Below are 72,089 nucleotides of genomic sequence, written 5' to 3'. Positions count from 1 at the left end.
CTCATGTGAATTCAGGGAATGTCCAGGAAGCTATTGAGCACTTCTTTTTATTAGATTTTTTAGTTTGTAAACAAGCTAAAAAGATTTCTCTCTTTTTGTCAAAGACTGTCTTTATGTTTCCAAGATTTTATTTGTTTAACTTGTATAACAAATATTTGTTTATTATTTTAACTAAATTATATATTCTAATTAGGTATACATGATGGCACAATGCAGTTTATTTCATATGACACATATAGAGCACAATTTTTCAAGTCATTGATTGTACACAAACTATTTCACACTGTTCATGTCTATGTACATGTACTTAGGGTAATCATGTCTAACTCATTCTACCATCATTCCTACCCACTGTGTCCCCTCCCTGTTTTCAAGGTTTTAATTCACTGCATTGTTTATTTCTTTTTACTAATTTTTCCATACTTCAAAAGTAATATTGACTCATGTGGAAAACTTAGAAAAGCAAAAAGAAAAGAACAAAAATTGGCCATAAATGAACAATCCAGAAATAAACACTATTACTGATATTTTGCTGTATGATTTAGGAAACTCTATCAATCCCCACATATACATATATACATAGAGGTATATGCCCAACCTCTCCACAATCATCAGATTCTTTTAAAAGAGATCATAATGTACTTAATACATTTTTTACTTCTATATCATTAAATATTAAATGTTAAAGTGCTTTAAAATTAGCATACTATAGCGATCCATGCATACCAATGTTTATAGCAGTGCAGTGCACAATAGTGGAGTAATGGATCCAGTCTAGGTGCACATCAACAGATGAAAAGATAAAGAAAATGTAATATATATAATGGAATTCTAGTCAGCCATAAAGAGGGATGAAATCATGGCATTTGAGAAGTAAATGAGACTCAGAAAATCAAGGGCAAATGTTTTCTCTCATATGCTGAAGCTAGAGCAAAATAAGGGGGGAAAGGCAGGGGCCCCATGCAAATAGAAGGGAGACCAAAGTAGTAGAAGAGGAGGATTGAAGGTGAAGGAGGAGGGACTGTAAAGGGGAGGATGCAGAATAAATTGACCAAATTTATGATGTGAACATATATGATTGTACCATGATGAATTCCACCTTCATGTGCACCTATAAAGCACCAATTTAAAAAACAATAAATGCATACAGGAAGATCAGCAGAGCAGAGGAAGGGAATAGAGCCATGGAAGAGGGGAGGGAAAGAGGAAGTATCTGGGACTGAAATGGAGCAAATCGCATTCTAGTCATGTATGATTGTATCAGAATAAACTCCACTATTATGTATAATTATAACGTGCTAATAAAAACGGAAATGTTTTAAATAGATGCATATCATTGTATTTTATTAATTTCCACGATTTACTGTACCAAACTTTTTGTAGTAGTCAGATTCTTGTTGTTTTGAGATGCTGGGTATTGGACCTCTAACTCTGGTCCATGTCCCCAGCCCATTTTTCCTTTGTAATTAATATTTTTATAAATAAACCACCAAAAGCATCCATATAGCCCAATTTGGTGCATGATTATTTAGGATTAACACTTAGAAATGGAAATATCTAGTAATGCATGCATGCTTTTAAAACCTTTGACATATACTTCCAGTTTACCCTTTTGCACTAAACTGAGTTTTGATGATGGAAAAAACACTAATAAGTATTAAATATCAAAAATAACCAATATTAGAAAATGCTGTTTGACCATATGCCAGATAATTGTTTACACTCTGGTTCCAGCAATGGCCCTTCTGGGTATATAGCCAAAGGCTATTAAATCAGTATGCTGAAGAGAAGTCTGCACTCCCATGTTCATTGCAACATTATTCACAATAGCCAACACACTGAAACAGATAAATGAATATTTAAAATGTTTTATATCCAATGGAATAAAATTCAATCTTTAAAAAGAAATAAATCCTGTTATTTGTGACAAAGTGGATGAAACTGGAGGACATTATGCTAAATGATATAAGCCAGGCATAGGCAGTGCACATGTGTAACATGAAAAAGGCCAACTCGTGGAAGCAGAGAATAGAATGGTGGTCTCCAGAGCATAGAGGTGGAAGGTATGGGGAATTTCTAATTTCTGTTAGAATTAATAAGTCCCAGAGATATATTGTATGTCATAATTATTAGAGTTAATGTACATATAGAAATTTCTGAGAGTGGATGATAAATGTCCTGACAACAACAAAAATCAAGTGAATTGATGAAATTATTAATTTAATTGAACCATTTCACAATGTACACATATATCAAAACACCATTGTATACCATGTAATAACACATTATGAAATAAATATATAATTGAGTGCACAACTTTTGTGTGTCAACTATATATTAATATAAATAAAGATATAAGAAGAACTCTTTATATCCTCACTGGAAATGGAATCATCAATTCACATTATTATAATAGCTATGAACTACTAGTAGCTAACACTTATTTGAGCACTTTCCTAATATATATATATATATATATATATATATATATTCAATTAAATTATATGTATATGATCATGTGTATGTATAAAAGTACAAATTGCTCATTCATTAAACACCTTCTGAATACCTAGTAGGCACCAGACATTGGGAAGGAAGTTAGGAATCTATAGTAATGACAACATCGATACTGCAAAGGTAACAGCAGATTTTTCTCTGGAGCCTTCTATGAAGTAGGTATGGAACAGGAATCCTCCACCTGATTTAGTTCCCATTTTATAATTAAAGAATAACAATAGATGCTATCAGTGGAAAGAAAAAATGCATCTCCACTCTTAAGAATATCAGTGAAAAATAAATACATGGACTATAAATAACACCTGTAGACTGTAGTGCAGTACCTTAAATTTGGGGTCAGACAGACTTGGACTCTCAAACACTGACTTTGAATTGTGATCCCTAATAGCTACTCAGCATTCACACATCACTACAAGTTAAGGGATCATAATGGAGTAAATAAGATGGTGTAATGATCCCCTGCCCATCCCTGTTTATCCATACCCTATGATCAATTGGTTGATTCCTCTGTTGGTGAATTTGCAATCCAGAGGTGGCTTCTATTAGCATTACTCTAGTTTACAGTTTAGACTGAGACCACGTTTAACCCTTCTGACTTAAAAATACATGAACTTAGAAAGATGAGTGAAACGATGTGCCTGACTGTGATAGCCCCATGTATGTTCATGGTTAGTTGTTCTGAAAATGGAAAATGCATTGCAAAGAAAATAGAAGCAATTTAAGTCAAAGGTAGAGAAACCAGGTCATGTCTCAATCACAAGAGGGTGGTCTGTTTCCATTTATGCTGCACTTGTGGTGTGTGTAGGGTGCAGGGCAGTTGAGTTTTGCCAGGCTGCCATGCAGCCATCTCTACAACCTGGTGAGGCTCAGACTCACTCCTGTGCTGGAGCCAGGCCCAGGCTCTCATTCCTACTACTCCTGACACCTCCTGACATGCCTGTCTTCACACAGCTCCTCTGGCAGACTGAGCAGCTGCAGATACTGGCGCTGAGTCCATCAGAAGGTGCAGGCTGCCAAAGCACAGTTACAGGGAGGCGAGGGGCAGGGCAACCTCTGGCTGGGCTCTGACCTTTTCTGTACTTAGCTCTATTCCAGAGCCAGTGACCTGACAGAGCAGCGGCCCAGGCAACCATCTTCTCCTCATGTGATCTCACAAATCAGAGATGTTTTTCCTCTTCTCCTAACTCCCTTAAAAAAACCTAATGTATTTCTGAGCTTAATTTGGCAAACATTTGTGTCTGGGGATGCGGGGGGGGGGGGGCACATGGACCCAGCGCTTGCAGCTCTTTACCCAGGTACCTGTCCGTGTGCTGTCTAGTCAAGCTGCAGCTCTTGAAGGTTGTTTCCCATCCCCTGGATTATTCCTCCTCCATCCTAAGAAACTCAAATAAATCTCAGCCAGGAGGAGATGGGAAGTCCATAATAAGAGAGCAGAAAAGAGTGAAAGGAAGTCTTTAAGACTCACCCTGCCTCCAGAAAAGGAGGAGGAATTGGAAGATTTGAACTGCAAGTTAGATTTAGAAACTTTTGCCCTTCAGTTTCTTTCCAAATAAAATGTGATAATCTCCAAAAGACCTTTTATTGAAGTTATAATAACTAAGCTTTCTATGTCATGAATTAGTGAAAGATTAAATGTTTAATTTGCTTTTAAATCATCATTAGGTTTATTAATATTAAAATTACTCTGCTAATGAATACCTTTTAGGTGGTTTGCTGTGACACTGTGAACTAAGGGGGAAAATGTTTATTTGCTAATTACTTTAGATGACAATTCAATAGATCCTCACTTTTGTTTAAAAACAGATAAAATAAAACCAAGAAGATGTTCATGGGACTACACCAGCATTTTGGAAACCTGAAGACAGAGGTGAGTGCAACTGGCCCCGTGGAACAACTCATGAGAAGTCTGTGGGTTTCATAGTAACTATTAATCCCGCTCGAGAAAAGCTGTGCAACCAACAGACATGGCACAAGGAACCAGAGAACGAGAAGCAAAGTTTCCTGAACAGTCCTCTGGGAGGAAACCCATAGATCACTCATTGCTTTTATTTAAAAAAAATTTTTTGGGGGGGGAGTAAGGGTACCAGGGATTGAACTCAGGGTCACTGAACCACTGAGCCACATCCCAGCCCTTTTTTTTGTATTTTATTTAGAGACAGGATCTCACTGAGTTGCTTAGCATCTCACTTTTGCTGAGGCTGGCTTTGAACTCAGGATCCTTTTGCCTCAACCTCCTGAGCAGATGGGATTACAGGAATATGTCACCATGCCCATAATCACTCATTGCTTTTAACCTTCTCTCAAGCCATCCAATGATTAACAAATATTTTTCTGCAGCAAAGAGTTCCCAGGCACTGCAAAGCTGGCACATCAAAGGGCCAGGGGTTCCAATCTGCTCACCATCACTACTTCCTAATCACATCACATCGCTACCTACCTAATCACCAACTTGAAATGCTGGGTCCCACCAGACACCCCTGAGCATCTTCCCCTCTTGGCCTCCACATCCCACAGTCAGCACATTTGCTTCCAAATGCTTCACCTTTCTCCAAAGCCACCAAGAAGGGAGTCCAACTGCCTTGCGACTGCCAGCCTGTCCTCTTGCTCATCTGTCCTCTACCCTCTGCCCTGTACTCTTTGTACAAAGCAGATCTGGTTGTGCTCTTCACTTGCGTGAAACTAACTTTAAATCAGAGCTCAGACACCTGCAGCCTGAGAGCATCCTGTCCCGCAGGGAGTCCCAGTCCTGCACTGAGAACCCCTTGGTGAGCCTTCAGATATGTCCTTTTCTAAACTCATTCTAAGGCCAATAAATGTGGATGTCTGGGGGCGAGATCCAGGCACTAAGAACTTCCCAGGTGACTCCAGGGACAGCCAAGATTTCACAGTTCTGTTCGCTGGTCAGATGACTGAAAAATGAGCACAGGTGTGGGAAAGTGCCTCTCCTCAGCATGTGGCCTTTGTTTTCCTCTTCCACCTCCATCCACTGCCACCAGAAATCCATGCACATCATTGAAACATTGATTATTAATTTTCTCATGTTTCAAAAGATATCAGATGCCAAAGATTCAAGTGCCCATAACTCACATTGATAACACACATTGCCCATACTGGCCTGCTTTTATTAAGTTTTTAGTTATTTCTCATAAACCTACCTTGAAAATTCAAGTGTAACAACTGTCATGGAAGTATATGCTTTCCCCTGCCTCCTTTCACCTTTAGGAGTTCTTATTCTCTCACTTTCTTTGAAGTTTTATTGAAGCTGTTAGTATTCCTAACATTATATGTGTATGTGTTTGTGTGTGTGTGTGTGTGTGTGTGTGTGTGTGTGTGTGTGTGTACAAATGCATATAAATGTGTAATATTTTAGTGATCCTTTAACAAAAATATTCTGTTGAATGTATCTGCATTCTGTGTAGTCTGGGAAGAGATAAGGAGAGAGAATGGGAGAGAGATTAGTTTTGATGTGTTGTTTCATATTATGGGAGCAGACCATCTGAAATCCATGGCACTTGTCAGCAGGCTGGAAATTTAGGAAAAAGTAGATGCTGCAATCTCCAGTCAATTCCATAAGTTAGCAGGTTGAAAACTCAGGTGAGTCTTCTATGTTTCAGCCTTGAGAATAATCCTTTCTGCTTTAGGAACCTCAGTTCTTGCTCTTCAGGCTGTCAACTGATTAGATGAGGCCCACCTACAGTATAAAGTGTGGCCTGTGTTACTCAAAGTCAATGTTAATCACAGCTAAGAAGTATTTTTCCACATCTAGACTGATGCTTAACCAAACAACTGGGGACCATAACCTTGCCAGCTGGACACATAAAAATAGCCATCAAAGAGTGGTGGTCCTTAAACTCACCCACTGTGCTCACTGGTTTTGACTGGAGTCAGCCTGTGGATGTTCCTGGTTGCCTTGCTCACTCTCCTGCTTATGCACTTTTGAGAGTCTCCAGGTTTTTGCTGCTCTTAATCTCATTGCTACAAGCTTCAGGCACAGGCCTCCCTTGTGTGGGATTGTCCCTGGTTTATGTGCTAGGAATGTGGCTGCTGGTCACAGGGCATATGAGAGGTCAGCCCAGGGATCACACCCAGCTCTCTTCCTAGAAGCAGCAGCAGTTGCTACAAGTGTCGATCACATGTGAGATGCCCTGGGTCTAGTCTCCTTGGAGGTGTCCAGGCACTTTCTCACGGTCTCTAGGCTGTTGGCAATAAAACCTTCAGAAGCTATTTCATTATGAGGTCTATATTTATTGTTATTGATAATGTTATATTCCTTTTCTGTGTTTGATAGACATTTGTATTCCTTTGTAAAATTTCTGGTCATATATTTTGGTCATTTTTAACTAGATTAATTATATTTTTCTTACCAATTTGTAGGTTATCTTTACATATTTTTAATTTTCAAGTGTGTTAATTATATTGAAACGCTATCAGTTATATTGAAAATATATTCTTAAATTTCTAAACATTTTTAGTTTAAGACATCATTTTTCCCCCGGATAATCAAGCATTGATTACATTATTCTTGTGTCCATTATTTACAAATGTAAATGACAGTGTGTCTCTTAGTTGCTGTGGGTATATGGGAAAAATTAATTCTTGTGAAAATATTATTAACAATCACACAAAATTGAGTACTACTTAAGTCAATTAACCATAAGTCAAACTTCACCAATATGGTAAAAACTACTTATGTTTACATTCAAAGAAAAATGCATGAACTTCCTATAACAATATGGGCATATAATTTAAAAAAACTCATACTCACTTTACATTATTCTGTAGCTAGTAACATCATGAGATGCTTTTAATAGTCAGAAATATTGTACTATTTAGAAATACTCTGAATAGGAAAGGAATTAGCTGAAAATTTTATTCTCAAAATTGATCAATAAGGAGGAAAATACTAGTTAAGCAGACAAAAATGTACCAAAACCAGGGTATTACTCATATATACAGAAGATATGAACAGTATATATTTATTTCTAGTTGTTTCAATCCTATTTACACATTTAAAATACAAAATTCCATTTCAATCTGTCAAGAAGCTGACCACATTTAGCACCAGAAAAGGAACCTGACTTGAGCTTCTGATCATGACCTCAATATCCTGGAATAGGAAAAGGAATTTCATGGAATCTAGATGCATTTATCAACACCAATTAATAAAAAATTAATTCTGAAAAGTAATTCCTGAATTTCATCCATTCACAAATGAGTCAAAGGCATTAGGACCTTAACACTTGGTACTGCTTGATGTTGTGAACTACTATCCTACAGTGGTTTGTTTTCATCTCCTCCAAGGATTGTTACAGTTGCTGAACTAAATGCAGTAGGGTGGCTGAGTCTGCCTGCAGAACTTTGGTGTTGTGGTCTCCATTCTGATTTAGGTGTAGTTTGATAGTCACCGCTGGCTGAATCTGTTGCCTGAGACTTCTGCTTGCAAGTTGTACATGTAGTCGCCACTCAAGGCTGTGGTAACTGGGAAGGCTGGGTGCCAATTCACCCAGCATAGTCCTGATCTCTTTTCTGTTGTCCAGGTAAAGCTGAAGCAATAATTTGCTCAGTTCTTCAGAGAATCCCAGAACCAAAACAGAGTCTTGGAAATCCACTTCAGAAATGATGAGTTGGAGCTCTGGGTGAGCAGGTAGGTCAACCCTTCCACACCATGCTGGACAGTGTTGCTGCTCACGTTGAGCTTCCTGGCGGTGCCCTCGTAGACCTTGGGCATGGTCCCTGGCCTCAGGAACTCCACCCCGATCCACTCAAGCTCCACTACCACTTCTGCAGGAAGGCCAGCTGCTCCTCAGGCTCTTCCCACAAGTCCAGCAGCATCTTCGCTGGGCACTCTTTTTCCCCCGCAGCACCCCGTCTTCCTGTTTAAGACATCTTTGGACATACAGATGTCTTTAATGTTTTTAAAAAATATTGTTTAGTTATAGTTGGAAACAATACTTTTATTTTATTTATTTATTTCTATGTGGTGCTGAGACTCAAACCCAGCACCTTGCACACGGTAGGCAAGCTCTCCACCACCGAGCTCCAGCCCCAACCCCAGATGTTTTTAATTTTATGTGCTCAAATTAATAATCTTTTCTCATGTGATTGTGTGTTTTCATGTGTTTTAAAAGCTATCCACAATATTTCCCACTAATCATTTTAAAATTTCCTTTTAAAATATTAACATGGTTAATATATCTAGAATTGACCATGCATATGGAATGATGTGGGAATGCAAGTGTGTATTTTATTTGTGGAATGTCAATTCTCCAGTCCCATTTGTTAAGTAATTATTTCTTTTCCTACTTCTCTATGATGCCATCTCCATCGTGAATCCAAGTTGTCCATGTGGAAAGTTCTGTTTCTGAGATTCTTAAGAAAGTGTTGATAGACTTGTGTTTTTATTCTATTGATAGATGATTCTTGCTACATCGGTTGAGAATGTTTCCTTCCACTACAGAGTAAAAAGAAAAAATATGATCATAAGACATCCACTTTTATAGAAGGGTAATAATAGTAACCTGTGTGATAGAGCTTTCCTTGGGAAGAATATATGTTGGACATATTTTTTTTAATGTGGGAGTATCAGAACACTGATTATAGAACTCACTCAACACTAAGTAGCCATGAAGCAGAGACCTGTCCCCCACTGATGGACAGCTCTCTTTCTTTCATGACATCTATTCGGACCCTATGAAAAGTCTACCCAAGTAAAATAATTACCACTTACTCAGTATTGTAAAGAGAGTTGTGAGAGACTCTGCATCTAATAGAAGAAAAAAATAGGCCTTAATCTTCATCATGTGAGATTTTGCCCCAACTTCCTTAATAAGACCTTTACTGTACAAGAATTAAAACCCATAATCAATAAATGGGATGGAATCAAACTAAAAAGTTTTTTTTCAGCAAAGAAACAATCTGTGAGGTGAACAGAGAGCCTACATCCTGGGAGCAAATCTTTACACCTCACTTATCAGGTAGTGCACTACTCTCTAGGGTACATAAAGAAATCAAAAAGCTAAACACTGAAAAACAAATAACCCAAACAAATGGGCTAAGGACCTGAACAGACACTTTTCAGAAGAGGATATACAATCAATCAATAAATATAAGAAAAAATGCTCATCATCTCTAGCCATCAGAAAAATGCAAATCAAAACCACTCTAAGATATCTCACTCCAGTCAGAATGGCAGCTATTAAGAAGATAAACAACAATAAGTGTTGGTGAGGATGTGGGGAAAAAGGTACACTCATACATTGCTGGTGGGACTGCAAATTGGTGCGCCAATATAGAAAACAGTATGGAGGTATGGAACCACCATTTGACCCAGCTATTCCTCTCCTCAGACTATATCCAAAGGACTTAAAAACAGCATACTACAGCGACACAGCCACATCAATGTTTATAGCAGCACAATACACAATAGCTAAAGAAGGGGAAAGCAGGGATGTGGGGATCGTAAAGATATTAGAATGAAATAGACAGGAGCCAACCTAGATGTCCTTCAGTGGATGAATGGATAAAAACTGTGGCATATATACACAATGGAATTTTACTCAGTATTTAAAAAGAACAAAACCATGGCCTTTGCATGTAAATGGATGGCACTGGAGAAGATAATGCTAAGTGAAGTCAGTCAATTCCCCCCCAAAAAGCAAATACTGAATGTTTTCTCTGATATAAAAAGGTTGACTCATGGTGGGGTTGGGAGGCAGAGCATGGGAGAAATAGAGTAGAGGGGTGGGAGAGAAAGGGAGGGGGCAGGGGATTAGCAAGGATGGTGAAATGTGATGTATGAAGACTTGAATTGGGCGTCCACATACTTTATATACAAACAGAAATACAAAAATTGTGGTATATATGTGTATTAAGAATTGTAATGCAAAAAAAAATAGTGTTACCTTAGGTAGAGGTAAGAGAAAGGAGGGGAAGGCAGGGGATATGGGGATAAGAAAGATAGTAGAATGAAACAGACATTATACTTTATATATATATGTGACTGTATAACCAATGTGATTCTACAATATGTACACTCAGAAAAAGAGAAATTATATCCCATCTACGTATGATATATCAAAGTATATAAGTGCATTCTACTGTCATGTATAACTAATTGAAACAAATTAGAAATTTAAAAAAGAGAGAATTGTGGCTTTGACCAATAGCGTTGCCCTTGCATCTCCCAAAAGAGCAAGAGTGCATGGCTCTCGGAAAACTCCCTCTGCTGAGAAGTCTCCCTTACCTTCAGTCTGGTCCTCACAATTGACCTCTTACATTGTTGCTGAGAAAGCCTAATGTGTGCATGGGAGTGGGTATGTCATGAGGAATAGAACATTCAGACATTCAGATTGTATATTGCTTCCATTCTGCATTCTTCTTGCACACTACCCTAGTGTATAATTTTGCAAAGAATTTCCTCTTGCATTTTACTGAACATTTTTAAATTCTTCAACAACTCTGTGATTCTAGAATGCTGAGTTGTTTTGTGAGCCTCTGTGTTTCCATGCAACATGGAATGTCTAATTGATAGGAGATTGCTGTTACATCAAAGTAGTTTTGTACTTAATGTAATTTCTACTTTTTTTACTTAATGTAATTTGTACATATTTGTACTTAATGTAATTTCTACTAGCATTATACTATTTTAATCAGAACAACTTTATAATGACAATAGCTTAATTTATAATAATAATAGCTAAATAGTTAATTGATAGGCCAGACCCACTCCAGGTTCCTCCTTAGATATCATGGTATTTTAGCCTTCAAAATACTTTTTTTTTTTTAGGGGGAGGATGTACTGGGGATTGAATTTAGGGGCACTCTACCATGGAGCCACATCCCCAGCCCTATTTTGTATTTTGTTTCAGAGACATGGTCTCACTGAATTGTTTAGTGCCTGCTTTTGCTGAGGCTAGCTTTGAACTCATGATCCTCCTGTCTCTGCGTTCTGAGCTGCTGGCGTTACGTGTTTGCACCACCACACCTGGCTACCTTAAAAATACTTTTAAAAATGGCCTAGACTAAGTCTTATATTGCCAAATGTAGTATATGCCTTTATGTATTTATGTTCTTTTGAACATCCCCTAATAAAATTTTATAATCTATCTACAGAAGTCTTAAGTCTATTTTTTGATTATTTAGGCATTTTCAGTCTCTGATACTATTGTAAATAGTATATCCTCTTCAATCACAATTTCTAATGATTTGCCACTGGAATATAAAACTTTATTTTTACTTTTATACCTCAAGCTTTTATTCAGGAACTTTGACAATTTCTATAGGTATTTCCAAGAATCTTTCTGGAGATTACATTTTTTTTTTCAAAATATAAATAGTTTGGGCTGGGGATGTGGCTCAGGTGGTAGTGTGCTCGCCTGGCATGCGGGAGGCACTTGGTTCGATCCTCAGTACCACATTAAAAAAATAAAATAAAGATATTGGGTCCATCTAAAAATAAAAAATAAATAAAAAATATGAAAAAAATAGTCATCATTTGAAAATAATGCAAGTTTAAGCTTTCTATATTTTAGTATTCCATTCTTTTACTTTCTTTTATTCTCATTATATTTTACTCATGAGGATCTCCAATACAAATTTGATTAAACATGGTGATCCCGGGTATGATTATTCTGATTTATAGTAAACATTTCTAGGGAGAAGAGATGCTAGCAAGAAGTCTGACTGGAAGCCCTACCATCCTTCCTCCCACAAAGACAACTCCCCAAATAAGCAATGCATTTTGGTGAGGGTGAGTGAAGAGAGGCTCAGAGCACATCTAAGGATCAGCAGAAGCCAGATAGAGCATGGGAACCTGGGCTGTTCACACAGAGTAGAGGACACACTTAGTGTCGGACACGCCATCAACAGCCAGGAGCAGCCCAGAACAAGGAAGCCTCCTCCCTGTGTGGACTAATCAAGCAAGAGGACCCCAGGGCTCCCACCCAAACCTTGGACACCTTCCATCCTCACTACTAGGACTCTTGTATTCTCATGCCCCTCAGCTCCCCCGAGGGCACTGCCTGGAGTCCACACATCTGAGCTCCAGAAGAGAAGGAGGTGACCGTGTACCCCACTCCTGTGGCCAGCACAGCTATGAGACCATGGCACCTGGGGACTGGAAATACTGCTGGATTGTGTCTTGCTCAGGTGACAAACAGCCATGGCACCCCACCTTCCCTGAGACTTAGGCACTGCTAAACCACCCACACTTGGTGGCCTGCCACTCCTGAGCTCAGCCCCTGTCACAGCCTACCCCATGGGGCCAGGCTGCAGTGAAGCCACACATCAGTGCTCCCAGTCTCTGGTGCACCCTGCCCCTCAGGGCCTGGGCTGGGACTGTAGGCTGCCTCCTGGAAGAGGCATCTGAGTGCCCACAGCAGTCATAACCCATGTCTGACTGAAGTTTCACATCACTTCTTGGGATCTAGCTGAGCAGCCAGACTTGCAAGGACTGAGATGAATGTAGTGCCATGGGTTCAGAAAACAGAGCCTTGGCTGAGCTGCATCCTCACCCTACAGGTCAGAAAATCCTACAACCCTGGGTAAGAGCCAGGACCCTGCAATGCTGGAACTGTGTGAGCTTCCTAGACCTTCCAGTCCTAGAACTGGATAGGCCTCTGTGGGGGGCTGTAGCATTTTTCTTCCCTGATTGGTTGTGGCTCTGTCAGTCACTTCCAGTGATCTGGCCACATTCAAAGTGGCCCTACATGGCTGCCCTGATCCTAAAAGTAGCAGAATGTGTCTTCATGCTTAGGTATGCCTTCCTATAACCCCAGGGGTCAAATTACCTTACCTGTCCTTGTAACCCTGCCCCCTTGACCTTTTTTTGCATGGAATTTTCTGAAGAATGAGGATCTCCCCAGTAAAAGTTCACTCTTGGACATGCTCACTCTCACCAGCCCCTCGTGACATTCCTTGCTCTCCCATTGGGGGAGCTTGAGGCAGAAGAGCTGTCCTGGGTGTTTTCTTTGGCTTCCTAGGAAATTCACTCAAACAACCTTTAGTTTGGCTGCCTACGCTGCTGGGGGCGGCAGACCTCCCAAGATTCTGCAGTCCTGGAACTGAATAAGAATCCTAGACCCTACAATGTAGTGATGTCCCAGAACCCTGCAGTTCTGGAACTAGGTGAGTTTTCTGGACCACCCACCCATTCCTGGAACTGGGAGACCCCCAAGCTGCTGAGCTGCTGAGCCACTCTGCTCCCTAAAGAGGAGTCATTATATATATTGTTTCCCTTCCCTTTGAAGTGCAGCACTGTGGGAGTCCATCCTTGAACTGACTGAGTTTACTCCCTGGCTAGGTGTGAGGTGCTCAGACACTTTTAATGTAGCAGAGCTCTCCCCACCCTTTTTGGGTTTGAAAGCTTTTCTGTGTGGAGGCCTGTCTCATAACTGCTCCAAAGATCCAGTCACTGCACCTGACCTTGCCACATTGCCCCCCCTTGACCTTCATTGGATGAATTTTCCCCAGAATTTTTGTTCCCCAATAAAAGCCCTATCCCTAGCATTCTCTCTCTCTCTCTCTCTCTCTCTCTCTCTCTCTCTCTCTCTCTCTCTCTCTCTCTCTCTTTTTCAGTAAAACCTCACTGCCCCCCTGGGGAGCTTGAGGCTGAGGGTTCAAGGAGCCATCCCAGAGCTGGTTTAAAGGTAAAATGGTGTCTGTGTCTTTAATTTAAACTCCTTGAGGATTTTCCCACGTGACCAAACTGTTCACACCATCTGCACTGGCCCTGGACTAAATAGCACCACAAACTCTTCTTGCAATCATAGAATGATCTTATGTAGATCAACTAGGAGTTCCTTTGAGTTTGTTGAGATGAAAAGTGCTTAGAACAGTAACTCACCTAATAAATTCTCAGTACACTTCCCCATCACCTGGTTAAGATCAACATTTCTTATTGTGTACTATATATCCTGAGATAGTGGAACTGTGTGCCTTTCCAGTGGTCTGATGGCTTTCCAATGGCCCTGTTCATAGCCCATGGTCCTCATCCCTGCCACCTGGTCCTTCTCCCACATCCTTGGGCTGTGGTTTGCAGACAGGTGCACACCAGCATCATTTGCAGGTCATCATCTCATTTGACCTCCTTCTTCACCTGAGGCTGCTGGCCTCTCTTCCCTGGTTCCCAGGCACTTCTCATGTGATTTGCTCTCCTGGGCCCTTCTCCACATTGACAGAAGGGAGCTGAGCCATTGTGGTTGGATAGTAAACACCGGAACATATTCACAGTCCTGCAGAACTTCTAGCACCATAAAGAGTGCAGGCTCTGCAGCCAGCTGCCTGGGTGCTGGCTCAGCTCCTGCTGCAGTTCTGCCCTGGGCAAGTCCACTGCACTAGCCCTACCTGCCTTCCTCTGTCAAGACTGACTCCTGTGTGGAGATATGTTGGCATGTGGTCTTAATGATCTACTAAGGAACAGGCTTAGAATTACTTGGTATGTAATAAGCAGTCAAAACTAAAAATTTTAACTCATCTTTTCTTAATATTCCTCATTAGGAGCTCTAGAACTTGCAATAGTAAAATAAATGGAAGCTAGCTGGGTTCAAATTCTGACTGAACGACTCATTTGGAGCACATTATTAAAATAAGATCAGCCGGTTAGACTATAGGATTAATACTACCTACTTCATAACACAGAGTTGTTACAGAAGTAAATAAAATAAATGGAATTAAGCACTTTGTATAAGGCCCAGCGTGTAAAAAATAGGAATTTCTAAACTTCAGTGCAGGGTTTTTAGACCTTATGATTACTGATACCAGATTTAAGATCAAAGATATCATATAGGACCCTATTTTTATATATTAATTGGAATTTAGCTCTACTAGTATCTAGAACTGCAGTAGTAAGAAGTAGTTTTTTAAATCAGTGTTTATGAACTCTTACAACAAAAATATATTAGAAAAAATTGAGTGAAATATAGTTAAAAAAGTATATTCACATATGTATATTCACTAAAGGCAGACCACAGTCAAAAACGTTAGAAAGTTCCTTATGAATTTCAAAAGTCTAGTTTGACCCCTGTTGAGCAGTTAGTCAAGAAAGAACTTTCACTGTGTTAACACACCCCTCACTTGGATTTGTTTCATGGAAGAATTTCCAGTCTGTTATTTCAGTGCTGTGTTATTATGCATTAGATGAACTAGTTTTCCTGGTTGGTTTTCTATTTGTAACATTCAATTGATAATCAACTCAGATTTGTATACAAGAGTTGGGACTTTTAAACTCATTACGATGCTTTTTTGTATATACACAGCAAACAGGCTATTTTCCAAATGATGTTATTTTGCCAACATCATGAATGAGATGCTGCTGATTTGACTGGCTTGTTAAGAATGTCCTTTTTTTGGTTTCAGGATTCCTCTTGTAGGTCACAATTTGCTAAGTGTTTTTTTTTTTTAAACATGTATGGTGTTTAATTTTATTGAATATTCTTTAACACATTCACAATACCAGTATCATGATGTAATGCTTCCTCTTTATCAGTGTTGTCCAATAGAACTTTCTGCCATGACAGAAATGTACAGAATATGCACTGCACTGTCAGGTATGATAGCCACCAGCCCATGTGGTTACTAAGCTCTTGAAATAAGTGGTGGTACTGAGATACTGAACTTTGATTTTGTAGAATTTTAATTAATTTAAATAGTCATACAAGGGTTTTGGTCCCTGTATTGAATGACTAATATGTAGGTTAGCAGAAGACATTTTAATTGGTGTTCATTATTTTTTCCTGATCTTTTTCCTTACCTGCCTTCCTTTCTTTGATCCTTCCTTCCTTCCATTCCATTTTCCTCCCTCTCTCCCTCACTTTTCCCTTTGCCTTTCCCGCTTTACTCTCCTTCCCTCCTTCCTTCCTTCCTTCCTTCCTTCCTTCCTTCCTTCCTTCCTTCCTTCCTTCCTTCCTTCCCTCCTTCCTTCTGTCCTTTCTCCCTTTCTTCCATTCCTTTTTCCTTCCTCTCTCCCTCACTTTTCCCTTTCTCTTTATCCCTTTCTCTCCTTCCCCTTTCCTTCCTTCCTTCCTTTTTTCCTTCCTTCTTTCCTTCCTTCCTTCCTTCCTTCCTTCCTTCCTTCCTTCCTTCCTTCCTTCCTTCTCTCTAGCACTGGAGCTCAATCCCAGGGCCTCAGCATGCAAGGAAAGTGCTCTAGCACTGAAACACATCCCAGCCTTCAGGAGAGTTTTAAATTAAAGTCTCCTGAAAGAAAGCTCAGTGCACAAATATGATAAATACAAATTAGGAATGAGAGGTCCATGCCTTTAATCCCAGAGGCTTGGGAGTGTGAGGCAGGAGGATCATAAGCTCAAAGCCAGTCTCAAAAAATTAGTGAGATCCTGTCTGAAAAAATAAGATCTCTGAATGTGATTCAGTGGTTAAGCTCCCCAGGGTTCACTCTGCAGTTCCAAGGGGAAGATAAGAATTTTACAAATGGGAAATAACATTTTTGAAATAATACAAGTTACATAATTTTAGCTTCAATTTAAAAGTTTACTCCTATTCTCAGACTTTATTTACAGGACATTCTGCTATTTTTTTTCTTGAAAACATGGTACTTAAACAAATCTGACTTTTTCAAATGTGAAAATAGAATCCACTGAGAGTTAGCTCCCAATTCTTGATAGTATTTATTTGTAAGTTCCACAAATACAGAAAGGTTTTTTGGTTTTTTTTTAGTACTGGAAATTGAAGGCAGAGCCTTGCACATGTTAGGCAAGCACTTAACTGTGAGCTTTATTCCAGCTCATTAAGTGTGTTTAAAGATTGTCTTGTCTCTGTTATCTAGCATAGTGATGGTATATAGTAAATTGTCATTAAATGTTTGTTTAATTATTATAATTAAATATCAACAACCTAAAGCTTCAAACTACACAACAGTCCTTAAATCCTGCAATCCAATAGTGACATCAGTTCATGTTAGCAGTGAAAAAAAGATGGGATCCAGGGCCACAGTGCAGTGATCCCTGGCTGGTAGCTGAAACCTCAGGATGCAAGCTGCATCAGCACAGTGCACTGCCATGTGTATGGACACATATTTGGAAACAGCCCAACTAGAATCAAGGTCTATTTACCCTACAGTCTTAGGTTCAGAGTTAGAAAGGACTTTCCACATGATTTAAACCAACATTCTTTCCCCAGAAGGATTTCTCTTTACAGTGTATTAAACATGGTTGCTATGGTCTGAATATGTTCTTCCCAAATGTACATGTTGTGACAATCACCATTGTGACAGCAGCAAAAGGGACAATGAGACTTACTATACTTTCAAAATCAACTTAAATTATTTCTCAAATCTAATGATATATACGTTTTCACTGGTTGATGGTACAGGTAGAAAAAGTATGGAATGTGATTTATAAGTCAAAACATGTGATTAGGTCATGGGGCTCTATATTTTTTAACAGAATGAATGCCCTTATATAAGAGGCTTCATACGTCATTCACATCCTTTTCCCCGCTTCTGCTTTCTGTCATCCAATGATGCAGCAATACACACCATCTTGGACAATGTGAATATACTTAGTGTTACTTAAGTGTACACTTCAAAATGGTCTAAATGGCAAATTGTAAGTGTATTTTACAACAAAAACATCGAAAGATGCATTTTCTATTGTTCAGTGTTTCCTGCTATTATTTAGTGATCACATTCATTAAGAGCACTAACTAGCCAGGCACATTGGCTCATGCCTGTAATCCCATTGGGAGGCTGAGGCAGGAGAATTGCAAGTTCAAAGGCAGCCTCAGCAAAAGCAAAAGCAAGGTGCTAAAAAATTCAGTGAGACCCTGCTCTAAATAAAAAACAAAATAGGGTTGTGGATGTGGCTCTCTGGTACCCAAAAAAAGAAGCACTAATCAAAATTTCACAACCCTGTATTTGAGATTCAATTCTGCTTGCTGCATCTCTGAAAACCAAAAGCATGTCACTTAGCTAAGCCTCAGTTTCCTCATCTGTAACACAGGAATTATAAAATGCTTACTTACCCATTAGAGGTTGCTGTGAAATTTCAACTCGGTAAAGTGTAAATACACAAGGAAAGCTCAATAAATGTTAGATCTGATTTTATTTTAAAGTTTTCAAACCAATTTTATTCTTGTACTTTGTATAAGGAAGGCTACAAAATGTCTTTACCATTAAAAAGGCCATTTGTTCATTTCTACTTAGTCCTTAATGTTATGGAGAATTATAAGACAACATTCCCTAAAACCCATTTCATATCATAGTCAAGTGATGAGCCCATGTGTTGACCACTGGGTCAATAGTTAATAATCTTAAAGTATCATACTCCAAGAGGCAACAATTTCAGAGAAGCCACAATAACTTACTGTACTTGAAATAATTTAAATATAATAATGTGTGTATAAACCTGTACATATAATTTTTATCAAGTATAATATGATCATACAAAAACATTGACTCACAATATAGTTCACACATACCAAAGAAGGCTATTTTATTTTTGTCCCTTTTACATCATATTTTAGGCAAGATGATGAAACCCCGAAATTAACAGAAATGGACTAGTTTCTAAAAACTGGGTATTTTATAAGTGAAACACATTCAGTCATCTACATCTCTCAAATTGCAAACAATGTGACTTACTGTACTCTCAAATGAACTTAAATAAATTATTGCTCAATTCGAATGACATATACGTTTTCACTGGTTGATAGTCCAGGTAGAGAAAGTATGCAATGTGATTTATTAGTCAAAACATTTCATACAAAAGGATTTTTTTTGGGGGGGTACTGGAAATTGAACTAAGGGACACTCAACTATTGAGCCGCATCCCCGGTGTTATTCTGAATTTTATTTAAAGAAATGGTTGCTAAGAGTTTTGCCATTGGTAAGGCTGGCTTTCTACTTGAGATACACCTGTCTCAGCCTCCCAAGCTATTGGGATTAGAGGCATACATCCAAAAAAACGGTTTTAACCAAACCCTCATAATGTCAAGAGAAAATGTATTGAAATTAAAAATATCTGAAGCAAGCATTTTTAAAGACCATTTAAAAAAATACATAAAAGTTTAAAAATGTCATAAAATAAAAATTTATACAGTAAAGTTAGGAGGTTAAAAACTATCAAATGTATTAAAATCATCTAAAGTCAAATAAGATATAATTTATGTATATAATTTAAATTATAATATTATATAAATATATTATATAAATATATAATACATATATAATACAAATTAAAAACAATATAATTATATAACATTCTAATTTATATTATATTATATATAATACATTTATTTTATTATATATAATAAAATAAAAATATATAAATTATACATATTTTATGTATATTAATATATAAACGTATTATATATTAATGATAATATATCATATATAATATATATAATATATTTACATAACATATTTATATATTTATATATAAATTATATATATTAATATATAAATAGATAAATAAATATTATATAGATTATATATTAAATATCAAAATGTTTATGATTCATATTGTTTTCTTTAATATAAATTATATATAATATATGAAATACATATGTATTGTAAACACATAATAAAATAATATATAAACTTAATATATAAATATTATTTTATTATATATAACATATTTATTATATATCATATAATATATTTAGATTTATATTAATTTATATTATATTGCATTCATTGTAATGTAATTATATAATAATATAATTTCTATTATTAATATGATAATAATACAATTATTATATTAGTATAATTTATATTTATATAATATATAAAACATAAGGATTATAGTATAATTATAAATTAACAACTTATAATATATCATATAGATATATGTAAATCTATAATATGTAGTATATAATATATAAATATATTATAATTTAAATTATATAGTTTAGTTATTTGGCTTTAGATGGCTTTAATGCTTCTGATAGTGTTTTATCCCTTAGCTTTATCTGTACAAATTTTTAGTTTATGACAGTTCCAAACTTTTAGTATTTTTTTTTTAAATAGCAAACATTTATTGGTGTCACTTATGGTGGAAAAAAGTTCCTACACCATATTTGCATGACCCAATCATTAAATAGAACATTTATGAGGTGAACACACATCCTGACCCACATTTTTATATCCAGTTTTTTAAGATAGCCAATTCCTCCTCTCTCTCTCTTCCCCAAAACATGTGAGCAACTTCCAATGGAAAGCAGTAAACAGCCACTTGGGCTATAGCATTTTCAACTCCACTTTGAGGTGAAGATTCCAATTACATTCAAGACTTAAGTTCTCTCAGTTTTCTGCTAAGGAAAGTTCTGAGTCTAGGATTTACAATATTACAGCACTAGCAGATCAGTGTCTTCAACTCGTCTCTTTCTGGATATCCTCTTCACCAGTTGGGGGAGGGCCTCCACTTTCATTGAGTTTGCTGATAATTGGCTGAACAATTTCTTCTAGTTCTTTCTTTTTAGTTTTGAAGTCTTCAATGTCAGCTTCTTGGTGGTTTCCAGCCATTCAATCTTTTCCTCTACAGCTTTTTCCATGGTCTCCTTATCTTCAGAGGAAAGTTTGCTTCCCAACTTTTCTTTATCTCCAATCTCATACTTTAGAGAGTAGGCATAGCTTTCCAGCTCATTCCTAGTATCAATGCACTCCTTGAGTCTTTTGTCTTCCTCAGCAAACTTCTCACCATCATTAACCATCTTTTCAATTTCTTCAGGTGTCACGCAATTTTGGTCATTGGTAATTGTCATCTTATTTTTGTTCTCTGTACCTTTATCTTCAGCTGTCGCCCAAAGAATAACATTCACAGGTATCTCAAAAGTGACTTCAATCTGGGGGACCCCACAGGAGGAATTCCAGTGAGATCAAATGTACCCAGAAGGTGGTTGTATTTTTTCAGGGTCCTTTACCTTCATAGACCTTGATTGGAACAGTAGGTTGATTATGAGAAGCTGTAGAAAAGATCTGAGACTCTAGGTGGGTACCACAGTGTTTCTTGGTATCAGTTTGGTCATGACTCCTCCCACAGTTTCAGTACCAAGTGTCAGGGGCATACATCAAGCAGTACTAGGTCACCTGTATCTTGATCATCAGAGAGTACACCAGCCTGGACAGTGTCACCATATGCAACAGCCTCCTCTGGGTTTATGCCACAGGATGGATCCTTGCCATTGAAGAACTCTTTAACAAGTTGTTGAATCTTTGGAATTTGAGTAGAGCCACCAAGAAGAACAATCTCATCAATATCAGACTTCTTCAGGTCAGAATCCTCCAGTACTTTCTGAACAGGCTTCATGGTAGACCAGAACAGGTCCATGTTTTCTCTTCAAATTTTGCCTAAGTCAGGGTTTCAGAAAAGTCTTCTCCTTCATAGAAGGACTCAATTTTCATTCTTGCTTAATGTTGAGCAGACAGGGCGCACGTGGCCTTTTCCACTTCATGCTGGAGTTTCTGCACAGCTCTGTTTTCTTTCCTAACATATTTGCCAGTCTTCTTTTTGAACAGCCCGATGAAATGTTCCATAACACGCTGGTCAAAGTCTTATCCACCCGGATGAGTATCTCTATTGGTGGCCATGACTTTGAAGACATCAAATTGTCAATGGGGAGAAGAGACACATAGAAGGTTCCACCACCCAGATCAAACACCAGGATGTTCTTCTCTACCTCCCTGTTATACAGGCCATAAGCAATAGCAGCTGTTGTAGGCTCATTGATGATCCTCATAATATTCAGGCCAGCAAGAGTTCCAGCATCTTTGGTTGCTTGCCACTGGCATCATTAAAATGGACTGGTATAGTAACACTGCATGGGTAAACTTCTTTCCCAAATAAGCCTCTGCAGTCTCTTTCATTTTAGTGAAAATCATGGAAGAATTGCTTCTGGAGCAAAGGTCTTAGTTTGCCCACCTCCAATATCAACCTGAATGTATGGTTTAGGTTTCTCTTCAAACACTTTGAAAGGCAAGAACTTGATCTTTTGCTGCACAGAAGGGTCATTCCCAGTACTGCCAATGAGCCACTGGGCATGGAAGACCATGTTCTCAGGATTGGAGGTGAGCTGCTTCTTGACTGTATCGCGGATCAGACGTTCTTCTTCAGGGGTGAAGGCCACATAAGACGGCCTGATGTGGTTGCCCTGATTCTTTGAGATGATCTCCAGTGGCCATTCTTGAATACCCCGATGCACGAGTAAGTGGTCCCCAGGTTGATGCCAACCAGGGTACCCATGTCCTTTTCTTGTCTTCCTCCTCAGCCGTGCTGCACAGAGCAGCAGCAGAACTGCGGCCACCAGAGAGAGCTTCATCTTGCCCTAGCTGTTGGCCACTTGCTCTCCTCAGCAGAAAGCCAGAAGTCACAGGCAATCCAGCAACAGGCCACAGCTGAGTGCAGAAAGGTTACAGGTCTCTTACGCTCAAGATGCCTCCACTCTGTCTGTCTCTGTTGTCTCTGCCAATGTCTCAAACTTTTTAGTATTGAATTGCATTTTCTTTCTACAATTTTGTTAATTACCATATGTAAAAATTAACAAGTAGAATGCTAGTAAACACAGATTCGCAAGCTTTTACGCCACTATGTAAATATTAACAAAGTTAAGTAAATTGCCAATGCTTCCATACATGCTATAACAACACAAGTGTTCAAAGATGCACTAGAACATTATGTGGGAAAAAAATATATTCATACCCAATCAAGATTTTTCAGGCACTTGCATTCAGAAGTATTTTATGAATCAGCACAAGGTTTGCTCCAAAATAAAGCTCATTTTTCCCTACTGCCCCTATTTGTTGAGAACAATATTATACATTAAAGATGCATTTACATGAAACATTTTATAGAGAAAATTATTTTAAATTTAAAATTATAATACTTATTTTATGCATAACTTCAAAAACACAGAATTTAAAGACAATACCAGTGAGCACTCTCATTGTATATGACTAAAACACTACCATTCTATATGACTAGCAAAGACAATACAAGGCCAAAAGCCAAAATATACACTTTGGCAATCCTATACAAAAGAGGTTCTGTTACAATATTCTATCATAAAATAAACGAAATGCATAAAAATGAAACAAGAAAAAGAAAAACTGAATTTTGACAACTACACAAACTGTGGCATTTCAAATTCAAGGTCTTGTAACTCTTCCATTTGTTTGAGCCTGAGTCCCTGGCACATTGGATTCATGTCAGGTAGGCCGATCTCCTCAGAGTTCTCTTTAGGCTCAGCAGCTGGCTTCAAAGCATAAGCGGATGTGCTGTCTGCCTCTGGGACAGATTTCTCCACATGACTCAGGGGAGGAAGAGCTGTGCTAGGAGGCACTGCTGCTGAAGGTGAAGCTGGTCTCTCCTCAGTCCCCCTGACTTTGCTGGTCGGGGTGGGTGGTTTGTAAAATGTTGTCCCAAGATGGGGCTGCAGTATTCTGGGTGCTCTTGCAGGAGCAAGACTGTGAGAATGAGAGGACAGTCTCACTGGTGCCTCTCTTGCTGCACTGGCTGGCGTGTTGGGCTGTGTGGCACCGTTGGAATGGTCACCACTAACCTTAATGCTCATTGTCACTTTTTCCTGGAGTACACTTGGCACAATCACCGCACTTGTGCCAGTTAAGTTCTTTGGTTCACATTGTTGTCCCTGAGTTTTTTGTGGAATCTGCTGATCAAAACCATTAATTTGGGAGCCCAAACTAGTAGGGGTATCTTTTCTATTAAGTCCTCCAAAGGTAAGATTCTGGCCAAACTTGTCTGAATTGACAATTCCCACATTTCTGCTGTTTTTCTCATTAGGGGAGCTTGCAAGATGGGACCTATCTACAGGCAAACAGCAACATCTGATCTTGGGGCTTGGCATAGGCCTCTGTATATCATTTGTTGTCACATCAGATTTCACACTAAGTGGTTTCATGGTTTTACACATATTGTCCATCTTTTGTGATGATGATTCAAGTTCTTTGTGATCTGGAAAAGAAGAGATTGTTTTTAACTTCAAGAAGCTTGGTTAATAAGGAAGTGTGGTTATTTGTGAATGGGCATTCTCTCAAACAACAGAGTCTTACATATTTTTTCCAACATTAGTTTCTCAGTCATCTATGCAGAGGAATTAAAAATCCATACAATATTAAAGGCACATTTTTAATTAAAGCATTACTTTTTAAGATTTATCTTAATAAAACAAATAGTCATAAAGAAAATAAAATTAAAAACACTTCCTGTAGTAACTTGTTTTAATATACTACCCATGAATGAATATTTTCTGTGTTAAGCCTTTCCTGATTTCAACAGGCAGACAATGGTAACTCTAGAAGAGTAACACTATTCTGCACACCAACAAACGCCATGTCCTGAATCCCAAGGACTTTGCCTGTCACTTAATCTGCTTTCCAGCTACATTCTGTCCATACTGAGGGCAACACACCAGAGAGGACTTGGATGCTCTTTCAGCTGATCCACTAATACAGTCCTGCAGAACTTCTAGCACCACTTCTAGCTGCCTGGGTGCTGGCTCAGCTCCAGCTCCATTTCTGCCCTGGGCAAGCCTAGTGCACTAGCCCTACTTGCCTTCTTCTGTCAAGACAAACTCCTATGTGGAGATATGTTGGCATGTGGTGTTAATGATCTTCTAAAGAAAAGGCTCAGAATTACCTGGTCTGTAATGAAAATGTCAAATATTTTAAAATTATTTATTGTTATTACTATACCTACCTGGGAATCCAATTTCATTGGACAGCGAAACAAGGTTACATTTATGAATGAGAGAAAATGAGGTTCAAACCCTGAATCAACAATAATTTAGGGACATGACCCTTGGCATTATTTACCTTCCTCAGACTGTTAGCTATGGCTTAAAGGAGGCCAAGGATCATAGCACAGAAGTGCTAATAAGATCAAATCATATAAATGGAATCAGTGAGTCCAGTGCTTTTCTTTGCAGAGAGGTAATGGACTGTCTTTGTTTTCAGACTTTCTCAGGCTACACTCATTGATATTTCATTAATTTTATATATCAAATTTAACATTTATGGCTATATATTAAAAAATTCGGATTTAGATCTACTAAAGCAGTAATGAATGAAAGGTTTTCAACCCCCTTACCAGAAACCATTCACTGAAATAAAGCAATCAATAAAAAGTGAACAAAAAGACTGGAGCCGAGAAAATGGAAGACATGTGTGCTTAATGTGCTAAAGTTAGGCCACAGGTAAAGGGACATCAAAAAACTTTAGGAGTCTATTTTTTTGAGTTTCAGGAGTCCAGCTTTTTTCTGTTTTGACTTTAATTGATGACAAAGAAGTAAAGGTGAAAACAAATCTCAGAAAGAGAACAAAAATAATTTATGAATTTCAAGATATCTTTTTACAAGAAAGAAACAAAGGATGATATTCATTTAAATGACATTCATTAAACTTTCTCCGTGGCTAGAAAAGTTAACTAATAAAACCTTGAAGTTTGAACTTACCTCAAATTAATACACCTTGTTTTTTTTAAAGGATGAGTATTGTAGATGGACACAATATTTTATCTTTATTTATTTGTTTTATATGGTACTGAGGATCCAACTCATGGCCTCACACATGCCAAGGCAAGCGTTTTACCACTGAGCTACAAGTCCAACCCTCACCTTGGTTTTTCATCACGACTTCTTGGCAAAGTTTGAAATATGCAAAGATATATGGTACATGACCACTCACCAATGAGACATGCATCCCATTTTTCCCATGCATTTTGCTTGCATTCTGATTCCTCAAATGATGTAGCCAATTCATAGTTGTTAATTTCAATATCTTCAGTGTGGATATCCTATTGATACAAGAAAAGTTTTAAACTAAAAGCAAAACACATCTCAAAAACAAGCAGTTCAAAGACTATTAACTTGTTAACATATACATCACATATTTAATCCAATTCTGTAATGGTCAAAACTCACTTGCTTTGTAGAAAAATATTGTGACTTTGTGGAATGTCCTGTTGATATTACCTGTTTGGAAGGAGGGCTTTTATCCACACAAGGTGCAACAACATCAGTACTGGATGAAATATTTTGTGGCTCTAAGGACCCATCGAAGATCATCTGTGCATTGGTAATTAGAAACTCTACTAACAGGGCCTGATTGGCATATGCAGCAATAGAGGAGGAGATGGTACCAGGAGTGGTTGTAGGCCTGGGCCTCATCACACAGGGTCCAAATACCACCCCCAAGTTTTTTGAGTTCATCAGGTTTTCTTCGGAGTGGTCTACAACCCTGAAAGGAAGAACACATAAAGTGTATGCGATTTGCCTAATAGATGTCCTTAATGGTAGTTTCCTATGACTTGAGAAGGGTGGAGAAAACTCGGGCTATAGAAGACTACAAAACGTTTGTCAAGGGTCAAGGTTGGTGCGTCTAGGGAAAGAATCCTTTGTTTCATTATGATACTTACCACACACCAAACTGAGTTTCAGAGTACTATTTTAGGATAAAATGCATGTAAGTCGAAGGAACTACTGAACTCAGTAGCAGAAGGAAGAAAAACACCTCTAAAAATTTAACCATCTTTGTATGTGGGATATATTCCCCGTTTCTTATACTGGAATCAGAAACATCACTGTCAATTTCTCTGTCACTGCCAGTTAGTTTTCTTTTTTAAAAAAATAATTTTTAGGTAGAGATGGACACAATACCTTTATTTTATTTATTTATTTTTATGCAGTGCTGAGTATCAAACCCAGTGTCTCCCATGTGCTAGGCAAGTGTTCTCTCACTAGCCACACTCCCAGCTGCCCACAGCTAGTTTTCTAGCTTAAATGATTCTCTCTCCTGAACATCTCTCTGTTCCATTGCCACTATCAATGTTCTGGTTTTACTTCAAACACTCTCAGCTTGTTATTTCTATGACTATCTAAAAAAATCTGTCTCTGCCTGGTTTAGCTATCAGGATGATACTAGATTCATCTATGGGTAATATATCACAGCTTTTTATATATATAGTGAATGGGGTAGTTTTGCTATTTGTTTTTCAGAGGATTCATCACTGATGTATAGAAATGCATTTGATTTATGGGTATTACTTTTGTATCCTTCTACTTTGCCAAATTCATTTATTATTCTAAGTTTTCTGGTGGAGTTTTTTGGATCCTCCAAGTGTAAAATTATTTTGTTGGCAAAGAATGATAATTTGAGTTCTTCTTTTCCTATTTGTATTCCCTTGAATTTCTTTCATCTAATTGCTCTGGCTAAAGTGGCAAGGATTATGTTGAACAATTTTTAGATGGAATACTTCCAATTTTTCTTCATTTAGAATGATGTTAGCCTTAGGTTTAGCAGAGAGAGCTTTTACTATGTTGAGGTATATTCCTACTACCCCTAGTTTTTCTAATGTTTTGAACATGAAAAGGTACTGTATTTTGTCAAATGCTTTCTCTCCATCAATTGATGTAATCATAGGATTCTTCTCTTTAAGTTTATTGATGTGATGAATTAAATTTATTGATTTCTGTTTGGCGAACCCATCTTGCATCCCTGGAGTACACAACTTGATCCTGGAGCATTGTTTTTTTTTCATATGTTTTTGTATGTGATTTGCCAGAATTTTATTGAGAATTTTTGCATCTATGTTCTTCGGGGATATGGGTCTCAAATTTTCTTTCCTTGATGTGTCTCTGGCTGGTTTGGGTATCAGGGTGATACTAGCTTCACAGAATGAGTTTGGAAGAGCTTCCTCCTTTTCTATTTCATGGAATAATTTGAAGCCCTTCAAGCTATGAAGAGTTTAAAAAAAAACTGTGGTATATATACACAATGGACTATTAGCTTTACAAGAGAATAAAATAATGGCATTTACAGGTAAATGGAAGGAGTACATGAATATCATGAAGTAAGTCAATCCCCCAAAATCAAAGGCCAAGATTCTCTCTGATAAAGAAATGTTGATTCATAAATGGGTCTCTGGTGGTGGAGGAACATTAATTGGGCTCAAGAGAGGAAAGGAAAGGAGGGGTATGGGTTGTGAATGATGGTGGAATCAGACGAACATCATTACCCTAAGTTCATGTATGATGGCACATGTGGTATGACTCTACATCATGTACAGAGAAATGAAAATTTGCACTCCATTTGTGTACAATGGATTGAAAAGCATTCTGCTGTCATTTATAACTGATTTGAACTAATAAATTTTTTTAAATTTTTATTTAATTTATTTATTTGTATGTGGGGCTGCTGTTCGAACCCAGGACCTTGCACATGCTCTACTGCTGAGCTACAATTCCAGCCACAGAAAATAAATTAAAAAAAATTTAAAAAAGGAGATCTTAATTGCTGGGAGAAAGGTGTAGCAGGCAAATCTGAATATGTGAAATTCCTGATTCCAAGTTCTTTAGTGGGTATAGAAACTACATGGTCAACTCATCTGCCAGGTCCATAAGATTTTTTATCAAGTCTCTAGGAAGGATAGCACAGTTGCTGCTACTGCTTGCTATATTGTAGCCTAATGAAATCAGATTTTTCAAATGCAAAATGCTTTCTTGTGTCTCAATGTCTGTTTCTCTCTGCCTCGTATGCTCTTCTGCACATTCTCTACCAAATCATCCTGCAGTTCTTAAAGTTGAACTCAAGGGCATTTGCCTCTTCTGCTCTGTCTCTATCCCCAAAACTTCCTCTGCATACCTACAAGCTGTGCACAGCTACCAGAAAAAGGAGGATGGTGAACTGTGGTTATGTACAGATCTGTACCCCAAGAGGATAAGCCCACAAATAGCAGAAGACCTATGTTTCCATCCTTGTTTCACCAGACAAAGCCTGGCACACAGGAAGCATCTGAGGGAACCATGTTTGCTGCATGAACATATAATCAATGTATCCCTCTCTCAACACATAATAAGAACATCCTAAAAATCATTTTGAAAATCATAACACAACAATATAAATGCACTGAATAGTATTACCCTGTTCAATTAAAAATGGCTAAGATGGTATAAAAATTCTTACCTCTTAAGATGGATGATAAGGTAACGTAGAGTGTTAAAATTGGACGGTGGCAATTTTCTTAGAAGGTCCTTGGTTTTGAGAATAATTTGGTTGATTTCCATACACATATTTGGAGATGTGTTGTCTTCAGAGTTGTCCCTTTTGGTGTCCTGCTCTTGGTTAAAATGTTGGATGATATTTGCAAGCTCCATAAATTCCTGGTACCATTGGAATAAAACCAATGGCTCTGGTAGCTAAAGAAAGAAAATTATATTAAAAATACCTTTGGGCTGAGGTTGTGGCTCAGAGGTAGAGTGTTTGCCTAGCACATGTGGGGACCTGGGTTTGATCCTCAGCACCACATAAAAATTAATAAATAAAATAAAGGTATTGCATCCCGCTACAACCAAAAAATAAATATTTTGAAAAAATCTTCTGCCTGTTTTCTTTGTTAAAGTCAAGTATAAGTGAGAGTTACTCAATCAATTTTATGTCCCTTTAGATTAACAAAATCTAAAGTCAATCTGTATTTATTGATATCTTTTTCAGTACTGGAGATTGAACCTAGGACCTCAAGCATGCTATGCAAGCAATCTAGTACTGAGCTTCATCCCTGCCCATAAAATAAAAAATATATGTTTGGTAGAGTAGTGACTTAGAAAGCAAATCAAAATCTTGACTATAAATTATATTTATGTTAATAACAAATTAATAGATAATGAGTGAAATTCTAAACTTTAAATGAAGTTTAATCTTTAAGCTTCATCATGGGATTTTAAAACTCTTCATCTCTATCCTAAACACATTATATTCACATCTGCCCCCCAAATAGCATAATCTTCAGCTGTTTTACTGGAACAAACATAGAATAGTGAACAAAATCTATAAAATGAATCAGAAACCCATGGATTTTATGAGTAAGGGGTAAAAATATCAAAGTGCTAAAGAGCATAGATTTTACTTGGGAAGAATGAAGATTAGCACAAGATAATATGACCTACAAAAACATACTGTCAACATCTCATGAAACTTTAAAACAGGCTGATTTGCCATGAATAGATCAAAAAAAGAAGTTCTTATAACAAATATCCACTGCCATAATGAATGTCAATGTTTCTACTGATCTACAATAGAAAATTCAGTGAACTGTTAGCTACCTGATGTCCTTTAATATCTGTGGGGAGTGAAGGTGTTGCCCTGTGATCAGTTTCTATCTTCACTACTCTGGGATCTGAAGCAAGTCACTTCACCTCTTGGAGCTTTAGGTCAATGGGTCAGATAAAGGCTACTCTCTAACACTATTGCAAGAATTGAGCACACTTTCCAAATGAAAGTCTTAGACATACAAAATTCCTCAACAGAATGCAAGTTTATTGTATTAGACCCAATTCATCTCCTCTCCCTAACTGACTAAACAAGATTAAGGATGACACATTATGAGACTTCCAGTCATTCAAAGGTATCCACCTCCATTTCTCAGTTGAGGGGTCTGTAGAATGTGATTAAAGGGTTATCAATGGTTTCCTGGGCTAACTCTGTAGATCAAGCAATGTATACTTAATTTCTTTCCCTCCTGCAATTCCACTTAACTACAGTAGGCTCATAAGGACTAGGAAAATAGAGAAAACAAAAAGCAACAATTCACAAGTAGAAGAGCAGATGAATAAGTCCTGATGCAGCATTTCCAAGAGAACTGACCCTTTGTCACTCAACATGTTTTTCAGAATCCTAAAGGGACATGGACAATCATTACCAGGTCCTCTGATCTTGAGTTAGGTTGCAGGTGGACCAGCTGAGAAAGCTTAGCTCTCTATAGAATCCTATCTCCACTTTATGTACTAGGGCAATCTCCTTCCTAAAGCTCTAAAAATTTTTTCTCTGGGCAATGGGATACAGAGGCTCTCTGAATCGAGGCATTGCCAAACATAAGGAACAGAGAGGTAACTGTCTTCCAATGGGGATATGTTGGCTATATACACACTGAAAGCACAGATCCTACAGTCTTAGTAACCCTGGCTCCCACAGTATTGGTACTGTATCTCTAGGCAAGGAAAAAAAAAAAACCTTTCCTAGGGGACTGGGGCTGTGGCTCATGGTAGTGCACTCATCTGGCATTTGTGAGGCACTAGGTTTGATCCTCAGCCCCACATAAAAATAAATAAATTAATTAAAAGTATTGTGTCCATCTACAATTAAAAAAAATGCCTTCCCAAGAAGATCACACCAGTCCCAGAAAAGGGAACTAGACATGTAACTAGGCACATACCAAACAGTCCATCTAGACCACTTTATAGTAAAGTTCAAAGTTTTAAAAAAGCCTTGATGTGTTCAAGTGCTTCCAAAGTGATTTCAATTCCAAACTCTAATATATCTAGGCACCATGAAAGACAAAAATCAAAATGAGTAGAAAAAGAACAAATTGAAGGTGTAAAATGATGCTATCGATATGCTGTCAACTAGTCAGATATGGAGAAAGAGCACTGGAAATGTAGCTGATCTAAATTGAGATGTGCACTAAATGAAAAATAGACACCAGATTTCAAAGAAGAAGAGCTGCAATACAAATAAATAAATAAACAAAATACCTCATAATTTGAAAAACTAGATATTCAAAATGTTCAATGATATATTAAAATTCACTTCACTTTATTTTTAATTTTTATGTTGCTATAGAAAATTTAATGTTATATATGAGGGTCACATTGTATTTCTACAGAGGTTAGAGGCCAAATAGAGAAAAGAACCCTTAATGAGAAAAATCTATGAATATCCACAATAAAAGAGCATCATATAATCATTTAAAAAATGTTATCAAACGAATAGAAAATCAGACTTCTTGAATATTAAAACATGATCTCAGAAATGGAATAATTTACTTATTGAGGAAGAAAAAGACAAGGAACTGTCTTAGAAAGTTTTTGAAGAAAAAAAGAACAATAAAGAAACGGTAAGGGAATTGGAGAACATGTATGCTTGCCAAGCAATTGCAAGACCCTGAATTTTTAATCCCCATGTGTACAAATAACAAATTTATAAATATTTATATACGTGTTTGTGTATGTGCACACACACACATCTCCAAACAGGAGCTTCAAGTGCAAATTACGAAGACAGATGGTGGGTGGGAGAATGGCAATAAAAATCAAGAAAAGTTCCAAGAACTAAAGCGCTCACAACTGACGGAGCTCATGGAGTGGCCAGAATACTGGATGGAAATATATCCACATCAAAGTACATCATTATAAAATCTTAGAATAATGAGGGGGGTGATGCCATAGTCTATACCAATGAAAAATATGAAATATAAAATATTTTTGCTCTTTGCATTTGATGGTAGGTTTAGAATAAAACTTTAACCTTTTGAATGAAATATTTTAACACTTCACAGATGTCATGTGATGAAAATTGGGACAGATCTACTAAATGCCTTCCGGTTTCCAGAGCTTGACACAGAATTGCGATTTTTGCCTTATTGCCACTGACTCGGTAAATTCCCTTGAAGAGAAAAGAAAAACAGAATACAATATTTTACTTTAGTACAAAGGGCTAAATGCAGACATGTAGACAGAGTTGATGTATCTACTTCAATTTTTATTAGTATTTAAAAATTATAAGTTGAAGTTAAATAAACTAACCTTTTCCAAATAAATGTGAATAAATTTAGTTATTACAAATGGAGAGTGCTGATTTTCTGAAAGTCTCTTTTTCATTAAAACAAATCACAAAGGCATTTATGTTTTTAGAGTTTTAGGAGTAAACAACATACTTGTAAACACAAGGCAGTCTTTTCAATTTCTAAAGTACACATTTTGATGATGAAAGGAATGCCATCTGGCTCCTTTTTGGCAACACAGGACAATTCTTCTCCAAATAAGTGCATTTTCCCCTGCAGTTTCTGATGTCCGCAAACGATGGTTAAGTTTGCCATGCATTTTTTATGGCAGACAAGAAGACACTACAAGAAAATGATATTTGAAAACTTATTGACTCACCTTAAAATTATTCACAACTAGGAAATTATAGGCAGACTAATAACGACAAAAATAAGTTAAAAAGTACTACTTGTGGTTTGTGAATTGCATTTAACAGCAAAACAAAGTAGAAAACTATAGAAATAAACTGTGGGACTTTATTAAAAATGTATTGGCAAGCCAGGTGTGATGGCATATGCCCATGATTCCAGCTACTTGAGAGTTGAAACAGGAATTTCACAAGTTGAAGGCCAGACCAATCTAGCAAGAACCCATTTCAAAACACAATTTTAAGAAAGGGTGGATGGGCTGGGGATGTGGCTCAAGTGGTAATGAGCTCACCTGGTGTGCGCAGGGTGCTGGGTTCGATCCTCAGCACTACATAAAAATAAAATTTCAAAAAGGATAGTGTGTCCACCGAAAACTGAAAAATAAATATTAAAAAAAATTTTCTCTCTCTCTCTCTCTCTCTCTCTCTCTCTCTCTCTCTCTCTCTCTCTTCTTTCTGTCTCTCTAAAAATATGGCATGTGCAAGACCCTGAATTTAGTTCCCAGGCGTACAGACAACATATTCATATGTGTGTTTGTGTGTGGACACACACATCTCCAAATAAGTAAAATCATAACAAAAAAGTATATAGCAAAAGAAAAAAATTGTGATTCCAAAAAGATCTTACCTCTTGGCATTTAAAACCTCGAAATATGACAATGCGTTCACAGTATGTACATCTTCCAGGAAATTTCCATCTTCTGAACTTATGGGTGGTAGCTGCTTTTGCCATTAGTGATTGCTGAAATGTTCCAAGGGAGCAGGGTCCTAACAGCAGAAATGTTCGTGTGTAAGAAGGTAAAATGACAAAAACATACACCACATGATATTGTACTTGGAATAATTTTTAGACTTTGAAATTTTTTATATATTACAAAAAGCTATTATTTTGCATTTCTAACATACTTTCAGTAGGTGGAATTGTCTATTCCAAGCTTGGTTCTCTGCCCTCAGGGTGGTGTAGGTAACCAGTGTGAGAAGACTGAAGCTCTCCCTCTCTTGTCTGGGCTTCCCTAATCTTGGTCTCTCTGAGTTGCTCCTGGGTATTAGCCCCCTCCCCTCTCTTGCTTATCAGGTCTCAGCTGGGGGACCTCAGGCCCTCCACCTTAGGATCGCACCAGGTGGGCAGCGTCCTGGTGGCACTGCGCTCTTGTTCAACTGAGAGCTGATTTTGTGCTGATGGTGTCTATACAGAGTTATCACAGCTGGGGGAGGGGATTTGGAACCCAGGTACCTGTGCAGTCACAGATCTGGCTGGTAACCACACCCACCAAAGATGGTGAGAAAGGTGGAGACAGTCCTTTTCCCAGTCGGGGTGTCTGGTGAGGTGGTGGAAGCTGGGATGTCCTCGTGCTCTGCCTAGAATGTGGTCTGGGGACCTGCGTGGGAGCAGAGCGTCCTCAGGAGTTCTGCCACCCCAATGAGGTGCTGAGTTGGTGTCTCTGCTCCCCCCTTGAGAGTCACGCCTGTGCTCAAACTGTGGGCTTTGGACTCTCACCTGAACAAGGAGGCTCTGAGTTCTGCTTGGTGTTCGCAGCTCTGGTGGATTCTGCGAAAATCTGTTGGATGGAGTCCTGTCACATGCACTGAGATGTTGTGTTCCCTCAAGGCAAGACCCCGCCTGAGCAGGAGAAGCCACCTGATAGCTTTCTCTGATTCAGGCACAGAGCAGCCAGAAACAGGATCTCCTCTACTCTGCCACCTTGGATCCCAGGCAACCGATTTCTGACAGAGATGCCAGAGTAATTCCGTGGACTTTCAATAAATGCTGCTGAAATAAAAGATATCCATAATGAACCTCAACCCTTATTTCAGTCACCTCTAAAATGAACAGGAACCACACATCTAAACATACAACCTAACACTATCCGTCTTTGAATTCAGGGTTATGAAGGGCAGCTGCCTATTTTTATAAATAAAAGATGTTTTGGGAACACAGCCATGTTGTTGTATTGTGTATAATTGCTTTTAAGGATTATTAATTATAATGGAAGTAGAGATAAAAGACTGTTCAGGTGTTGATAATTTTTGAAACTGAGGTTGTATACACAGAGTTCAAATACTGTTTGGCCTACTTCATGCATGTTTGAAATTTCCCATAATAAAAACTTGTTTTGATTTTTGTAGTCTACCTTCAGATCTACTCTGGGCTATCTCAAGATCATCCCCATAAGCTCCATCACTCTCCTACTCATTTCTCTGCAGCAAGGCTCAACCAAGCCTAGAGTCCCCTGAATGTCCTGTGCAAGCCAGCCATTCATTCTAACATGCTAAGCACAAATGTATCATCATGGTGGTACTCAATGAATATTAGAGAAATATATTATAAGTAACATTATGGAAGGTTCTGTCTGCATACACCCTGAAGTTGAAATTGAACTTACCCTTCCCTATCACTTCTATAAACATGTTAATTAGCTCCTACTTCTTCCTTTCAAAGGAAGACTATGGGGCTAGAGTGTAGTTCAGTGGTAGAGTGCTTGCCTAGCATGCCTGAAGCCCTGGTTCAATATGGAACACCACAACAAATCAAATAAAAAGGAAGACTGTGACATTTGAAAACTTTCTCAGCAATACAACCTGAAACTTTCTTCAAGAAAAATAAAACTCTTATCAAGGGAGGTATTGTTGCCCAATATCTGCTCTACGAACAAGGTGGCTCATTTCCTCATCACGTAGTAATAAAGACAATTAATAAAACACATACCACTTTCCACAGAAAAGACCAAAATCTGCTCCCAACCTTTATCAATCCCCTGGTTTCTTTACACACATGAATTATCTTTATGTGTGTGCTCATCACCATGATGAAAGTGAATGGGAAATTAAAAAGAAACAGCAAAACAAATACTCTTCAAAGCTTCAAAGCAGAGCTATTGTCTGTGACTTCTTGTCTCAAATCAAGTGGTTCTGACTTGATTTGAGACACCTGCACATTCTAGCCACCTACAGAGCTCTCTTTTAGATTCCTCAGTGGCTCTGAGCACATGGCTGCACTGTCAAAGCAGTGAGATCCTGGTAGACATTAGAGATAACCAGAAATTCTGTGCAGAAAGCCTCCCCACTTCTGTGCTTATGAAAGTTACCCTTTACTTTCAAGCTCACACAAAAATATCACTTCATTCCCTCCATTGAAAATAATCATTCCTTTGTCTCTAGTTTTTTGTTATTGTATTCTGCCACTCATTAAATGGAAAGGCTCTACAGGGACTCTGTCTAGCATAAAGTGAGATCCTGCTAAATTTTCAGAGTGAATGCTGAATCAATTATGATAGAAAGGAATCAAAATCCTTCCAGAATCCCTTCTAAGAATCATCTTTGTTCACTGGTAGTACTAACCCCCTGGGACCAAGAGCAGTTGTAAATGCCCACATTCCTAGGTCAAGGGCTTTTACAGGTGGGAAGTGAAGGCGATGATAATTGAGAGGTTGTTCTATTTTCAGGAGGGTGGAGTGGGCTGGTGTTACTCTACATTCACTGAACAGTGATTTTTCAACTCAGCCAAACTTGAATATCCTGCCAACTTGGTGGGGTGAAACTTTTCTACCTGGGCACATTGGGCTTTCTTCCAATTCAGTCTGAAAGGTTTTATCAAAATCATGAGACCTGAGCTATAGGTATTGTCAACCTAATGAGGCTTAAGTGTCACTGTTCCTCCCTTGCACAGTTCTTACAATAAGGTAGCATTGCTAAGTAGGCATTTCTGGAAACTGCTTAAAGAACACACTGGGATGGGGAGGATTTAATTTCAAAGACACACATGTATACATGTATAATGTGCTGTGATTTATTTACTCATCCTGAACACTCATCTTCACATCTAATTTTGAATTCTTTTTCATGAAGAGGGAGACTCCTACACCCAAACTCAATAAGGAGGTGAAGTGAACCAAAGAGGAAAAGAACAAAACTGATGCAGAACAAAAAGCTGCCTGCTGTTTAGAAATGGTCTTGGAATATTCACCAAACACCTAACACTCCTCCCTTCCCCCCAAAGATCCAAAGAACTCAATGGATGTCAAAGATCCAAATGACTCAGTGTGGAACCCTCTCCTTGGTCTCTAAGGTAGGGACAGCAGTGAAAAAGTGAAATAAACCAGCACCTGTCTGACTCAAAGAAAAGGACAGTCCTGGTCCACTTGGTGTCCACAGAAGGGGGGTGACCTTTGGAACACCAGATTTTTGTCACCCACAAGGTCTTGGGGCATCCTGGCCACATACTCACAGGGACATTCTCTCCTTGTAGCAGTTGGGATCTCCCAGCTTATTAATTCCAATTTACACCACAACTTTGTGTGCTAAGGTCATGGGTGAAAAATGGTGAATGGAAACAGAAGGGACAGTAATAAGGGAAGGAGAGAGAAGAGGCAGGATAGAGATCCAACCGAGGGGGCCTCAGAAAGAAAGGCAAGGAGGGTGTCCCTGCCCCTTTAGGCCCCCCTCCCTTCCCCAAAGTAGTCATCACCCAAGGCCTAGATGAGGAGAAGTGGGAAAAGAAAAAGTAAAAGGGGAACAGCACTTGTTAGTTTCTCTACCTAGGTACTCATCAGAATGAAATCAGGAAATGTCAGGATACTTACACAAAGATCCCAGTGTGAAAGATGATTGTGAAGACCTGAAAACCAAGAAGGAAGAGTCAAGTTAACCAATGAGTATCCTGAGTATGGCTCTGGTCCGCAGCTGCTGCAGCGTCGTCGTCCTGCTCCAACTGCTCACTGATCACCAAGGACCAGTGTTCCGGTTCCCATAGTGCCCGCTGGTGACGTCTACCGCTCGTGGGCGCCCATCTCAAGGTTCCATCCTCGCGGGAGACCCCGCCCCGCCCGCAGCCGCCTCCCCTCCGGGACTCCCACGTCACCCTATGGCCGTCCTGACCCTGGATGGCAACTGGTCAGCAGCCATCGCTGCAATCCCCAGCCCAATGCAGCGCCAGAGCGACCACCTCCATCCCACACTCTTCCCCGTGCTTCCTCCAGCGTCCAGGACTTAGACTCCAGCCTAATGCATGGCGAGAGAGGGCCAGAGCTCGCTGCCTCCATCCCCACGCATGGCCCTTGGATGCCCTATCAAGCCACCTCCAAGACCACCCTGGCCACATAAGCCCCTCCCCACCATGCACTGCCAAGTCCCCCAGAGACCAGCCACTGGCCAGCGCTCGTGGGGGTGGAATCAGGGCCAGCGGCAGATAAGGGCGGTTGTGGATCACAGGCTACAAGCTGTACAAATACAGCTCGGGCCGAAACAGTTCAGCCTGATCCAGCCAAGACTATGTCTGTCAGCCTGGACACCCTTGCATTTATAACCACTGTGGCAGCCCAAGTGGCAAAGAAAAAGCAGACTCTTAAGTGACCCCAGTACAGCCCGGGGTCTGAGGATGCCATCGGGATCCGTAGTTAGTGTTTCGTCTCCTGGGGTACGAAGCTTGCAGAGACACTGACCTTTTTTCAGAGGTATTTAGACCACAACACAAGCCCTCTCTCACCTCCTTGCATGCACAGGGCATGCCAAGAGCACCAGGGGGTGCGTTTGTGCTCTGTTTTTAATGGCAGCTGCTGTGGTCCCTGCTGATCCCCGCAGCCCTCAAATCGGGACATCGTGCAGCGAGGTCTCCTGCTCCTGTCTCCTTTGCTTGACCCTCCAAAGGCTGCCTGCCGCCCTCCCGTTGGCCAGCGGCAGGTGTGCTCTGCAGTCAGGTGTGTGAATGTCTTCCTGAGGGGAGCTCATATGGAGCCTTTTTATTTGAGAAGTTGTCTATTTATCGATTGTGTCTACTGCCAACCTCTACATCCAGTTCTGAGATGTCTGAACAAGTCCTTGTTCCTTGCTGCTCAGAGAAGTTTACTGAGATTTCCAGTCCACTAAAGGCACTGAAAGCAGCAGTCGGTCTCTGTGGCATCCCTTTACAGGCATGGAGATGGGGACTTCCACAGGGGGCTGTGAGGATGGCAAGGGTACTACTGGCTGGTGATGGCCTGCTGTGAGGTGGCAGCTGGGCCAGCAGTGGCTGTGCAGGTAAAGCAGGGTAGGGGCTGGTGGTCTGTTCACTTATTAAAAGTAGATTTTGGTAAAAAAAAAACAAACACAAATTTAAATTGAAACCAGCCCACTACTCTGCCCACAGTAGAGGGCAGCATTTTCCTCGCAGGTCTATCTTACTCTCTCCATCTGCACTCTCAAAATTCATCTCAGAATGAGAGAAAATGACTATGGAATGGTTATATTAACTAATCCCCCCCCCCAAGAGCTCCTGGCCTGCCCTACTCACTGGAAAAAGCAATTCCATTTATCTCAGGACAGGAACTGTCAGAAACAACAATAACAACAACAACAACAAAAAAAAAAAAAAAAAAACAAACACCCAGAAACAGAGGTAGTGTGTCTGGGATCAACAAGCTAGGGCCCAGAAAAATGACCTTATAGGGAGAAACTGAAAAGACTCAGGAGAGTGTGAGAAGTGGACAGAAAATGGGGGTGTACATAGGGAGAGAGATGAAATGATGGAAGGCAGTAACAGGTGAAGGCAAAAAGAAACAAAAGAAGGAAGAGACTCCCCACTTAGAAAAAGGAGGCCAGCATGATAAACCAATAAGTTGGGGTGGGGAGACAGGAAAAACCACTCACTGACAGAGAACAGGACACTTCTTAAGTAATAGAAACATTACCGGAAAAACAGTGTTGAGGAAATAAAACAAATTTGGTCCCTTGGGTACTACTTAGAAAAGATAGAAATGAGGCTCTTTGGTTACTATGTGAGTTCCGTGCTGAATTTTTCAGACTCACAACTTATCCCTTCACACTCCAAACACAATAATACCAAGATTGAGCCACAAAAACTCAGGAAACCTCCAAACCAAACATCCTTTTAAGTACTGGAAAATCAAGGCACCAAAAACTCTCTATATGGAAACACATGATGCCTGAATTGAAGCAAACTAATAAGAAGTAAGGAATTATCAGAGGCTGGAGTGGAGCAGCCACTGTTAAATAATAAATAAGGTTTTTGGAAGGAAATGTGGAGAAGTTCTTTAACCCCAAACACCCTCTGAAGTCTATTTTAAAATGCATTAATTACTTATGCATTTATCCACCATTCCCTTTAATAAAGATGATGGTGTTCCCGATTAAAACAGAACTGGCTATGTCATTAACAATATCACGAACATGTTCCTGATGAAGAGAAATGGTGGGTGGAATGGGGAGCAATGGTATTGGGGAGAGAAAAGCAATAGAGACAGAGGTATGGAAAGGAGAGGAAATTACAAAAGGAAGAGAAGAGAATAAAGTAGACCAAATGAGACAGGAGAAGATACAGGGAAAAGTGGAGTCAGGGAAAGGGAAAATAAAATGGAGATAGAGATAAGGAAGATAGACAACAGGTGACAAAGAAAGACACCATTCACTGATAGAAAAAGAAGGAGAAACACTTCTCATTTGCAAAAAGTTCTGGTGGAAATGAGGCCAATTCGTCCTTAAATCACCTGGAAATGATAAATAGAATCTGGAGCCATAATTGTTTTTCAGATTTGATTTTTAAAACTTTACCCATAAGGCTTAAACATACCTGTTCCCAAATCAATAGCACTGATAGTACTGAAGACACCCCAAACAAACATTCCTTCAAAAACCACTAGAGGAATGATGCACCATGCACACCTCATGAAACCACTGATGACTCAAAACTGAAGGATACCAACAGAAGGGATAAGGATTCTGAAAGTCAATCACAGGTAGAGGGCAACTCTCAAGGGTTCCAGGAAGCAAAGTTTGCCACCCTATCTGCTCCAGGTTATTGTCAACACCCTCCACAACAGGGGTGCCTTTAAAGCATCCTCAAACAGCCAAGTATTACATGTCAAATCTGATACAGAGAAAGTTTTTGAAGAATTAATATTCACTGGTTAAATTATAAGTGGGGTTGTCTCTCAATCTGAATCCTCCTCCTAAATCCTTTAAATATATTATCTGTCATCCTTATCCAGATAATGATGTCACTTGCAAAGACAAACAAAAATGGTAGTTCACTTTTAAATTATTATTTTTTAAAATTTTTTTGGTACTAGGAATTTGGACCCAGAGATGGTGTACCACTGAGACATCCTCAGACCTTTTGATTTTCTGTTTTGAGACAGGATCTCACTAAGTTGGTCAGGGCCTCACTGAGTTGCTGAGGCTGGCCTTGAACTTTGGCTCCTCCCCACTCGTTTGGGATTACAGGTGTGCAGCACAGCTTCCAGCTCTCTTTTAATTTAAAAGCATTATTTTATTAATCTCTTCTGACTTGTGTTGTGTTTAAAGTAATTTTATAGCACACAAATCAATTTTGAGCATGAAAACTGCATTACTAAAATAATACTTTTCTGCAAGGCCAAAATGCTTGGTTTATAATAAAAGTATAAAGTGCCTCTCCAAAAGAAAAACCATCATTATTTCTATTGTGTAAGTCCAACATCTTAAGTTGTTCAACAAGTCTTAGAAAAACACTTCTGGAAAAAGAAGTTTCCAATAATGGAAAAGAATTTTCCATCATGGAAAAGAAATTACTTGCGTTTTTACTATTTTATTTTATTATTGTCTCTAATATTTTTTCCTTCTCAAACGGAAATTCACATTCTCTATATGTTGCTTTTGAGTCAGCCATTCTGAGCAGGCTTAAATTAAGTATTTCTAAAATTGTGTTCAGGTGTTCTCTTCGAAGTATCTGTGGTTCCAGACCTAATGATCTTTTAATCTGCAGTGGTGACATCAACCATATTGTTAATTGTGTAATACAAGTAACCTACTTTTCACAGCAGAACATAGGTGTGCTATGAAAACATTTGACAAGATCTTGAGACCTGGGTTTTTGTTTGTGTTTTTTTGTGGGGGATGGTGGGTATGGAGGATTGTGATAGCCATCTAGTGGGTAGAGGCCAAGGATGCTACTAAACAGCCTACATGTACAGGAAGCCCCCATCCTCAACAAGGAATTATCAGCCCCAAATGGTTAATAGTACCAATAGGTTCTAGATCCAACTCCTGGTTTGTAAGCTTTAGGACAGAGAAAAATATTAAATTATGCCACATGATACATCCAACAAAACTTGGACTGTGGGCCATTCTATTGGACAAACAACACAATTTCTTCAAAAATTAAGTTGCAAAAAAACAGGTCGAACAACAAAATTCTTAAAAGATATATCAAGTGGGAGAATTAATTAATTAATATATTATTTAATATATTTAAATTTATATTTATTAAATTTATATATTATTAAATATATATTTAAGTATATATATTTAGTTGTACATGGACACAATAACTTTATAAATTTTTTTTAAATGTGGTCCTGAGGATTGAACCCAGTGCCTCAGTGCCTCACATGTGCAAGGTAAACACTCTACAGGTGAGCCCCAGTCCCAGCCCCAGCCCTTAAATATGTTACTTTTAGCTTTTTTTTTTTTTTTAACTTTTATTTGGCTCCTAAAATCAACAGATTATTTATTTCTATTCCTTAAAAGTTGAGAGTCATTTTGTTATAAATGAGCTAGAAATTTACAACATGAGTTCAAAGGAGGCATGAGTTAGCAATTCTTGTACAGTTTCTGGTAAATACGGAGTTTTAAGCTACTAGATGATGATGATAGAAATTACTATCAAATTGCATTTGAAATTTGCTGATACTTTTAATTCTATACAAGTTGTGTTTAATATATGACTAGTGTTAAACCAACTTTAGCATTTTCTTCAATTCCTAATGTTGGTTTGAGGCAGAGAAATTGAAAACCAAGTCTAATCTACTAGTGCACAATAGAATGTGCAGACCTGGGTTCCAACTGACTGTCCCCAGACATAGCTTCATCCCAACATGCACACAAACTTACAACAGAAAACAAATTTGCCATTAAATGAAGAATTAACATCTTTCTTTTTTTTTTTTTTTAAGAGAGAGTGAGAGAATTTTTTTTCAACATTTATTTTTTAGTTCTGGGTGGACACAACATCTTTGTTGGTATGTGGTGCTCGGGACCGAACCCGGGCCGCACGCATGCCAGGCGAGCGCGCTACCGCTGAGCCACATCCCCAGCCCTAACATCTTCCTTTTAGAGAGAACCCCAGGCTGCTAGGCAATCATGAGCTCAGAGTCCTAATGAGGCTGAAGTAGTGAAGAGAAGAAGCTCGCGCCCCAGCGGTTCCCGGCAGCATGCCTCGGGATTGGGCACCAGCCAGCCAAGGGTCGTAGTTGGCACCAGCGGCCTGAGTGCGCCCAGTCCCCCCGCAGGCTGCGCTAAGCTCCAGCAGCTCCTAATATATTTTTAATTCTTTATGTTACTCCTCAAAATAATCCTATGAGGAAGTACTATTATTTCCTCATTACTATTGCTATAATTACCATTGTTGTTATTATTACTCTGATTTTATACCTGAAGAAATAGAAACACAAAGAAAGGTTGAAAGTTAGTCAGCTAGTAAGTGCAGAGCCAGGAGGCAGGCAGGCTCCAGGGTCCATTTTTAATCACCAGACTTTAATGCTGCTTATGTTTTGGGTTGTATGCTTTCTCAGGTTTATGTTTTAGAAAACAAATACATAAGTTTATGTGGTATGACTTTTCCTGAATGTTAGTTATAGGAAATTGGTTCCAATATGTGATACCACTAAATGGGTTAGTAGACCTGGAACATTTACATTTGCCTCAAGATAGTTGTATATAAAGGATAAGAAACATAATACTCATGCATATACTCTATTTTTTTAAGCTGTGGCTTTCTAGTTCTAAGTTTGAAAAATTCAGTCTACTAGGTATCCATGCCTTGTAAAACTTTTGCTAATACCATTTTATGCCACTAAGTTAATACTCACCATTATATCGTAAGCCATGCACATAAGGAAGGAGAATCTCAAATTCAAAACAAGTTTGGGCAACTTGGAGAGGACTCAAAACTTTAAAAAGGGCTCCAGCCTTTTTAAAAGGTACCTAATTGGTAACATACACCTGAATTCAGTTCCTCATTACAAGAGAGTCGGGGAGAGATGAAGGTTTTCAAATGCTGAGAATTGAATACACACACACACACACACACACACACACACACACACACACATATATATATATATTTATGCTTTTTAGTATATAAAATAAAATATGCAATATAGTCTAGCATATATATACTATATATGCATATATATGCATGTATATTTTACATTCCTAATTTTACTCAATTCTGACAAAACCCCTTTAACAGAAGTAAAAAATCATTGCTGGATACATGTATTTGTTATGTGCGGGTTCTGAGGGGTGCAAACTGCTCGCCCCAGGTCCACTTCGGCCCAGTATTGCCTAGTGATTCTGAGAAAACAGCATTCAGTCAGTTTAGGACTCCCTTTGCCCACGCAGCTGAAGAGGTCACAGAATTGATCTCTCAGTGCCTGCTGCCATGTGCCAAGTTCTCTTAGTTGAATCAGTCAGCAATACTCAATATATTGCCATTGAGGAGGGCTTAATTTCAGAGTATCTAGTCCAGAATAATGGAAACAGCCAGAAACATCCACTGCCAAGTGTGTGAACAAAGAGAGAAGGCGGAATTGCAATCCTCACAGTGCGCTCTACAAATGCTGAGGCCTTTGCTGCAGCAGCCTCTGTAGACATGGTCCCAGGGAAGACAGGTCAGGTCCCAGACAGAATGTGGCTGGAGGCATTGGAGCAAGACCTGGAAGGCTGAAGCCAGGTCCTTTACTCACCAGTTTTGTGGCTCTGCTCAGCTCACTTATTCCCTCCAGCCTTTGTGGTCTTATAGGACAAATGGTCACTGGTCACTACCTAGCTCCAGGATGCACTGAGTATTCACTTACTTTAAAATTCCCCCTCCCCCTGAATCTGGGGGACACTTTGTTTCTTCCTTTTTTCCTTGTTTTCTTTCTCTAAGGCTTGGTCAGTCTTCCTATAGCTTTACCTTGAGAGTTCTCTTAAAGCAACTTAAGATCATTTTCTAACATTCAGAACCTGGAGCTTTTTCAACAGGAATCTTGAGGTTTGCGTTGTGTGCTTGGAGAGACTAATAAAATGCTTGGCAGGTACTTGAATGCTACATAAGCTAATAGCTTAAAAGTCCTTCGAGGTGGTGGAAATAATTCCCAAAAATATTCATAGTGTTTGAAATAGGAATTAGCAATATTTGGGCCTATAGAAATTATATCTGGCACTCTGATTATACAATCTGATTATAAATTCTTAGATATCATATAGGAACACGACTTGGCATTATTAAAAGTGGATTTTTCTTATGCATCTACAATTTTCTCCTCTTTTCATTTCTTGTCAATAAAATTGAGGTAATGAGAATGCTTTTGTAAAAAAGGACTGGCTGGGACTATTGCACAGTAAAATTTTTTCAGACTCACTACATAAATAAAAGGTATTTTGCTTTAACACTTATTGCGGTTTTCTGTATTTTTATTTTTTGGAAGTACAACAGACTCTTTAGGCAAACAATTAAGAAACAAAATTTCCCTTTAAAAAGCATGTCTGAGACTCACCACTGCACTGTGTTGCCTGATGCTGTAATGACATGTCATTCAGACAGAGCAGAGTGGTGTCTGAGGAACGCTCAGCCATCAGCAGATGCAGTCACTCACTTGGAGAAATGGAGCCCCAGAAAGGGGAGTCACTGAACCTCAGTTTTCCAGCAATTAGGCAGAGGGCAGAGAGGATGGTCCCCAGCAATGGGTTTACAGTTTTGCTTGTGCCTCCTGAGTGTGCATGGGCATCTCATGGATATGTACCCTGCTACCATCCGGTCACTTCACATCAGAGAGGAAAGCAGTATCTGCAGCCTGATGCTGGGTCTTCTGCACAGAGCACAGCCTGGGCCCCTCTGGTCACCAAGGATCCCTAAGGGTCACTGTGCCTCATCACCCTTGGGTGCCATCCTGCCCCATGGTGGCAGCACACTCAGCTGTCTGAGAGCTGTACTTCTGGATCTTCTCTGACCACTGCTGTCCACCCCAGCCAGAACCAGGGAGCACAGGGCCTTGACTGCTTGCTCCTACCCCTACTCACAGTGCTCAGTGCACAGTTCTGTTTCCTAGATGCCAAGACAAAAGGCTATTTAATATGAGAGGACATTTTCTCCAAAGTCAATCATGGCTCAATTTAAGGTGTGAAGAGTTGAGTTATGAGCAATATGATTATCCACATGTCCAGGAGTACATTCAACCTCTGCAGAGTTAGACATTGGGACTGCAAAAACAAAACAAAACAAAACAAACAAACAAACAAACAAAAAACTAGGAAGGGCCAGCTCTCCTCAGGTCTCCAGAACTTTTCATCCCTAGGTTGGTCCAGCAATGGACACCAAATGCAACCAAGGCCAGTCTTTTCTTTTTCTTGAAAAGGCAAACAATTGGCTCAACTTTATTGCATAACTATATTTTTTTTGCATGATCATGGCAAGATGGTCTTTCCACCCCTCAAAATACTAGGTGTACTTTGAGCTCTGTATTTAGAATGAGATGGAAGAAGGTAATATCTGCCAGGAAAGATCTCCTGTGGCTCTCCTCTCTCTTAGCCTTTTTGAGGATGCCTGATGACCAATGTTGCTTTCCACCTGCACTGAGCACATGAGCTCTTGTGTCTGACAGCCCAACATGGTGGGCCTCCCTTCGTTCTTCTTCCCCCTGGAAAATGCTGCACTGGCTTTGACTACATTGAGAAGGAGATCGGATTTTCCCTGCTCTCTTTGAGTGGTAAAAGACATAGTCACTATCTCTGGTCTGATGTTAAATTCAACAGCAAGGAAACCCTTTTTAACATAGAGACTGGGATGCTTTGTCCTGGAAACACTTGCAGATGGGGTCATGTGCGGCAACTGTCATTCAGCAGGGCCTGGGCAGGAGCTAACACAGACACATGTTGGAGTGACTCAGGGAAGGGAAACTCCCTTCCAGTTTAGAGAGCAGCACAATTAACATAAAAATTTCACTGGTTTTCAAAGCCCAGTCAACATTGAATTTGGAGAGAGAAGTCGTTAAAGTCTGACCTGACTTGGACATATGATTATATTCCCAATAAACATTGGGAACTTCCTATGTTACCAAATACATCTGTAAAATATATAAAACAAATTATCCCCCAGCAGAGCTCCAAGACTGGGGTGAGAGCTGTGTGAGCATGCTTGAGTCTCCCCTTTATATGCCTTCCCTGACTGATAAATGGCTTCCCCAGGCCCGGGTCAGGACAGCTGGAAGGTCTCTCCAGTCACCCTGCAGGGCCCATGCAGTGTCCTGACAAGGGTCTTCTCCCTCCCTGGCTTCTGTCGTTGGTTCCAGCTCAGTGAGAAGTGCCCACATCCCCAGGTGTGGCAGCAGGAGTGACCCCAGAGTACAGGGAGGGGCATCTACATAGAAAACCAAGTTGTGCACCTCAGAACTTGCTTGCAAGCTCCTGAGGTTTTCTTTCACCTTTTTAGTGCAACACAAATCTACCTTCTGTCTTCTTACCCAGGTGCCTCTCTTAGCCCCTACAATGCCCTTCTCGCTCCCTCACAGTCCCAGGTCCTGGTACCTGAGTTATCTGGGTCCTGCCACATGGAGCCCTTTGCTTCAGCCCCACCTTGACTGGCAGGAAGCCGCCTGATCAATGACCTCTGGCTTCACTTGTTGTCTGGCCTCAGCCCTGCAGGTGCTGGGCCTTGGTCCTGGGAGGGTCTGTTCCCAGCCAGGGCCTCTCCCAGGCAGAGCTGCTTCACTGGGTTGGAAGTTATCCTCTCGATGGGCCTCCATCCTCACTGGCAGCTTGGTTTCTAAACGTTCCTTTCCTGCTTGCCTTGGATGCCTGTATTTGTTGGGACTTTTCCCTTTTTTTAGTTCTCTCAATTGCTTTCCTCCCCCAGTTGGATCACACAGAGGTCCCCTGCATTCATCTCCCCAAACCTGGGTTTATCTGAGTCTGGAGACCTTCTCTTCCCTGTGCCTTCCAGGCCTCTCAAACTGCTGGTCCTTTAAAGCTTCACCTAATTCCAGTCTCCTCTCCTCCATGTCTTCTTTTCTGGGTTCCCTATTTCAAATATGAGACATGCTTCTGGCTACGAATGCTGGGAACAGTGGGCACCCATGACCTCTGTCTTTCTCTTCCAGAGTCCCCCACACGACTCTGCTGCTGCACCTCTTCTGCCCCTTCCTGGCACAGCCCTAGGGAACCCTTAAGGAAATTCGCTTCTAATAATCCCCTGCCTCAAGCCTCTCCCAATGGACTCTGCCCCCTAAACATTGGGCACTTCATTTTCTCCAGCTTCTTGAAACACAAATATGACTATGTCATATCTAGAATCAAGGTTGGCTGCTTGTTTATTTCCAAATAAACTGAAATCATGTTGCTCCATCTGGCATCCAAACCCAGAGAGCCACTTTACCACTGAGCCTCTATTGCTGCCACTTGGATGCAGATCCACTTGCCTCAGGTCCCAGGGAGGCGGGGCTGCTGGGAGCCCTGCATCAGCCCAGCTCTGCCTCCTCCAGGTTCCTCCCAGGTGGGGCTTCCATTCAGTGGGTGCAGAGCATGGACGCTTGCTTTAGGGCCTCACATGCAGTGACATAGTGAAGGCCTAATGGCCTGAAAGGCAGAGGGTTTGGTTCTAGATGAGGAACTTTTCTCATGGCAAATTTAATCTGTTTGCTTGAGAGTGAAAGAAGGCATTTACATGGAAGGAGGACTAAGTAGACTCGGAAGTCACAGATGGACCAGGTCTGATATGCAGGTGCCACGTGGAGAAGAGAGATGGTGCCTGCTGCTCCAGGCACTCGTCCTGATCGGCCTCCTTAGCCCCTTCCCCTGCGCCACCCCAGGCCACCCCAGGCCCTCTCAGCCACGCCCAGCCCACAGCCTCCTGGCCCGCTGCAGAGGACTGAGGCAGAAGGGGCGTGTCTGTCCACCTCACTCCTTTTCAGCTGGAAACAGCCGCGGTCTGTTCAAATCGGTCACACTCAGAACTCCCCACTCAAAGACATCGGGTGCAGTTGGGGGGCATCAGGCTGTGCTCAGTGTGTGAGTGAACCACAGCACACTCGGGATGAAATGGCCTGAGCTCTGGCTCCCTGGGCACAGGTGGCAGGGGCCCGGGGCCCACGCAGCGGCCCTCCTTCAGGGTCCTGGCTCCAGGCTGTGCAGGGAGCAGTTGCATTTGAGGATAGCAATACTGGAACGCCGGGTTGGTGGCGGTGAGGAAACTGCCCAGTGCCTTGGAGGCTGTGCTTGCAATAAAGAGAATTTCCGTGAGAGTCAGTCTACAGAAGAGGGAACCCGTGATGCAGAAAGACATGTTTTGGTAAATGACCCCCAGATGTGCCATCCGCATAGTGCTTTTTCCTCTCGCCCTTTGGCTTGTTTGAATTTCACAATTATGTATTTAATTCTCAAAGTAATATGTATCTGTAGCCGTTTGTTGACACTAATAAGAGATGATTAAGGAAAACAGCTGATCTTTGGGGAAGGGGAGATACGAATACTTTATACACACTCACTATATGTGTATATAATACATGTATATTATATATATATAATTTGGTTAACAGGGAAATTTTTCAGGGTTTACAAAAGAATATGTGATTGGTAGTAAAAGACACAGAATGTTTATGAAAAAATTGCATTTTCTTTTTTCTTTACATTTGAACTTCTTTATAGTTGAAATATACAGTCTTGAGATGGCACATTCCTACAATTGAAGAAGGGGTCTTGAGATCCCCTAAACTTGCATACCCAGTTTTTTGGATATTGTAATAAAAAAGAAGTATTATGACAAAAAAAATTACTCTGCTAATGAATACCTTTTAGATGGTTTGCTGTGACACTGTGAACTAAGGGGGAAAATGTTATTTGCTAATTACTTTAGTTGACAATTCAATAGATCCTCACTTTTGTTTAAAAACAGATAAAATAAAACCAAGAAGATGATCATGGGACTACACCAGCATTTTGGAAACCTGAAGACCGAGGTGAGTGCAACTGGCCCCGTGGAACAACCCATGAGAAGTCTGTGGGTTTCATAGTAACTATTAATCCTGCGCTAGAGAAGCTGTGCCACCAACAGACATGGCACAAGGAACCAGAGAACGAGAAGCAAAGTTTCCTGAACAGTCCTCTGGGAGGAAACCCATAGATCACTCATTGCTTTTATTTAAAAAAAATTTTTTTGGGGGGGAGTAAGGGTACCAGGGATTGAACTCAGGGTCACTGAACCACTGAGCCACATCCCAGCCCTTTTTTGTATTTTATTTAGAGACAGGATCTCACTGAGTTGCTTAGCATCTCACTTTTGCTGAGGCTGGCTTTGAACTCAGGATCCTTTTGCCTCAACCTCCTGAGCAGATGGGATTACAAGAATATGTCACTATGCCCATATTCACTCATTGCTTTTAACCTTCTCTCAAGCCATCCAATGATTAACAAATATTTTTCTGCAGCAAAGAGTTCCCAGGCACTGCAACGCTGGCACATCAAAGGGCCAGGGGTTCCAATCTGCTCACCATCACTACTTCCTAATCACATCACATCGCTACCTACCTAATCACCAACTTGAAATGCTGGGTCCCACCAGACACCCCTGAGCATCTTCCCCTCTCGGCCTCCACATCCCACAGTCAGTACATTTGCTTCCAAATGCCTCACCTTTCTCCAAAGCCACCAAGAAGGGAGTCCAACTGCCTTGCGACTGCCAGCCTGTCCTCTTGCTCATCTGTCCTCTACCCTCCGCCCTGTACTCTTTGTACAAAGCAGATCTGGTTGTGCTTTTCACTTGCTTGAAACTAACTTTAAATCAGAGCTCAGACACCTGCAGCCTGAGAGCATCCTGTCCCGCAGGGAGTCCCAGACCTGCACTGAGAACCCCTTGGTGAGCCTTCAGATATGTCCTTTTCTAAACTCATTCTAAGGCCAATAAATGTGGATGTCTGGGGGCGAGATCCAGGCACTAAGAACTTCCCAGGTGACTCCAGGGACAGCCAAGATTCCACAGTTATGTTCGCTGGTCAGATGACTGAAAAATGAGCACAAGTGTGGGAAAGTGTCTCTCCTCAGCATGTGGCCTGTGTTTTCCTCTTCTACCTCCATCCAGTGCTACCGGAAATCCATGCACATCATTGAAACATTGATTATTAATTTTCTCATGTTTCAAGAGATATCAGATGCCAAAGATTCAATTGCCCATAACTCACATTGATAACACACTTACATTGTCCATACTGGCCTGCTTTTATTAAGTTTTTAGTTATTTCTCATAAACCTACCTTGAAAATTCAAGTGTAACAACTTTCATGGAAGTATATGCTTTCCCCTGCCTCCTTTCACCTTTAGGAGTTCTTATTCTCTCACTTTCTTTGAAGTTTTATTGAAGCTGTTAGTATTCCTAACATTATATGTGTATGTGTTTGTGTGTGTGTGTGTGTGTGTGTGTGTGTGTACAAATGCATATAAATGTATAACATTTTAGTGATCCTTTAACAAAAATATTCTGTTGAATGTATCTGCATTCTGTGTAGTCTGGGAAGAGATAATGAGAGAGAGAATGGGAGAAAGATTAGTTTTGATGTGTTGTTTCATATTATGGGAGCAGACCATCTGAAATACATGGCACTTGTCAGCAGGCTGGAAATTTAGGAAAAATTAGATGCTGCAATCTCCAGTCAATTCCATAAGTTAGCAGGTTGAAAACTCAGGTGAGTCTTCTATGTTTCAGCCTTGAGAATAATCCTTTCTGCTTTAGGAACCTCAGTTCTTGCTCTTCAGGCTGTCAACTGATTAGATGATGCCCACCTACAGTATAAAGTGTGTCCTATGTTACTCAAAGTCAATGTTAATCACAGCTAAGAAGTATTTTTCCACATCTAGACTGATGCTTAACCAAACAACTGGGGACCATAACCTTGCCAGCTGGACACACAAAAATAGCCATTAAAGAGTGGTGGTCCTTAAACTCACCCACTGTGCTCACTGGTTTTGACTGGAGTCAGCCTGTGGATGTTCCTGGTTGCCTTGCTCACTCTCCTGCTTATGCACTTTTGAGAGGTCTCCAGGTTTTTGATGCTCTGAACCTCATTGCTACAAGCTTCAGGCACAGGCCTCCCTTGTGTGGGATTGTCCCTGGTTTATGTGCTAGGAATGTGGCTGCTGGTCACAGGGCATATGAGAGGTCAGCCCAGGGACCACACCCAGCTCTCTTCCTAGAAGCAGCAACAGTTGCTACAAGTGTCGATCACATGTGAGATGCCCTTGGTCTAGTCTCCCTGGAGGTGTCCAGGCACTTTCTCTCGGTCTCTAGGCTGTTGGCAATAAAACCTTCAGAAGCTATTTTATTATGAGGTCTATATTTATTGTTATTGATAATGTTACATTCATTTTCTGTGTTTGATAGTCATTTGTATTCCTTTGTAAAATTTCTGGTCATATATTTTGGTCATTTTTAACTAGATTAATTATATTTTTCTTACCAATTTGTAGGTTATCTTTACATATTTTTAATTTTCAAGTGTGTTAATTATATTGAAACTCTATCAGTTATATTGAAAATATATTCTTAAATTTCTAAACATTTTTAGTTTAAGACATCATTTTCCCCCTCTATAATCAAGCATTGATTACATTATTCTTGTATCCATTATTTACAAATGTAAATGACAGTGTGTCTCTTAGTTGCTTTGGGTATATGGGAAAAATTAATCCTTGTGGAAATATTATTAACAATCACACAAAATTGAGTACTACTTAAGTCAATGAACCATAAGTCAAACTTCAGCAATATGGTAAAAACTACTTATGTTTACATTCAAAGAAAAATGCATGAACTTTCTATAACTATAATATGGGCATATAATTTACAAACTCATACTCACTTTACATTATTCTGTAGCTAGTAACATCATGAGATGCTTTTAAAAGTCAGAAATATTGTACTATTTATAAATACTCTGAACAGGAAAGGAATTAGCTGTAAATTTTATTCTCAAAATTGATCAATAAGGAGGAAAAAACTAGTTAAGCAGACAAAAATGTACCAAAACCGGGGTATTACTCATATATACAGAAGATATGAACAGTATAGATTTATTTCCAGTTGATTCAATCCTATTTACACATTTAAAATACAAAATTCCATTTCAATTTGTCAAGAAGCTGACCACATTTAGCACCAGAAAAGGACCTTTGATTGAGCTTCTGACCATGACCTCAATATCCTGGAATAGGAAAAGGAATTTCATGGAATCTAGATGCATTTATCAACACCAATTAATAAAAATTAATTCTGGAAAGTAATTCCGGAATTTCATCCATTCACAAATGAGATAAAGGCAGTAGGACTTTAACACTTGGTCCTACTTGATGTTGTGACCTACTCTCCTACAGTGGTTTGTTTTCATCTCCTCCAAGGATTGTTACAGTTGCTGAACTAAATGCAGTAGGGTGGCTGAGTCTGCCTGCAGAACTTTGGTGTTGTGGTCTCCATTCTGATTTAGGTGTAGTTTGATAGTCACTGCTGGCTGAATCTGTTGCCTGAGACTTCTGCTTGCAAGTTGTACATGTAGTTGCCACTCAAGGCTGTGGTAACTGGGAAGGCTGGGTGCCAATTCACCCAGAATAGTCCTGATCTCTTTTCTGTTGTCCAGGTAAAGCTGAAGCAATAATTTGCTCAGTTCTTCAGAGAATCCCAGAACCAAAACAGAGTCTTGGAAATCCACTTCAGAAATGATGAGTTGGAGCTCTGGGTGAGCAGGTAGGTCAACCCTTCCACACCATGCTGGACAGTGTTGCTGCTCACGTTGAGCTTCCTGGCGGCGCCCTCGTAGACCTTGGGGATGGTCCCTGGCCTCAGGAACTCCACCCCGATCCACTCAAGCTCCACTACCACTTCTGCAGGAAGGCCAGCTGCTCCTTAGGCTCTTCCCACAAGTCCAGCAGCATCTTCGCTGGGCACTCTTTTTCCCCCGCAGCACCCCGTCTTCCTGTTTAAGACATCTTTGGACATACAGATGTCTTTAATGTTTTTAAAAAATATTGTTTAGTTATAGTTGGAAACAATACTTTTATTTTATTTATTTATTTTTATGTGGTTCTGAGAATCAAACCCAGCACCTTGCACATGGTAGGCAAGCACTCCACCACCGAGCTCCAGCCCCAACCCCAGATGTTTTTAATTTTATGTGCTCAAATTAATAATCTTTTCTCATGTGATCATGTGTTTTCATGTGTTTTAAAAGCTATCTGCAATACTTTCCACTAATCATTCTAAAATTTACTTTTAAAATATTAACATGGTTAATATATCTAGAGTTGACCATGCATATGGAATGATGTGGGAATGCAAGTGTGTATTTTATTTGTGGAATGTCAATTCTCCAGCCCCATTTGTTAAGTAATTATCTCTTTTCCTACTTCTCTATGATGCCATCTCCATCGTGAATCCAAGTTTTCCATGTGGACAGTTCTGTTTCTGAGATTATTAAGAATGTGTTGATGAACTTGTGTTTTTATTCTATTGATAGATGATTCCTGCTACATGGGTTGAGAATGTTTCCTTCCACTACAGAGTAAAAAGAAAAAATATGATCATAAGACATCCACTTTTATAGAAGGGTAATAATAGTAACCTCTGTGATAGAGCTTTCCTTGGGAAGAATATATGTTGGACATATTTTTTTTAATGTGGGAGTATCAGAACACTGATTATAGAACTCACTCAACACTAAGTAGCCATGAAGCAGAGACCTGTCCCCCACTGATGGACAACTCTCTTTCTTTCATGACATCTATTCTGACCCTATGAAAAGTCTACCCAAGTAAAATAATTACCACTTACTCAGTATTGTAAAGAGAGTTGTGAGAGACTCTGCATCTAATAGAAGAAAAAAATAGGCCTTAATCTTCATCATGTGGGATTAGGCCCCAACTTCCTTAATAAGACCCTTACTGTACAAGAATTAAAACCCATAATAAATAGATGGGATGGAATCAAACTAAAAAGTTTCTTTTCAGCAAAAGAAACAATCTGTGAGGTGAACAGAGAGCCTACATCCTGGGAACAAATCTTTACACCTCACTTATCAGGTAGTGCACTACTCTCTAGGGTACATAAAGAAATCAAAAAGCTAAACACTGAAAAACAAATAACCCAAACAAATGGGCTAAGGACCTGAACAGACACTTTTCAGAAGAGGATATACAATCAATCAATAAATATAAGAAAAAATGCTCATCATCTCTAGCCATCAGAAAAATGCAAATCAAAACCACTCTAAGATATCATCTCACTCCAGTCAGAATGGCAGCTATTAAGAAGACAAACAACAATAAGTGTTGGTGAGGGTGTGGGGAAAAAGATACACTCATACATTGCTGGTGGGACTGCAAATTGGTGCAGCCAATATAGAAAACAGTATGGAGGTATGGAAGCATCATTTGACCCAGCTATTCCTCTCCTCGGACTATATCCAAAGGACTTAAAAACAGCATACTACAGCGACACAGCCACATCAATGTTTATAGCAGCACAATTCACAATAGCTAAAGGAGGGGAAGGCAGGGATGTGGGGATCGTAAAGATATTAGAATGAAATAGACATGAGCCAACCTAGATGTCCTTCAGTAGATGAATGGATAAAAACTGTGGCATATATACACAATGGAATTTTACTCAGTATTTAAAAAGAACAAAACCATGGCCTTTGCATGTAAATGGATGGCACTGGAGAAGATAATGCTAAGTGAAGTCAGTCAATTCCCCCCAAAAAGCAAATACTGAATGTTTTCTCTGATATAAAAAGGTTGACTCATGGTGGGGTTGGGAGGCAGAGCATGGGAGAAATAGAGTAGAGGGGTGGGAGAGAAAGGGAGGGGGCAGGGGATTAGCAAGGATGGTGAAGTGTGATGTATGAAGACTTGAATTGGGTGTCCACATACTTTATATACAAACAGAAATACAAAAATTGTGGTATATATGTGTATTAAGAATTGTAATGCAAAAAAAATAGTGTTACCTTAGGTAGAGGTAAGTGAAAGGAGGGGAAGGCAGGGGATATGGGGATAAGAAAGATAGTAGAATGAAACAGACATTATACTTTATATATATGTGACTGTATAACCAATGTGATTCTACAATATGTACACTCGGAAAAAGAGAAATTATATCCCATCTACGTATGATATATCAAAGTATATAAGTGCATTCTACTGTCATGTATAACTAATTGAAACAAATTAGAAATTTAAAAAAGAGAGAATTGTGGCTTTGACCAATAGCGTTGCCCTTGCATCTCCCAAAAGAGCAAGAGTGTATGGCTCTGGGAAAATTCCCTCTGCTGAGAAGCCTTGCTTACCTTCAGTCTGGTCCTCACAATTGACCTCTTACATTGTTACTGAGAAAGCCTAATGTGTGCATGGGAGTGGGTATGTCATGAGGAATAGAACATTCAGACATTTAGATTGTATATTGCTTCCATTCTGCATTCTTCTTGCACACTACCCTAGTGTGTAATTTTGCAAAGAATTTCCTCTTGCATTTTACTGAACATTTTTAAATTCTTCAACAACTCTGTGATTCTAGAATGCTGAGTTGTTTTGTGAGCCTCTGTGTTTCCATGCAACATGGAATGTCTAATTGATAGGAGATTGCTGTTACATCAAAGTAGTTTTGTACTTAATGTAATTTCTACTTTTTTTACTTAATGTAATTTCTACATATTTGTACTTAATGTAATTTCACTAGCATTATACTATTTTAATCAGAACAACTTTATAATGACAATAGCTTAATTTATAATAATAATAGCTAAATAGTTAATTGATAGGCCAGACCCACTCCAGGTTCCTCTTTAGATATCATGGTGTTTTAGCCTTCAAAATACTTTTTTTTTTTGAGGGGGAGGATGTACTGGGGATTGAATTTAGGGGCACTCTACCATGGAGCCACATCCCCAGCCCTATTTTGTATTTTGTTTCAGAGACACAGTCTCACTGAATTGTTTAGTGCCTGCTTTTGCTGAGGCTAGCTTTGAACTCATGATCCTCCTGTCTCTGCGTTCTGAGCTGCTGGCATTACATGTTTGCACCACCACACCTGGATACCTTAAAAATACTTTTAAAAATGGCCTAGACTAAGTCTTATATTGCCAAATGTAGTATATGCCTTTATGTATTTATGTTCTTTTGAACATCCCCTAATAAAATTTTATAATCTATCTACAGAAGTCTTAAGTCTATTTTTTGATTATTTAGGCATTTTCAGTCTCTGATACTATTGTAAACAGTATATCCTGTTCAATCACAATTTCTAATGATTTGCCACTGGAATATAAAACTTTATTTTTACTTTTATACCTCAAGCTTTTATTCAGGAACTTTGACAATTTCTATAGGTATTTCCAAGAATCTTTCTGGAGATTACATTTTTTTTTTTCAAAATATAAATGGTTTGGGCTGGGGATGTGGCTCAGGTGGTAGTGTGCTCGCCTGGCATGCGGGAGGCACTTGGTTCGATCCTCAGTACCACATTAAAAAAAATAAAATAAACATATTGGGTCCATCTAAAAATAAAAAATAAATAAAAATATGAAAAAAATCGTCATCATTTGAAAATAATGCAAGTTTAAGCTTTCTATATTTTAGTATTCCATTCTTTTACTTTCTTTTATTCTCATTATATTTTACTCATGAGGATCTCCAATACAAATTTGATTAAACATGGTGATCCCGGGTATGATTATTCTCATTTATAGTAAACATTTCTAGGGAGAAGAGATGCTAGCAAGAAGTCTGACTGGAAGCCCTACCATCCTTCCTCCCACAAAGAAAACTCCCCAAATAAGCAATGCATTTTGGTGTACAGTGGTTTGCAGACAGGTGCATGCCAGCATCATTTGCAGGTCATCATCACAATTGACCTCCTTCTTCACCTGAGGCTGCTGGCCTCTCTTCCCTGGTTCCCAGGCACTGCTCATGTGATTTGCTCTCCTGGGCCCTTCTCCGCATTGACAGAAGGGAGCTGAGCCATTGTGGTTGGATGGTAAACACCGGAACATATTCACAGTCCCGCAGAACTTCTAGCACCATGAAGAGTGCAGGCTCTGCAGCCAGCTGCCTGGGTGCTGGCTCAGCTCCTGCTGCAGTTCTGCCCTGGGCAAGTCCACTGCACTAGCCCTACCTGCCTTCCTCTGTCAAGACTGACTCCTGTGTGGAGATATGTTGGCATGTGGTCTTAATGATCTACTAAGGAACAGGCTTAGAATTACTTGGTATGTAATAAGCAGTCAAAACTAAAAATTTTAACTCATCTTTTCTTAATATTCCTCATTAGGAGCTCTAGATCTTGCAATAGTAAAATTAATGGAAGCTAGCTGGGTTCAAATTCTGACTGAACGACTCATTTGGAGCACATTATTAAACTAAGATCAGCCGGTTAGGCTATAGGATTAATACTACCTACTTCATAACACAGAGTTGTTACAGAAGTAAATAAAATAAATGGAATTAAGCACTTTGTATAAGGCCCAGCGTGTAAAAAATAGGAATTTCTAAACTTCAGTGCAGGGTTTTTAGACCTTATGATTACTGATACCAGATTTAAGATCAAAGATATCATATAGGACCCTATTTTTATATATTAATTGGAATTTAGCTCTACTAGTATCTAGAACTGCAGTAGTAAGAAGTAGTTTTTTAAATCAGTGTTTATGAACTCTTACAACAAAAATATATTAGAAAAAATTGAGTGAAATATAGTTAAAAAAGTATATTCACATATGTATATTCACTAAAGGCAGACCACAGTCAAAAACGTTAGAAAGTTCCTTATGAATTTCAAAAGTCTAGTTTGACCCCTGTTGAGCAGTTAGTCAAGAAAGAAGTTTCACTGTGTTAACACACCCCTCACTTGGATTTGTTTCATGGAAGAATTTCCAGTCTGTTATTTCAGTGCTGTGTTATTATGCATTAGATGAACTAGTTTTCCTGGTTGGTTTTCTATTTGTAACATTCAATTGATAATCAACTCAGATTTGTATACAAGAGTTGGGACTTTTAAACTCATTACGATGCTTTTTTGTATATACACAGCAAACAGGCTATTTTCCAAATGATGTTATTTTGCCAACATCATGAATGAGATGCTGCTGATTTGACTGGCTTGTTAAGAATGTCCTTTTTTTGGTTTCAGGATTCCTCTTGTAGGTCACAATTTGCTAAGTGTTTTTTTTTTTTAAACATGTATGGTGTTTAATTTTATTGAATATTCTTTAACACATTCACAATACCAGTATCATGATGTAATGCTTCCTCTTTATCAGTGTTGTCCAATAGAACTTTCTGCCATGACAGAAATGTACAGAATATGCACTGCACTGTCAGGTATGATAGCCACCAGCCCATGTGGTTACTAAGCTCTTGAAATAAGTGGTGGTACTGAGATACTGAACTTTGATTTTGTAGAATTTTAATTAATTTAAATAGTCATACAAGGGTTTTGGTCCCTGTATTGAATGACTAATATGTAGGTTAGCAGAAGACATTTTAATTGGTGTTCATTATTTTTTCCTGATCTTTTTCCTTACCTGCCTTCCTTTCTTTGATCCTTCCTTCCTTCCATTCCATTTTCCTCCCTCTCTCCCTCACTTTTCCCTTTGCCTTTCCCGCTTTACTCTCCTTCCCTCCTTCCTTCCTTCCTTCCTTCCTTCCTTCCTTCCTTCCTTCCTTCCTTCCTTCCTTCCTTCCCTCCTTCCTTCTGTCCTTTCTCCCTTTCTTCCATTCCTTTTTCCTTCCTCTCTCCCTCACTTTTCCCTTTCTCTTTATCCCTTTCTCTCCTTCCCCTTTCCTTCCTTCCTTCCTTTTTTCCTTCCTTCTTTCCTTCCTTCCTTCCTTCCTTCCTTCCTTCCTTCCTTCCTTCCTTCCTTCCTTCTCTCTAGCACTGGAGCTCAATCCCAGGGCCTCAGCATGCAAGGAAAGTGCTCTAGCACTGAAACACATCCCAGCCTTCAGGAGAGTTTTAAATTAAAGTCTCCTGAAAGAAAGCTCAGTGCACAAATATGATAAATACAAATTAGGAATGAGAGGTCCATGCCTTTAATCCCAGAGGCTTGGGAGTGTGAGGCAGGAGGATCATAAGCTCAAAGCCAGTCTCAAAAAATTAGTGAGATCCTGTCTGAAAAAATAAGATCTCTGAATGTGATTCAGTGGTTAAGCTCCCCAGGGTTCACTCTGCAGTTCCAAGGGGAAGATAAGAATTTTACAAATGGGAAATAACATTTTTGAAATAATACAAGTTACATAATTTTAGCTTCAATTTAAAAGTTTACTCCTATTCTCAGACTTTATTTACAGGACATTCTGCTATTTTTTTTCTTGAAAACATGGTACTTAAACAAATCTGACTTTTTCAAATGTGAAAATAGAATCCACTGAGAGTTAGCTCCCAATTCTTGATAGTATTTATTTGTAAGTTCCACAAATACAGAAAGGTTTTTTGGTTTTTTTTTAGTACTGGAAATTGAAGGCAGAGCCTTGCACATGTTAGGCAAGCACTTAACTGTGAGCTTTATTCCAGCTCATTAAGTGTGTTTAAAGATTGTCTTGTCTCTGTTATCTAGCATAGTGATGGTATATAGTAAATTGTCATTAAATGTTTGTTTAATTATTATAATTAAATATCAACAACCTAAAGCTTCAAACTACACAACAGTCCTTAAATCCTGCAATCCAATAGTGACATCAGTTCATGTTAGCAGTGAAAAAAAGATGGGATCCAGGGCCACAGTGCAGTGATCCCTGGCTGGTAGCTGAAACCTCAGGATGCAAGCTGCATCAGCACAGTGCACTGCCATGTGTATGGACACATATTTGGAAACAGCCCAACTAGAATCAAGGTCTATTTACCCTACAGTCTTAGGTTCAGAGTTAGAAAGGACTTTCCACATGATTTAAACCAACATTCTTTCCCCAGAAGGATTTCTCTTTACAGTGTATTAAACATGGTTGCTATGGTCTGAATATGTTCTTCCCAAATGTACATGTTGTGACAATCACCATTGTGACAGCAGCAAAAGGGACAATGAGACTTACTATACTTTCAAAATCAACTTAAATTATTTCTCAAATCTAATGATATATACGTTTTCACTGGTTGATGGTACAGGTAGAAAAAGTATGGAATGTGATTTATAAGTCAAAACATGTGATTAGGTCATGGGGCTCTATATTTTTTAACAGAATGAATGCCCTTATATAAGAGGCTTCATACGTCATTCACATCCTTTTCCCCGCTTCTGCTTTCTGTCATCCAATGATGCAGCAATACACACCATCTTGGACAATGTGAATATACTTAGTGTTACTTAAGTGTACACTTCAAAATGGTCTAAATGGCAAATTGTAAGTGTATTTTACAACAAAAACATCGAAAGATGCATTTTCTATTGTTCAGTGTTTCCTGCTATTATTTAGTGATCACATTCATTAAGAGCACTAACTAGCCAGGCACATTGGCTCATGCCTGTAATCCCATTGGGAGGCTGAGGCAGGAGAATTGCAAGTTCAAAGGCAGCCTCAGCAAAAGCAAAAGCAAGGTGCTAAAAAATTCAGTGAGACCCTGCTCTAAATAAAAAACAAAATAGGGTTGTGGATGTGGCTCTCTGGTACCCAAAAAAAGAAGCACTAATCAAAATTTCACAACCCTGTATTTGAGATTCAATTCTGCTTGCTGCATCTCTGAAAACCAAAAGCATGTCACTTAGCTAAGCCTCAGTTTCCTCATCTGTAACACAGGAATTATAAAATGCTTACTTACCCATTAGAGGTTGCTGTGAAATTTCAACTCGGTAAAGTGTAAATACACAAGGAAAGCTCAATAAATGTTAGATCTGATTTTATTTTAAAGTTTTCAAACCAATTTTATTCTTGTACTTTGTATAAGGAAGGCTACAAAATGTCTTTACCATTAAAAAGGCCATTTGTTCATTTCTACTTAGTCCTTAATGTTATGGAGAATTATAAGACAACATTCCCTAAAACCCATTTCATATCATAGTCAAGTGATGAGCCCATGTGTTGACCACTGGGTCAATAGTTAATAATCTTAAAGTATCATACTCCAAGAGGCAACAATTTCAGAGAAGCCACAATAACTTACTGTACTTGAAATAATTTAAATATAATAATGTGTGTATAAACCTGTACATATAATTTTTATCAAGTATAATATGATCATACAAAAACATTGACTCACAATATAGTTGACACATACCAAAGAAGGCTATTTTATTTTTGTCCCTTTTACATCATATTTTAGGCAAGATGATGAAACCCAGAAAATAACAGGAATGGACTAGTTTCTAAAAACTGGGTATTTTATAAGTGAAACACATTCAGTCATCTACATCTCTCAAATTGCAAACAATGTGACTTACTCTACTCTCAAATGAACTTAAATAAATTATTGCTCAATTCGAATGACATATACGTTTTCACTGGTTGATAGTCCAGGTAGAGAAAGTATGCAACGTGATTTATTAGTCAAAACATTTCATACAAAAGGATTTTTTGGGGGGGGTACTGGAAATTGAACTAAGGGACACTCAACTATTGAGCCGCATCCCCGGTGTTATTCTGAATTTTATTTAAAGAAATGGTTGCTAAGAGTTTTGCCATTGGTAAGGCTGGCTTTCTACTTGAGATACACCTGTCTCAGCCTCCCAAACTATTGGGATTAGAGGCATACATCCAAAGGAATGGTTTTAACCAAACCCTCATAATGTCAAGAGAAAATGTATTGAAATTAAAAATATCTGAAGCAAGCATTTTTAAAGACCATTTAAAAAAATACATAAAAGTTTAAAAATGTCATAAAATAAAAATTTATACAGTAAAGTTAAGAGGTTAAAAACTATCAAATGTATTAAAATCATCTAAAGTCAAATAAGATATAATTTATGTATATAATTTAAATTAAAATATTATATAAATATATTATATAAATATATAATACATATATAATACAAATTAAAAACAATATAATTATATAACATTCTAATTTATATTATATTATATATAATACATTTATTTTATTATATATAATAAAATAAAATATATAAATTATACATATTTTATGTATATTAATATATAAACGTATTATATATTAATGATAATATATCATATATAATTTATATAATATATTTACATAACATATTTATATATTTATATATAAATTATATATATTAATATATAAATAGATAAGTAAATATTATATAGATTATATATTAAATATCAAAATGTTTATGATTCATATTGTTATCTTTAATATAAATTATATATAATATATGAAATACATATGTATTGTAAACACATAATAAAATAATATATAAACTTAATATATAAATATTATTTTATTATATATAACATATTTATTATATATCATATAATATATTTAGATTTATATTAATTTATATTATATTGCATTCATTGTAATGTAATTATATAATAATATAATTTCTATTATTAATATGATAATAATACAATTATTATCTTAGTATAATTTATATTTATATAATATATAAAACATAAGGATTATAGTATAATTATAAATTAACAACTTATAATATATCATATAGATATATGTAAATCTATAATATGTAGTATATAATATATAATATATAAATATATTATAATTTAAATTATATAGTTTAGTTATTTGGCTTTAGATGGTTTTAATGCTTTTGATAGTGTTTTATCCCTTAGCTTTATCTGTACAAATTTTTATTTTATGACAGTTCCAAACTTTTAGTATTTTTTTTTTTAAATAGCAAACATTTATTGGTGTCACTTATGGTAGAAAAAAGTTCCTACACCAGATTTGCATGACCCAATCATTAAATAGAACATTTATGAGGTGAACACACATCCTGACCCACATTTTTATATCCAGTTTTTTAAGATAGCCAATTCCTCCTCTCTCTCTCTTCCCCAAAACATGTGAGCAACTTCCAATGGAAAGCAGTAAACAGCCACTTGGGCTATGGCATTTTCAACTCCACTTTGAGGTGAAGATTCCAGTTACATTGGAGACTTAAGTTCTCTCAGTTTTCTCCTAAGGAAAGTTCTGAGTCTAGGATTTACAATATTACAGCACTAGCAGATCAGTGTCTTCAACTCATTTCTTTCTGCTGTATCCTCTTCACCAGTTGGGGGAGGGCCTCCACTTTCATTGAGTTTGCTGATAATTGGCTGAACAATTTCTACTAGTTCCTTCTTTTTAGTTTTGAAGTCTTCAATGTCAGCTTCTTGGTGGTTTCCAGCCATTCAATCTTTTCCTCTACAGCTTTTTCCATTGTCTTCTTATCTTCAGAGGAAAGTTTGCTTCCCAACTTTTCTTTATCTCCAATCTCATACTTTAGAGAGTAGGCATAGCTTTCCAGCTCATTCCTAGTATCAATGCACTCCTTGAGTCTTTTGTCTTCCTCAGCAAACTTCTCACCATCATTAACCATCTTTTCAATTTCTTCAGGTGTCAGGCAATTTTGGTCATTGGTAATTGTCATCTTATTTTTGTTCTCTGTACCTTTATCTTCAGCTGTCGCCCAAAGAATAACATTCACATGTATTTCAAAAGTGACTTCAATCTGGGGGACCCCACAGGAGGAATTCCAGTGAGATCAAATGTACCCAGAAGGTGGTTGTATTTTTTCAGGGTCCTTTACCTTCATAGACCTTGATTGGAACAGTAGGTTGATTATGAGAAGCTGTAGAAAAGATCTGAGACTCTAGGTGGGTACCACAGTGTTTCTTGGTATCAGTTTGGTCATGACTCCTCCCACAGTTTCAGGGGCATACATCAAGTGTCAGGGGCATACATCAAGCAGTACTAGGTCACCTGTATCTTGATCATCAGAGAGTACACCAGCCTGGACAGTGTCACCATATGCAACAGCCTCCTCTGGGTTTATGCCACAGGATGGATCCTTGCCATTGAAGAACTCTTAAAAAGTTGTTGATCTTTGGAATTTGAGTAGAGCCACCAAAAAGAACAATCTCATCAATATCAGACTTCTTCAGGTCAGAATCCTCCAGTACTTTCTGAACAGGCTTCATGGTAGACCAGAACAGGTCCATGTTTTCTCTTCAAATTTTGCCTAAGTCAGGGTTTCAGAAAAGTCTTCTCCTTCATAGAAGGACTCAATATTCATTCTTGCTTAATGTTGAGCAGACAGGGCGCACGTGGCCTTTTCTACTTCATGCTGGAGTTTCTGCACAGCTCTGTTTTCTTTCCTAACATATTTGCCAGTCTTCTTTTTGAACAGCCCGATGAAATGTTCCATAACACGCTGGTCAAAGTCTTCTCCACCCAGATGAGTATCTCTATTGGTGGCCATGACTTTGAAGACATCAAATTGTCAATGGGGAGAAGAGACACATAGAAGGTTCCACCACCCAGATCAAACACCAGGATGTTCTTCTCTCCCTCCCTGTTATCCAGGCCATAAGCAATAGCAGCTGCTGTAGGCTCATTGATGATCCTCATAACATTCAGGCCAGCAAGAGTTCCAGCATCTTTGGTTGCTTGCCACTGGCATCATTAAAATGGACTGGTATAGTAACACTGCATGGGTAAACTTCTTTCCCAAATAAGCCTCTGCAGTCTCTTTCATTTTAGTGAAAATCATGGCAGAATTGCTTCTGGAGCAAAGGTCTTAGTTTGCCCACCTCCAATATCAACCTGAATGTATGGTTTAGGTTTCTCTTCAAACAATTTGAAAGGCAAGAACTTGATCTTTTGCTGCACAGAAGGGTCATTCCCAGTACTGCCAATGAGCCACTGGGCATCCAAGACCATGTTATCAGGATTGGAGGTGAGCTGCTTCTTGACTGTATCGCGGATCAGACATTCTTCTTCAGGGGTGAAGGCCACATAAGACGGCCTGATGTGGTTGCCCTGATTCTTGGAGATGATCTCCAGTGGCCATTCTTGAATACCCCGATGCACGAGTAAGTGGTCCCCAGGTTGATGCCGACCAGGGTACCCATGTCCTTTTCTTGTCTTCCTCCTCAGCCGTGCTGCACAGAGCAGCAGCAGAACTGCGGCCACCAGAGAGAGCTTCATCTTGCCCTAGCTGTTGGCCACTTGCTCTCCTCAGCAGAAAGCCAGAAGTCACAGGCAATCCAGCAACAGGCCACAGCTGAGCGCAGAAAGGTTACAGGTCTCTTACGCTCAAGATGCCTCAACTCTGTCTGTCTGTGTTGTCTCTGCCAATGTCTCAAACTTTTTAGTATTGAATTGCATTTTCTTTCTACAATTTTGTTAATTACCATATGTAAAAATTAACAAGTAGAATGCTAGTAAACACAGATTTGCAAGCTTTTACGCCACTATGTAAATATTAACAAAGTTAAGTAAATTGCCAATGCTTCCATACATGCTATAACAACACAAGTGTTCAAAGATGCACTAGAACATTATGTGGGAAAAAAATATATTCATACCCAATCAAGATTTTTCAGGCACTTGCATTCAGAAGCATTTTATGAATCAGCACAAGGTTTGCTCCAAAATAAAGCTCATTTTTCCCTACTGCCCCTATTTGTTGAGAACAATATTATACATTAAAGATGCATTTACATGAAACATTTTATAGAGAAAATTATTTTAAATTTAAAATTATAATACTTATTTTATGCATAACTTCAAAAACACAGAATTTAAAGAGAATACCAGTGAGCACTCTCATTGTATATGACTAAAACACTACCATTCTATATGACTAGCAAAGACAATACAAGGCCAAAAGGCAAAATATACACTTTGGCAATCCTATACAAAAGAGGTTCTATTACAATATTCTATCATAAAATAAACAAAATGCATAAAAATGAAACAAGAAAAAGAAAAACTGAATTTTGACAACTACACAAACTGTGGCATTTCAAATTCAAGGTCTTGTAACTCTTCCATTTGTTTGAGCCTGAGTCCCTGGCACATTGGATTCAGGTCAGGTAGGCCGATCTCCTCAGAGTTCTCTTTAGGCTCAGCAGCTGGCTTCAAAGCATAAGCGGATGTGCTGTCTGCCTCTGGGACAGATTTCTCCACATGACTCAGGGGAGGAAGAGCTGTGCTAGGAGGCACTGCTGCTGAAGGTGAAGCTGGTCTCTCCTCAGTCCCCCTGACTTTGCTGGTCGGGGTGGGTGGTTTGTAAAATGTTGTCCCAAGATGGGGCTGCAGTATTCTGGGTGCTCTTGCAGGAGCAAGACTGTGAGAATGAGAGGACAGTCTCACTGGTGCCTCTCTTACTGCACTGGCTGGCGTGTTGGGCTGTGTGGCACCGATAAAATGGTCACCACTAACCTTAATGCTCATTGTCACTTTTTCCTGGAGTACACTTGGCACAATCACTGCACTCGTGCCAGTTAAGTTCTTTGGTTCACATTGTTGTCCCTGAGTTTTTTGTGGAATCTGCTGATCAAAACCATTAATTTGGGAGCCCAAACTAGTAGGGGTATCTTTTCTATTAAGTCCTCCAAAGGTAAGATTCTGGCCAAACTTGTCTGAATTGACAATTCCCACATTTCTGCTGTTTTTCTCATTAGGGGAGCTTGCAAGATGGAACCTATCTACAGGCAAACAGCAACATCTGATCTTGGGGCTTGGCATAGGCCTCTGTATATCATTTGTTGTCACATCAGATTTCAGACTAAGTGGTTTCATGGTTTTACACATATTGTCCATCTTTTGTGATGATGATTCAAGTTCTTTGTGATCTGGAAAAGAAGAGATTGTTTTTAACTTCAAGAAGCTTGGTTAATAAGGAAGTGTGGTTATTTGTGAATGGGCATTCTCTCAAACAACAGAGTCTTACATATTTTTTCCAACATTAGTTTCTCAGTCATCTATGCAGAGGAATTAAAAATCCATACAATATTAAAGGCACATTTTTAATTAAAGCATTACTTTTTAAGATTTATCTTAATAAAACAAATAGTCATAAAAAAAATAAAATTAAAAAAACACTTCCTGTAGTAACTTGTTTTAATATACTACCCATGAATGAATATTTTCTGTGTTAAGACTTTCCTGATTTCAACAGGCAGACAATGGTAACTCTAGAAGAGTAACACTATTCTGCACACCAACAAACGCCATGTCCTGAATCCCAAGGACTTTGCCTGTCACTTAATCTGCTTTCCAGCTACATTCTGTCCATACTGAGGGCAACACACCAGAGAGGACTTGGATGCTCTTTCAGCTGATCCACTAATACAGTCCTGCAGAACTTCTAGCACCACTTCTAGCTGCCTGGGTGCTGGCTCAGCTCCAGCTCCATTTCTGCCCTGGGCAAGCCTAGTGCACTAGCCCTACTTGCCTTCTTCTGTCAAGACAAACTCCTATGTGGAGATATGTTGGCATGTGGTGTTAATGATCTTCTAAAGAAAAGGCTCAGAATTACCTGGTCTGTAATGAAAATGTCAAATATTTTAAAATTATTTATTGTTATTACTATACCTACCTGGGAATCCAATTTCATTGGACAGCGAAACAAGGTTACATTTATGAATGAGAGAGGATGAGGTTCAAACCCTGAATCAACAATAATTTAGGGACATGACCCTTGGCATTATTTACCTTCCTCAGACTGTTAGCTATGGCTTAAAGGAGGCCAAGGATCATAGCACAGAAGTGCTAATAAGATCAAATCATATAAATGGAATCAGTGAGTCCAGTGCTTTTCTTTGCAGAGAGGTAATGGACTGTCTTTGTTTTCAGACTTTCTCAGGCTACACTCATTGATATTTCATTAATTTTATATATCAAATTTAACATTTATGGCTATATATTAAAAAATTCGGATTTAGATCTACTAAAGCAGTAATGAATGAAAGGTTTTCAACCCCCTTACCAGAAACCATTCACTGAAATAAAGCAATCAATAAACAGTGAACAAAAAGACTGGAGCCAAGAAAATGGAAGACATGTGTGCTTAATGTGCTAAAGTTAGGCCACAGGTAAAGGGACATCAAAAAACTTTAGGAGTCTATTTTTTTGAGTTTCAGGAGTCCAGCTTTTTTCTGTTTTGACTTTAATTGATGACAAAGAAGTAAAGGTGAAAAAAAATCTCAGAAAGAGAACAAAAATAATTTATGAATTTCAAGATATCTTTTTACAAGAAAGAAATAAAGCTTGATATTCATTTAAATGACATTCATTAAATTTTCTCCGTGGCTAGAAAAGTTAACTAATAAAACCTTGAAGTTTGAACTTACCTCAAATTAATACACCTTGTTTTTTTTTAAAGGATGAGTATTGTAGATGGACACAATATTTTATCTTTATTTATTTGTTTTATATGGTACTGAGGATCCAACTCATGGCCTCACACATGCCAAGGCAAGCGTTTTACCACTGAGCTACAAGTCAAACCCTCACCTTGGATTTTCATCACGACTTCTTGGCAAGGTTTGAAATATGCAAAGATATATGGTACATGACCACTCACCAATGAGACATGCATCCCATTTTTCCAATGCATTTTGCTTGCATTCTGATTCCTCAAATGATGTAGCCAATTCATAATTAATTTCAATATCTGCAGTGTGGATATCCTATTGATACAAGAAAAGTTTAAACTAAAAGCAAAACACATCTCAAAAACAAACAGTTCAAAGACTATTAACTTGTTAACATATACATCACATATTTAATCCAATTCTGTAATGGTCAAAACTCACTTGCTTTGTAGAAAAATATTTGACTTTGTGGAATGTTCTGTTGATATTACCTGTTTGGAAGGAGGGATTTTATCCCCACAAGGTGCAACAACATCAGTACTGGATGGAGCATTTTGTGGCTCTAAGGACCCATCGAAGATCATCTGTGCATTGGTAATTAGAAACTCTACTAACAGGGCCTGATTGGCATATGCAGCAATAGAGGAGGAGATGGTACCAGGAGTGGTTGTAGGCCTGGGCCTCATCACACAGGGTCCAAATACCACCCCCAAGTTTTTTGAGTTCATCAGGTTTTCTTCGGAGTGGTCTACAACCCTGAAAAGGAAGAACACATAAAGTGTATGAGATTTGCCTAATAAACGTCCTTAATGGTAGTTTCCTATGACTTGAGAAGGGTGGAGAAAACTCGGGCTATAGAAGACTACAAAACGTTTGTCAAGGGTCAAGGTTGGTGCGTCTAGGGAAAGAATCCTTTGTTTCATTATGATACTTACCACACACCAAACTGAGTTTCAGAGTACTATTTTAGGATAAAATGCATGTAAGTCGAAGGAACTACTGAACTCAGTAGCAGAAGGAAGAAAAACACCTCTAAAAATTTAACCATCTTTGTATGTGGGATATATTCCCCGTTTCTTATACTGGAATCAGAAACATCACTGTCAATTTCTCTGTCACTGCCAGTTAGTTTTCTTTTTTAAAAAAATATTTTTTACGTAGAGATGGACACAATACCTTTATTTTATTTATTTATTTTTATGCAGTGCTGAGTAGCAAACCCAGTGTCTCCCATGTGCTAGGCAAGTGTTCTCTCACTAGCCACACCCCCAGCTGCCCACAGCTAGTTTTCTAGCTTAAATGATTCTCTCTCCTGAACATCTCTCTGTTCCATTGCCACTATCAATGTTCTGGTTTTACTTCAAACACTCTCAGCTTGTTATTTCTATGACTATCTAAGGAAATCTGTCTCTGCCTGGTTTAGCTATCAGGATGATACTAGATTCACCTATGGGTAATATATCACAGCTTTTTATATATATAGTGAATGGGGTAGTTTTGCTATTTGTTTTTCAGAGGATTCATCACTGATGTATAGAAATGCATTTGATTTATGGGTATTACTTTTGTATCCTTCTACTTTGCCAAATTCATTTATTATTCTAAGTTTTCTGGTGGAGTTTTTTGGATCCTCCAAGTGTAAAATTATTTTGTTGGCAAAGAATGATAATTTGAGTTCTTCTTTTCCTATTTGTATTCCCTTGAATTTCTTTCATCTAATTGCTCTGGTTAAAGTGGCAAGGATTATGTTGAACAATTTTTAGATGGAATACTTCCAATTTTTCTTCATTTAGAATGATGTTAGCCTTAGGTTTAGCAGAGAGAGCTTTTACTATGTTGAGGTATATTCCTACTACCCCTAGTTTTTCTAATGTTTTGAACATGAAAAGGTACTGTATTTTGTCAAATGCTTTCTCTCCATCAATTGATGTAATCATAGGATTCTTCTCTTTAAGTTTATTGATGTGATGAATTAAATTTATTGATTTCTGTTTGGCGAACCCATCTTGCATCCCTGGAGTACACAACTTGATCTTGGAGCATTGTTTTTTTTCATATGTTTTTGTATGTGATTTGCCAGAATTTTATTGAGAATTTTTGCATCTATGTTCTTCGGGGATATGGGTCTCAAATTTTCTTTCCTTGATGTGTCTCTGGCTGGTTTGGTTATCAGGGTGATACTAGCTTCACAGAATGAGTTTGGAAGAGCTTCCTCCTTTTCTATTTCATGGAATAATTTGAAGCCCTTCAAGATATGAAGAGTTTAAAAAAACTCTGGTATATATACACAATGGACTATTAGCTTTACAAGAGAATAAAATAATGGCATTTACAGGTAAATGGAAGGAGTACATGAATATCATGAAGTAAGTCAATC

General features: G+C 38.7%; 2 protein-coding genes and 4 pseudogenes across 2 annotated transcripts in view; all 6 read right to left on the bottom strand.

Annotated features, from left to right (window-relative positions):
- Positions 1 to 7,742: 7,742 nt before the first annotated feature.
- Positions 7,743 to 8,349, bottom strand: LOC144368716 (COMM domain-containing protein 2 pseudogene; annotated as a pseudogene).
- A 12,405-nt stretch (positions 8,350 to 20,754) lies between these two features.
- On the bottom strand, positions 20,755 to 22,885 carry LOC144367800 (endoplasmic reticulum chaperone BiP pseudogene; annotated as a pseudogene).
- Positions 22,886 to 23,492: 607 nt separating this feature from the next.
- Positions 23,493 to 39,036, bottom strand: LOC144368715 (rho GTPase-activating protein 29-like). The gene is made up of 10 exons (XM_078027842.1): positions 38,925 to 39,036; positions 38,089 to 38,329; positions 34,677 to 34,801; positions 34,071 to 34,210; positions 33,189 to 33,377; positions 32,780 to 32,917; positions 29,444 to 29,676; positions 26,404 to 26,719; positions 26,168 to 26,276; positions 23,493 to 24,437 (listed from the first exon to the last, which is right to left on the bottom strand). The coding sequence occupies exons 1-10, from the start codon at positions 39,034 to 39,036 to the stop codon at positions 23,587 to 23,589; spliced, it is 2,454 nt and encodes an 817-aa protein (XP_077883968.1). The 3' UTR covers positions 23,493 to 23,586.
- Positions 39,037 to 53,778: 14,742 nt separating this feature from the next.
- Positions 53,779 to 54,364, bottom strand: LOC144367799 (COMM domain-containing protein 2 pseudogene; annotated as a pseudogene).
- A 9,861-nt stretch (positions 54,365 to 64,225) lies between these two features.
- LOC144368381 (endoplasmic reticulum chaperone BiP pseudogene) lies at positions 64,226 to 67,158 on the bottom strand (annotated as a pseudogene).
- A 113-nt stretch (positions 67,159 to 67,271) lies between these two features.
- Positions 67,272 to 72,089, bottom strand: part of LOC144368714 (rho GTPase-activating protein 29-like) — a 6,111-nt gene continuing 1,293 nt past the window's right edge. The window contains exons 2-4 of the mRNA XM_078027841.1: positions 70,204 to 70,468; positions 69,922 to 70,027; positions 67,272 to 68,188 (exon numbers count right to left, since the gene is read on the bottom strand). Coding sequence (XP_077883967.1) covers positions 67,338 to 68,188; positions 69,922 to 70,027; positions 70,204 to 70,468 — 1,222 coding nt within the window. The 3' untranslated portion in view covers positions 67,272 to 67,337. The remainder of the gene's footprint in view (positions 68,189 to 69,921; positions 70,028 to 70,203; positions 70,469 to 72,089) is intronic.

The sequence above is a fragment of the Ictidomys tridecemlineatus genome, chromosome 11, assembly GCF_052094955.1.
Source record: "Ictidomys tridecemlineatus isolate mIctTri1 chromosome 11, mIctTri1.hap1, whole genome shotgun sequence".
NCBI lineage: Eukaryota > Metazoa > Chordata > Mammalia > Rodentia > Sciuridae > Ictidomys > Ictidomys tridecemlineatus.
Note: the sequence above shows the minus strand (reverse complement) of the source record. Positions and strands in the feature narration are given on the sequence as shown.

Coding starts and splice junctions, on each gene's coding strand:
- LOC144368715 (XM_078027842.1), bottom strand. CDS start 39,036: ATGTCCCGATTTGAGGGCTGCGGGGATCAGCAGGGACCACAGCAGCTG. Junction 34,802..38,088: donor CATACTCAGGATACTCATTG/GTTAACTTGACT, acceptor ACCACATTCTAG/GCAGAGCACGAGGACATCCC. Junction 34,211..34,676: donor CCAGATCTGTGACTGCACAG/GTACCTGGGTTC, acceptor TTCTGCTGTTAG/GACCCTGCTCCCTTGGAACA.